General features: G+C 33.4%; 8 protein-coding genes and 1 non-coding gene across 15 annotated transcripts; 4 read left to right on the top strand and 5 right to left on the bottom strand.

The window, feature by feature from the left end:
- The first annotated feature begins 2,066 nt into the window (after positions 1-2,066).
- Positions 2,067-4,740, top strand: LOC123898547 (two-component response regulator-like APRR1). The gene is made up of 3 exons (XM_045949534.1): positions 2,067-2,527; positions 2,865-3,041; positions 4,250-4,740. The coding sequence occupies exons 1-3, from the start codon at positions 2,201-2,203 to the stop codon at positions 4,475-4,477; spliced, it is 732 nt and encodes a 243-aa protein (XP_045805490.1). The 5' UTR covers positions 2,067-2,200; the 3' UTR covers positions 4,478-4,740.
- Positions 4,741-8,966: 4,226 nt separating this feature from the next.
- On the bottom strand, positions 8,967-15,727 carry LOC123899186 (protein GAMETOPHYTE DEFECTIVE 1-like). The gene is made up of 6 exons (XM_045950259.1): positions 15,067-15,727; positions 13,811-13,888; positions 13,650-13,730; positions 11,972-12,126; positions 10,402-11,876; positions 8,967-10,150 (listed from the first exon to the last, which is right to left on the bottom strand). Exons 1-6 carry the CDS (start codon positions 15,493-15,495, stop codon positions 10,029-10,031), a joined length of 2,340 nt encoding a protein of 779 aa, XP_045806215.1. The 5' UTR covers positions 15,496-15,727; the 3' UTR covers positions 8,967-10,028.
- A 2,418-nt stretch (positions 15,728-18,145) lies between these two features.
- On the top strand, positions 18,146-19,583 carry LOC123898876. The gene is made up of 5 exons (XM_045949897.1): positions 18,146-18,470; positions 18,539-18,613; positions 18,715-18,810; positions 18,894-18,950; positions 19,038-19,583. The coding sequence occupies exons 1-5, from the start codon at positions 18,225-18,227 to the stop codon at positions 19,092-19,094; spliced, it is 531 nt and encodes a 176-aa protein (XP_045805853.1). The 5' UTR covers positions 18,146-18,224; the 3' UTR covers positions 19,095-19,583.
- A 1,642-nt stretch (positions 19,584-21,225) lies between these two features.
- On the top strand, positions 21,226-21,989 carry LOC123899035 (histone H4). The gene is made up of 2 exons (XM_045950090.1): positions 21,226-21,304; positions 21,407-21,989. The coding sequence occupies exon 2, from the start codon at positions 21,437-21,439 to the stop codon at positions 21,746-21,748; it is 312 nt and encodes a 103-aa protein (XP_045806046.1). The 5' UTR covers positions 21,226-21,304; positions 21,407-21,436; the 3' UTR covers positions 21,749-21,989.
- Positions 21,990-26,358: 4,369 nt separating this feature from the next.
- Positions 26,359-29,872, bottom strand: LOC123899435 (receptor-like protein kinase HERK 1). Its single transcript, XM_045950556.1, has 2 exons — positions 29,593-29,872; positions 26,359-29,499 (listed from the first exon to the last, which is right to left on the bottom strand). The coding sequence occupies exon 2, from the start codon at positions 29,435-29,437 to the stop codon at positions 26,906-26,908; it is 2,532 nt and encodes an 843-aa protein (XP_045806512.1). The 5' UTR covers positions 29,438-29,499; positions 29,593-29,872; the 3' UTR covers positions 26,359-26,905.
- A 6,036-nt stretch (positions 29,873-35,908) lies between these two features.
- LOC123899436 (probable NOT transcription complex subunit VIP2) lies at positions 35,909-41,853 on the top strand. Of its 6 annotated transcripts, none has more exons than XM_045950561.1 (15): positions 35,909-36,250; positions 36,350-36,420; positions 37,347-37,455; positions 37,534-37,712; positions 37,855-37,903; positions 38,018-38,230; positions 38,554-38,763; positions 38,877-38,972; positions 39,730-39,818; positions 39,933-40,118; positions 40,277-40,702; positions 40,810-40,862; positions 40,953-40,994; positions 41,281-41,425; positions 41,522-41,853. In XM_045950561.1, exons 2-15 carry the CDS (start codon positions 36,403-36,405, stop codon positions 41,579-41,581), a joined length of 1,875 nt encoding a protein of 624 aa, XP_045806517.1. In that variant the 5' UTR covers positions 35,909-36,250; positions 36,350-36,402; the 3' UTR covers positions 41,582-41,853. The 6 variants fall into 6 exon arrangements, with proteins under 6 accessions (XP_045806517.1, XP_045806515.1, XP_045806516.1 ...); XM_045950560.1 differs by having other exon boundaries at positions 35,968-36,250; positions 38,536-38,763; XM_045950559.1 differs by having other exon boundaries at positions 35,933-36,250; positions 37,855-38,230.
- On the bottom strand, positions 37,375-37,455 carry LOC123900217. Its single transcript, XR_006805870.1, has one exon. It is a non-coding gene; the product is annotated as a small nucleolar RNA snoR35 (small nucleolar RNA).
- A 1,000-nt stretch (positions 41,854-42,853) lies between the features above and the next one.
- On the bottom strand, positions 42,854-48,893 carry LOC123899438 (ankyrin repeat-containing protein At5g02620-like). Of its 2 annotated transcripts, XM_045950563.1 has the most exons (4): positions 48,880-48,893; positions 45,630-45,928; positions 44,614-45,023; positions 42,854-43,732 (listed from the first exon to the last, which is right to left on the bottom strand). In XM_045950563.1, exons 1-4 carry the CDS (start codon positions 48,891-48,893, stop codon positions 42,854-42,856), a joined length of 1,602 nt encoding a protein of 533 aa, XP_045806519.1. The 2 variants fall into 2 exon arrangements, with proteins under 2 accessions (XP_045806519.1, XP_045806520.1); XM_045950564.1 differs by lacking the exon at positions 48,880-48,893 and having other exon boundaries at positions 45,630-45,930.
- Positions 48,894-58,575: 9,682 nt separating this feature from the next.
- LOC123897978 (3-ketoacyl-CoA synthase 12-like) lies at positions 58,576-60,694 on the bottom strand. The gene has a single exon (XM_045948817.1). The coding sequence runs from the start codon at positions 60,517-60,519 to the stop codon at positions 59,092-59,094; it is 1,428 nt and encodes a 475-aa protein (XP_045804773.1). The 5' UTR covers positions 60,520-60,694; the 3' UTR covers positions 58,576-59,091.
- Positions 60,695-66,683: the final 5,989 nt, after the last annotated feature.

A 66,683-nucleotide genomic window follows, 5' to 3' on the forward strand; every position in this document is an offset into this window, starting at 1 on the left:
TCCCCACACAAATTTAAAAAAATTTCACTTATTTACATCAAGCCATAAAATTCTTGTCACAAGGCTACTTCACCAAAATTATGACATGGTTGAGAAACTAGGTTTGCTTTATCTCAACTGGTGATGATTAAGAAACCAAATTGTGGAGGGCCTAACTAATTTGCAATTAAAGCTGGTATATATATTAATATTGCCACATTGTATTTGTATATGACTGTCACATGCAAGGTTATAGAAAGTGTAGTAAGTGGTAGGGTAAGATGAAAGTTGGGTACGATTCTACAACTGCATAGGGTAGGGAGGGTAATATATTTGACACCAAAAGGACCACACAAGAAAATGCTACTACTTCAAACTTCTTTCCTCCTTTGACCCATGTTTGAGACATTCAAATTCTCTATATCAGCTGCACAACTCATATAGTAGGTTGTAGAGTCGTTCTTAATTCAAGACAAACTTGTATTTAGATTAAACGACTCAACAACATGATGTAATATGAAACATCTTGGTGAGATATGAAATTTGGATTGATTTTGTGTAGCATAAATTTTCCTCTCAACCGATTTTTTTTTCCTTCAAGATAACCTAGTTGGTAGAAATTCAGCTTAAAGACGAATAAATGGAATGTTCAAGGTTCAAACGTCGTCTTCTACAATTGGACTTTTTTTTTTTGATACAGCAAATATATTATTAAACCTCTAATCCAAGGCATAAGATATACCAAGGGTGGGAACAAATGATACAAAAACGAAAACGAGACCACAAAAAACCAGATCGAAAAAAACACAGCAGGGCAGAAAGCACCGTCGCTGCCTATCGACTCCAAAACCAACCAACAAGCAAAATTAAAATAGCAGCACAGCAAGCCTAACTCCTACAGGCTAGGAGCAACAGAAAAAAGGAAAACATGGGCACCCTCACATGGACTTATTTATTGATTGATTACTATCTAAGACTCATATGAATAACAATTTTCAGTTTTATAGATTAATTTGCGATTTCATTAGTTTCTTTTTTTTTAAAATAATACATTTTTATTTTCAATGTAATAACTACTAAATGAGGCATAAATAGCAAGGCCAACCTAGGCCCCGTTCTTCCAAGCATATAGAGTCAGGCCGCTAATTTATGGATTTAGATCCCTCCAATTTTTCCTCATTTTTTTCTCTCCTTTTTCTAAATTTAAGGATTGATTTTCTCTCCTTTTTATTCTGTGTAATTTACCAACTCTTAGATTAAGAAAAATGAGAGAAAACACGAGGAAAAATTGGAGAGGATCCAAATCCCTAATTTATATGGGCCTCAAAATAATTATTAAAGTATATGGTAGTTATATACTTTTAGCGATCAATGTATCTTAGATAGTCAGTTGATTGTGGTGTTTTTTGTGTAACACGAAAATCATATGGTTATGAATCAAAATGCGGGGTTAAGTCGATGTTTTGTTGAATAATGAATCGAACCGCGAAATTCATACTATTTATTTTGGAGAGAAGCGACATCTTTTAGGGGGGCATTTTTAATAATTAGAGAGGAGCCTCAAAACTGTTTGGGTCAGTCATGCCAAATAGGTCTTGGATATATAGTTGACATTAGTTTTTTAAGGAGAAAAGTTTCACCTTCACTCTAATTTCTCTTCTTCATCATCTTTAAATATTTTAAATAATAAATTTTTGTAAAACTTTTATGAAAATATAAAAAAATACATTGAAAATTAAAATGTTTCACTTTTTAAATAAAATATTTTTTAAAATTAAATATTTAAAAAGTGTCACATAAACACTCATTAGGAAGACCTACTAGTAGTATTTTACTATACCAAAGTCTTTGTTGATTACAGTAGCATTTATTTACTTTTATCCACTGCAGTCTTTTCACTTGTTGAAAACAAAAAGTCAACGGCTTATTTTCTTAAACTTCAACAACCAAATAAATGCTGACGTCATCATCCACATCATTCACAGCTCGAGGCCCATAATGTTTTTTTTTTTTTCCTTTTCGTAACAGTTATATTTTGTTGCCCTTTTAAATACTTTGTATTATGTCTCATAAGACACATAATTCACTCATCATAAATACTAAATGCATTGTGTTACCATATAATATACACACACTTCATTTTCATTCATTCTTCTTCTTCTTCTAGTTGCTAGTAACTAATTAACTTCTTCTTTATATTACTAATCAATCTCATATCACCATGAATGCACACTCAAATTCCAACAATATTATTCCATTCTCAACACCCTTTCTTCTTCCCTCTCAAGACCACTCTGTCCTCGAGTTCGACTCGCTCCACGACACTCTATCTCAACTCAACAACTCGGATTTGAGCAGTGGTTATAGCAGCTATGGTGGATCACCTTCACCAAGTACTCCTATCAGCTTGATGCAGAGGAGTATTAGTAGTCATTCCCTTCACCACAATAATGGGACTCGCCATCATCCCTTTTCTGCTTTTTTTGCTGAATTGCTCGAATCGGACAATACTCCGGTGAGGAAAGTTTGCAGTACCGGCGACCTGCAGGTACTCTATGTTTTAAATTGCAGTCTGTAACCGTAATTGAGGCTGAAATATAACAATTTTATAGGCGACCTGCTTTTTATTGAAGCACGGACACATACAGAAACACTAGACACGACACAGGCACTAACACATCGACATTGATAATAATTTGAGAAAATGACATAACTCAATGTAATCATAAGTGTTGGTGTCATGTACACCGATGCGCGTTCGACACCGGTCACGCCTAATTCAAAGAGTGTTTGTGCTTCATAGATTGCAATGTGTTTTTTTAATTAAGATTAATTAATTATGTAATAATATTTTTGGTTTTAATTGCATGCAATGTTTTGTATAGAGGATTAATGGAATGCAACATAATCATCATCATGTGGATAGTCCACTATCTAGTGAAAGTAGTATGATCATAGAAGGTATGAGCAGAGTTTGTCCATATAGCCCAGAAGAGAAGAAAGCCAGAATTGAAAGATACAAAACAAAGAGAAATCAGAGGAACTTCAACAAGAAAATTAAGGTATACTCTTATATAAACACACACCTTAATTTTGTTATAATTATTTAATTCAAATAGTTTTCTATGGTTTTTTTACTTTTTTCAACTTATTAAGAAGTCTCGCATCGGTTGCAAGATGACTTGAATATGTTTATAAAGTATATGCAATTCTCAACTTACAAGTCGATTTTATAGGATTGAGTTAGGTCTAACTCTCGATTCTAATTCTAAGATGGTATCAGAGTAATATCTCTGATGTCTTTTACCATTTGAAATATATACGGTATACCCCATCAATATATGACAGTAAATTTTCATTTTACAATGGAAAAAATGTGAGCATTTAGAAGAATCTAAAAAGAACAAGAAGTAATGGACAAAACTGTACTAAGAGGAAAATCACTGTGGTGGACCTCTTAATGAAATTTTCTATCATATATAGAGACTTATGCGTGATTGAAAAAACAAACTAGAGACTTGTCACACCGGTTTGATCCAGGTGAAAAAACAAATTCATAGGAAAAATATCTTACCCTTGTTACAGTCTTGAACATGATTGATTCTAGGTGACAGGATGAGATGAAAATATACGTACATTGTCGATGTAAATATTTTTTACAAAGTTAATCAATCATGGTCGTTAGATTTTAAAAAATATTTGATTTAATGATAACTTCTTATAAAGTTACGTATATAATTGATTGTAATTTGTTGACGGTATAAAAATTTTACAATGTTGGTGTATCAAAATTGATAACCTTTATATATAATGACAAAAATTTGTTTCCATGTCTTTTAGTCAGTGTATAGCAGGTTCAGAATTTTGTCTTATTCTCTAAGGTTACTAGAAACTTCATTAGTGTCAAATTGGAATATTATTAACCACACACTCATATACTTAATAATATTCTCCAAATTCAGTGTACAATGTATATTATTGACTGTATCTAGTGGTCCATCATTATACTATATAGGTATGAAAAACTCCATTAAAAAACATTGACCAGTGTTGTCAAATATAAACACTATAGCATATATAGTAGCATTTCAACAAATTGTTATTGTTTTGTTATATGCTATTTAGTACAAATTTCTGTCAAAATTATGGGACTAACATAACATTAACGCTATAGCGTTGTAGCTGTAGCGTAGCAAAATTTGAACAAACTATTATTTTTGCGATCCACGATCGACAATATTTTTATTGACTACTTTTGTTCTATGAATAGTATGTTTGCAGGAAGACATTGGCAGACAGGAGGCCACGAATCAGAGGACGGTTTGCAAGGAATGATGAAATTGATAAGACCGCGAAAGTTGAGTGGAGCCACATTGGTGGTGGAGAGGAAGAGGATCAAGAAGATGAGAATTGGATCAATATCTTTGATTCCATAGTTGCTGCAAATCTTGATCATGATGAGTTTGAAGGCAGTTCCTCCTTTGGTCTATTGTATTAGAATAATTATAAGTTGATTAAGTTTAGCAAGTTTTTTTTGTTTTTACAATTTCAAAGTATTATTGTGGTGCTCTTTTAGTTTAGATCAAATTAAGTATTAATGTAAATATATTTATCTTTATTTGAGTCATGTCCATATATGCATTTTTAGACCTTAATCATGTAAATATATTTATCTTTTTTATAGGATTTAGAATCAATGTATATGTATTATTGAATCAAACTTTGTTAATAAGTCTATATGATGTGTTTATAGTTCCATAATTTTTTTTATGTGAATTTGGGAGAACAATGAAGTGCTCTGAATTTATTTTTTTCGCGATAAATTGCTCCAAATTTGGTTTCAAGTTAAACTAGTAAAGATAAAAGTATAAAACCTTACCACTCTTGAATCTTCACTAGCACATATAATGGGACATGGATTCTCTACAGTTAGTAAGTCGAAATAGTTGGATAAATGTCACGTGTCTTATGTTATAAGCTCGATAAATCAAAGTTTAAAGTTAAAATTTGAGTCGTGATCTTCATCTAATGAATCCAACCTATTACCGTGTATACCATTGCGGTCTAACACAAGTAAATAATGTGTAGCGTGTGTAAGTGATGTAAATTTGAATTACCAAGTTCGATTTCTTCTGATGAAAAACATAGTATTGTGCGTTTGCGTGTTTTCCATGAGATGAGGGAATCTAGTTCAACACATAAAGTAGTTGCCCATAAGACATAGCCCCATACCATATGCACAATGGAATTGAAGAGTGGGTTTGTCAACTTTGACTTGTGTCCAGCATATTGGGATGGTTGAAGTGCAAAGTGCAATTACTAATACTATGAACATAAAACAGTGTAGTATGGTGCTAAACTCTAATGCTCTGAAAAGGACTGGAACGTGAAAGTCCATGACAAGTTGGGAGCATAACACAACATAAGGAATTCTTCTAGAATACTACTCTCACAATTGTTTTGCATTTTCTCTTTGGGAATGACAATTAATTTTGTGTTTAATTTTCATGTATTTTCAGTGTAAAAAAATTACATTGTCTGTACATCATAATTATGTGTTTTTGTCCACAAAAAAAAATATTAATTAGTATGTGCGCAACTTTACAAGTGGTTATGATAAAAGTTAAATATTGTATTTCCAAAGAAATAGTTCTAGTTCAGTTGATAGCTAACAAAAATACAGTAGTAGTATTACCGTAAGAGTTAGAGTTTGAATATCAGATTCTTCATGTCTACACACCCTTTACATTGACGAACAGTAGAGTTCGACCGCGAGATAAATAAAATTTGAACAAGAATATCATCTTGATTATTCTGTAACACTTTTTTTTTTTTAAGATGGTCGGGCAAAATAACCTTAAATTAAACACACACTAAAATTAGTCATATAAAGTGCCTAAATTTAAAAGATTTAACCATGTGCAAAACCATCTCTATTCACGCACTCATCCTTAAGATAGTATAGAAAAAGAGAACATATAGTCTCATTTTCAAAAGGAAGCAACCTCTATTTTATATATATTGCATACTTGTCTAGTTTGCTTTCTTTGAGAATGATTAATTTAAGCTTAAAATGGCTAGTTTACCTCTTACTAATCATTACTCAGGAGATTTGACATGTTAATAAAACAAGTTGTAAGATTGAGTGTCAATAAGATACAAATATATAGTGTTTTTTCAATTCTTATGAGGTTTATTAATTCTTGATCCTCTAATAGCTATAGCTAGCTTCTACCTTCTAAGGTAACAACTCAAGGTGGGGGTGGATGGCCCTATTTACCTTTGTATGCCGGCGGTGTGTTAGCCACTAGGTTAATGGGAAGTTTTTAATATCCAAAATGTAAAGTAAAGTGGAACCAAATTATTGTTAATCTGATTTTTCCTTTCGTGATTATTTTAATTTGATTTTTAGGTGCATGTTGTTATGCTCACTCCAAATGTCTTGGCATGGAAGTTAGTGTATCATAATGTTTATAAACAACTAAAACTCATTCATGAAATCATGTACATATTCACTTTGTGTAAAAAAAATATCATACTATAATTCTTAAATTGTCCATTTGAATTTGAGCTTATGAAAATAGTTTATGCAAATAAATAAATTTTTATATTAATTCATAAATTTTTACTAACAATTTTTTTTATGTTAATGCATCAATTAATAAGACCTAAACGGTATGGATCAAGCCAAGTATTGGAAGATACAAATGTAATGTTGATACTTCTTTTTCTTATCTTCACAATAAGGTAGGGATTGGTATGTACATTCGGGATGACCAAGGACATTTTGTGAAGGCTATAATTGAATGGATAGAGCCTATCCTTCACGTTGAAATTGGAGAAGCCATGAGTTTTTTGAGTGCACTCAAATGGATTGATGAGCAGCAATTTTATGACACAGATGTGGAAATAGAGTGCAAAAGGATAGTGGTTGGTCTTTATAACAAAAGAATTCTCAACTCTGATTTTGGTGCCATATTAAGTGACAGTAGAATTTTGCTATCCACAAATTTTGTGAACTCTAATGTTAAGTTTATTAGAAGACAAACAAATGAAGTTGCTCATAGTCTTATTCGGCTGGCTACATCTTTAGCTAGTTTTCATAATTTTATCGATATCCCAACATGTTTCTATGAATGAAATGAGATAAACTCTTTACGGTAAAAAAAATTTAAAAAAAAAAAAAAAAACTAGCCGCCACTCTCATTCTCTCCTTGAATTATTTTTGTTCATCTATTAGAGAGGGTGATTTATGGTCAATTTTGATCTGAAATCACCCTTCTTGATCTTTTCCCTTTCTTTTTATTCTAATAAGTGGTTTTCATATATTTTTAAGTTTCGTTTGAATTTTTTTCCGTGATTTTTTCGTCCGGTGTTACTTCCATCATAGCGTGGAGTTGTTTGTTTTAATTTCTCGTCTTAGTACGGTGTAGTATGAGGTTTTTTAATTATTGTTGTTAAATTTTTATGCAAATAAATAACTTAGGGCCCATTTGGATTGCTGTGATGTCTCATGTTTAACTGACAATTATGATATTGTTAAGTTAAATATCTTCATTTGGATTCGAACATGAGACATCGCAATTGTGTGCATTCCCAATTAGTTTTTTAGTTTATGTGAAATTGTTGGACGCATAAAACCACACTGTCAAAGCTCATATATGGAAACCCCACCCCCTCTATAAGAAGGAATAAATATTTAGTGCACGATATAGAGATGATGGATGTCATTATAATGAGCTACGAGCTATGAATACAATACCTAAAACTAAAAAGGTTGTAAAAGGCTTTCCTATGATGATGACTCGAGTTGATTAAGTATAAAGATCATGTGGGGGGGTCTCTCCAAACTAAAACTTCTTCAACATCGTTAAACACGAGTCTTGCTTAAGCTGAAGAACAAAAAAGGAACGAAAGGTGTTTATAACAGCACAATGTTTTCTTTCCCAACCCCAGAGTTTCTTTTATATCCTCCTAAAATCTCATTTTGCCCCTCGTATTTTGAAAAAATTTGGCCAACTTATTTCGGTTGCTACAAACCGAAATTTTTAAACATGGAAAAAATATTCGGTTTATATAAACCGAAATAACATAAATGTTAAGAAAAAAAGAAATATTTATGTGAAAATTCGTGTAGAGTTACATGTGGCAAATTTAGCATATTTCTCTGAATATAAGTTATATGCTAATGATTTTTAATCTAGTGTAAAGAAGACAAAATTTACTACAGGGTTTACACTGTGAAATTTCATTAAGTATAGTATGAGAAAATCTACCTACAAATTTGAGAAAATTTTCTGCTCTGTTTCTGTATCAGTACTCATTATTTGGTCAAACTGAACCAATTGGATAGTTAACCCTCAAAACAAAAATTATATTTGTAATCTTGACACCCTAAGTTTTCCAACGAGTGGTCGTTTACTCAAATCGGACATCGTTTAGTATTTCAAATAAATTGTGGAAGTTGAGGGTCTGATACTAAATTTATGCAGGAAATTTGGAAAAAAAATTGGAACACAAAATTTCGGTTTTTATTAACCAAAATTTTTTAGCATGACAAAAAAATTCGGTTCGTACAAACCGAAGTACCCAAGGGCAAAAACAAAAATTCAGGTGTAGAAAAGAAAAGTGGTGGGTTGGGAAAGAAAACATCTAACAGCACATGGCAAGCAATATCAATTTGTTTGTACAATAGGGTTTAGGCCCTAGGCACAACAACCATTAATCGGAAACTTCCTACCTATCTTTTTTTTCTTTTTTCGTCAAATAGATTAGTGATTGAAATTTTACCCTTAATATTGGAGTGTCTGAAGTTTAAACTTTAAATTTTACGTATAAAATATAATGTCTCTACCAACTGAACTAAGGACAATTATACATTTTTTTGCAGACTAGAGTAACCAAAAGTATTATTAAGCACTCATATATCATGAAAAAAATACTCTGCTTTTTATTTTCACCGGTTGTAAATTCAAACGAAGGGATTCACTATGAGCAGAAATTCCACTAATCAGTAAAAGATTAATAGTTCAGTAATATATATTGTTTGTTAATTAATAATTAAGTCATCTTTAACCGAACTAAAATGTATAAAATGTTTGATGTGCAGGAAATTAATCATTTTGCAAGTTTAAAAACGTAGCAACAATTTAACTAGGAGAGTGCCAATTTCTTCTGCAACTAGAGGCAGGCAAATACAGGTTTGGTTCCGGCTTCTGCTGCCCATGTTCCTCCTACTAGGCATCAGATGAATTCCGCCTTCAATACTGTTTTCTTTCGAGAAAAAAGACTAGACTTTAATGGAATTATGCATTCAAGACTCGAGAGTTGTCTTTCATGCACTTGGCGCATTTGCCGCACTTGGCTTCCCCCAATGCCTCCCAGTTTATATAGGAGAGGCCACTGGTTTTATTTTACACTATCCATTGGCTCCAGTCACTTGATTTGGGTATGGTAATTATAGAGATCAATTGTAACTTACAATTTGTAAGGTTATGGGTGATATCATTAAGTATTAACCATCCAAAAACTGATGGTATAGACTACGGTGCAATTGTCGAGGATATCATGATATTTTACCTTGGTATGAGGTATAAAAAGAGACAGGTGAACCAAGTTACCCACCGTTTAGTGACAGCGTCCGAGTTCATGGCCAGCCCCCCCCCCCAGTTTTCCATCGAATTCCACTTTATATGCATCATCGATTATAAATGAAATGTCACAAGTCATCAGTTCCTTAAGAAACAATACTTTTTCAATAAGATACACTTCACATCAGAAAAAATATTATATATAAATAAAATCATTCAACATATATCTAAATATTGATGTAGCAGTTATCCCATTATCCATATTCTGCCTCCACCATCCAAGATAGATAACTATAGTCACAGTGTTTGTGTGTATTTTGCTAATTTTGGACTAAATAAATGAATCTCTATTCATCAAGTTTTCAGGGTTGAAAAAACCCATATAAAAAATCGATAGACGTGACAGAATAAGCTCACGACTATGCAAGTAACAATAATCGTCCGGAAGAAAATAACTACTTACTTTGGATTAGTTCTCCTCTTAACTTTTTTGCCTTTCTTCTTAAAGGGCACCATATTCAACAATCGCTTCAAGGGAGGAAAAAGAAGTGGAGATGTCCTACGCTTCACTCGCAATCGACCTGGATATAATGCAAATGCACACAATTATATTTAAGTCACGAGACTTAAAATGGAAACATGCAAGTAGACGATATGCACTTGTAGGGAAATTGCAAAGTGAAGTGCAATCAACAATACAATAAATGTTATTTACTTGTGATGGAAGGGATTGAAACTATTCTAACTACATGTACTGCTGAGAGGGAAATAGAAAAAATAAACATATAGCTTTCAAAAACAAGATAAAGATATTAATCAATAGATAGCAAACCTGAGACAGACTGAGCAGAGGCAAATTGATCAGAATCAGTACTCACTTCACCAAACTTTTTATCTTCCATAATAACTTCTGGCGATGAATGTATTGCAACTGTGGAATCATCTTCCGTTTTCATTTCATCAAAAGGTGTTTGGTGTGGCATTTCATCTACTTCAACTGCATCAGTTTCCCGTTTGTTAAATGGTCCATCTTCCACTGATGTTTCAGAAGTAGATGTGTTCATATCCATAACTGTATGCTCTGCAATTTTTAAATCTTCCTTTGGCAAATTTTCATGCATAGTTGACAAATGTGCATTTAAAGTTACATCAGTGTTCTTCTCTTTGTGTTTTTCGTGTAATGGAGCTGGAAAACTTATGCCTCTGGATGGTGTAAAAATTTCTACTTTCCCATCAATGTTGTGAGGATCATCTAAAGATTTGAGCAGTTTCTCATTCCCATGTGCTTTTACAGTATCCAATATATTATTACTTGAGTTGCACAAGACTGGATGCGAATCAAGTGTCTTTGCTTCGAATGGGATGCAATCAACATCTGATTCAATAAAATTTTGAAGTCCTAACTCTGTCCCATTTGTCTGAGTGTCAATCTCCACGTTAGAATTGAAAGATTCAATAGTTCCGATATGTATATTTTCCTCAAAAACATTGTCACAGCTCACATTGTGATGTGTTGTGACAGTATCAGATAACCTTTCCTTTTGCTCAGGAGAAAGGTTGAGCTTGTCGGGCTGCTCAGTTGAGTTGTTAGGTACAGGTTTTGACTGATTTACAATTTCAGCAACAGGAAGTAAATTTCCATTATTATAGCTGTCTACTGTGGCTTGAGCAATATCTGATGCTTTACAAAAGGCTGTTAATGGTTTTTCCGTATCATCCATCTGGACATCTGAGTCAATAGAATTTTCTAGTTCCAACTTTGCGTCATTTGTCTCTATCTCATTAGAATGAAAAGCTTCAGTAGTTCCACTGTTTATAACTTTCTCAAAAAAATTGTCACATCTCACAATATGAGGTTTTGTTATACCCTCCAAAGATGACCTTCCATCTTGCTCGGGACAAATATCAGGCCTATTGGGCTGCTCAGTTAAGGTGTTAGGTACAGGTGTTGACTGATTTACATTTTTGGCAACAGACACGAAGTTTACCTTATTAGTGGAGAAGATAGAGAAAGCATCATTTGCAGGTAAGAAATCCTTGAGTTGACAACCTTGAGATGGAAGGCTATCTAGTACTGAATCAAAGTCAATGGCTTTTATAGTCTTTGATGCTTTACAGGAGGTTGGACCAGAATTTTCCATGTCATCCAATAAGATATCACCTTTACCGCTAGAGATAGGGTCCCACTTTAGTAACTCCTGATGCCGGGCTTCCTTGGAATGAGATGCTATATTCAATGATAAAACTTCCACTCTTATTGCCTCTTTGTGAAATTGCTTTCTCCTTAGAGCATTGGATAAAAGAACCCTGCACACCAATCAGAATGATATTCAAGACATGTTAAACACTGGTCCATTTGTGCCTAGAACCAAACACTATAAAGGATTTTAGCAGATTATTACCTACAGTTTTTGGAAATAGCTGCTTTAGCTTCCTCTTTTGAGAGCCCGAATAATAACAGCAAATTTGAAACATCACAAGGCCCTCTAAGTTCATTCACCGAAGGAGCAGCACTTGAAAATACAATGTCTCGTCCCCGAGTCCAGTCGATCAACAGCTAATGTATAATCAGTATGCAAGTTAATAAAATGTCTTAATAAAGTAACTGTAATCACATACAAAGTTGCCAGAGTCATAGATTTTATGAGGGTCTAATGGTAGAAATGAGATCCTGCTCTAAAAGAAAACTGAAATCCAGAAACATAGTAATAGGAACGTAGACAACTAGAAAGGTAAAGTATACAAATTTTTTGTGGTTAAGTCATCTAAATTCATATTTTTCGTATCATGTGAATAAACTGTCTACAGAAACCAGTTGGTTTGTTCCATACCACAAGTAATATCTTTACCCACAACGATCATGCTTCTAATAGCTATAGCCTATAACACAAGCAACAATAGATACTAAATAAACGATGACTCAATAATGTTCATACAGAATATTAATCATATTTTTCAACTATAGATACTAAATTTTTTGTGGTGAAGTTATCTAAATTCATATTTTTCATATCATGTGAATAAACTGTCTACAAAAACCAGTTGGTCCGTTCCATGCCACAAGTAATATCTTTACCCACCACGATCATGCTGCTAATAGCTATAGCCGATAACACAATCAACTATAGATAGTGTTCAAAAAAAACAATCAACTATAGATACTAAATAAACGATGACTCGATAACGTACATACAGAATACTAATCAGCCAATACTAATACTAATATATGCTTGATAGATCCATTCTTATGCTTAAACAAATACTAATCAGCCTATACTAACTTCCTGCTTATAAACACAGAAGGTGCATCCCGCGCACCAATAAATTCAAAACACAACCTTTCTTTGTTGTTAAACACATAGTTGAGGTATCATCACTCAAAAACTTCAATAATCAATCGCACTTCAAGACACATAAGTTCACCTTTTTGCCCTAATAAAAATAACAAGTATCTTAATGAAAACACGTGGTATAAATGTGTACTGGAACTTGACATTTTTATTTCTCCAACTATTCTGTTATGCGAGCTTACTATATGATATACCCTATGTGCCTGTTAATGAAACTTGTCTTATTGGTACAATTAAGGGGTGAGTTGCCAATTGCCATTAAAAAAAGGGTCTTGCTAACGAGTGCCCCCGGGGCACTCTTTAAGCATTCCATTTAAAGAAACTTTTTATTCAAAAAGTTAAACACTACAATTTCCAATGCGTTGACTTTACGCATTCCGATAAATTTTTATAAAAAACTTACTATTTAAGGGCTTAAAGAGTGCCCCGGGGGCACTATTTAGCATTTGCCTTAAAAAAAAAGGGGGTGAGTTTACCATTTAACAAGAGACAACATATGAAACCTCTCATACATATTTTTTTTAATTTAACTAACAGCATACAATTGAGTATGAAAGCAAGTCTGCCAAATTGATACCTCAAAATTTATTAAAATCAAAAATTCATACATAACTTGGGAGTTCCCGACAAAACAGCAAAAAAGAAATAAGATTTGTAAGGTAAACAATCAAGTAATAAAAATTCTGCCATGTAAATTCATTCAATTGTGAACTTAGGAAGCAGCTATCACCTTAGCATTGGAAATTAACTGTCTCCTTAATTGGACATTAGCAATAAGACCAGAGTATGAGACTTCAAAAACAACGCCACGCTGTGTATAAATGAGCCAAATGTTAATATTTAGCTCCTTAAAGAAAGTTTAAAGCCAAAATTGAACTCTCTAGAGCAAACCTGAATAGCCATTTTAACCATAGCCTGCTTCAACCTAAATGGCAACTTAGCTGAAAAATCAATCGAAATTATATCTACCTGCAACAATAATAAGTAATTTTCAAAAGTTCAATGTAAACAAACTCTTGATCATGAGTAAGTATCCAATCTAATGCCTAGTAAACACGAAGAACTAGTTAGGCCATATTTGGATAAATAAGTGTTTATCATATAAGTTCTTATGTATAAGTTATTTCTATAACAAAAGATAAATAAAACAAAGTAAGATTGTTTCCAAATAAGCTTTAAGTTCTTTTCATAAGCTATCCTAGAGAGCTATCCTAGAGAGCTTATGGAAATAAGCTGAAAAACAACTTATGAACATCATAGGCTATCTAAAACCAACTCAAAAGTCAAAAGTACTTATGACTCACAAAACAGTAAATAAGCTTAAACAATTCAATCCAAACAGGTTTTAAGTACCAATATACTTCTTCATAAGCTATCTAAAACCAACTCAAAAGTACTTATGACTCACAAAACAGTAAATAAGCTTAAACAATTCGATCCAAGCAGGTTTTAAGTACCAAAATACTTCTCCAAAATCTAAATGTACTTGAAAATAGTCTTAACAAAGATTAAAATATTGATCAAAGCATCAAATTAGTCCCTAACTAGGACACTCTCAAATAGGTATCTGACTTTATGAATATTTTTAAAAACATCACTGACTCTGTTAAATTTGTCAAGTTGGCCTCTATATTAAACCACTTACTATCAATTAAGTCTTTATATTTTACAACTTACTATCAATTTAGTCCTAAATTTATCCACTTATTCTCAATTTAGTCATTAACATATTCTTTGAACAAGTAAAATTTAATAGAGTAAGGGATTTTTTGAAATATTCATAAAGTCAGGAACCTATTTGAGATTGTCTTATAAAGTCGGAGACTGATTTGGTGATTTACTGATTTTACTCCTAAAATATTCTTCAAATTTGACTAATTTGCCTGAAATTAGAGATTTTTGAAAACTACATTGCATGTTTTTCTCACATAGACTAAAATTCTCAGTGTTTTCAAATAAGCTCTAAGTTGTTTTCATAAGCTATCCTAGAGAGCTTATGGAATTATGGAAATAAGCTTAAAAGTAACTTATGAATAAGAGATTTTGAAAAACTACATTGCATCTTTTTCACTTCACAATACATAGACCAAAATTCTCAATATATTTTCCTGAGGATAATAATGAATAAGAGATAAAATTGAACTAACCGCCATTCTCTCACAAGCAATATCAAACACAGTCTGATTTAAAGGTTTAACAGCTACCAAATCATAAGTCTTCAAAATAGGGTTTCCAGCATTAAGAGCATTAGCCTGCAAATGATTCTCAACACAAACAGTGAGCCGCGTGTACTGACGAAACGGAGTTGATGACGGAACTCCGAGAAGCTCACGGTGGAGTTTCGCCGATGAAGAAAGAAACGGAACGACATTGAGGAGTGATGAGAGTGATAGAGGGGAGATTGAACAACGGTTGTTATCGGACATAATGCCTTTCATCGTGCGGTTGTAAGCGATTCCTGTATAACCTAATTCCATTGCTTTGACGGCTAGTTTAATTCGGTTGTTTTCGATTGTTGATTTTTCGGATTTTGTGGTGGTTTCTGGATAGGGTATGTTGAGGTCGAAGAAACCCATTGTTGCTGGCAATGGGATGAGTTTAACGGCGTGGAAGTATGAATAGAAGTAGCGTTTTTTGAGGACAGTTGATAGCTTAATTGTAATCAGGTTTGTATGAGTTAGTAAAACAGCCGCCCTATGACGGCCGGAAAGGAGCGCCGGCGGCGGGGGCTGCGGTAGATGTTGGCAGGGGTGAAGAAGAAGATGGAGAGACCAACACTGAATGGTTTTCCTTATTTTATTTTGTTCTGTTTTTATTTACTCTCTCCCGACATAAGCAAAAAAAAAAAAAACACTTCAAATTTTGGTCAGCAAAATTTCACTATTTTTACACTAATTAATATTACTATTTTTAATATACCCTTATTTAATTCTATTTTATTTTATGCATTTATTTCAAAATGGGTAACTTTTGTTTTGCATTAAATCAAGAAAATTAACTACACTTAACTAAGGGCCTGTTTGGCCCAGCTTTTTTTTAGAGCTTATGGAAACAACTTATACAATATAAATTAGATTTTATGATATTTTATAAGTTCACACTAGTGAAAATTGTATTTTTATAAGGTATTTTATCATAAACTACCTTTAAAAACTTATAATAATATATAAAAATTACATAAGTTATTTGCATAAACTCTAAAAAAAACTGAGTCAAACGGATCCTAAATTTTTTAAACACTGTGTAAACAGTTTTTTTTTGTTATATTTGTATCCGAAGGGAGTATTTAATTAAAGTCATTAAATTTCAACCATTAAATTCATTCCTGCCACGTGCCTTCAATCTATTAAAAGAAAAGGAAAAAAAAAAAAACTTAAGAAAAGGAGCAAATCCAAAAAAGATGAAGAAGGAATAGTTGTTGTATTTTTTTAGTACTCAAATTGAGTATCTCTTCTTTTTTTACTTTTTACATGTTTTATTTTTTTTAGTTAAATATTAATTTTCACTTTTAATCGTAGCAATTCGGGTTTTAAAGAATTTTAAACGATTTTTTATGTTAATGCTAAAAAAATATTGTCATATTCGATTAAGACAAGTTATATCATTAAATAATAAATCTCATTGTTGATTAATAATATAATTGAATTCTAAGAAATTCATCATGTGTTGATTGATTGACAAGTTGCAAAAAGATAAACATGAAGGAGATAAAAATTTACAAAAAATTGACGTCGTTGGGGAATGAATTGTGGATCCCTGTCAAATACTCCAAATGGAAAATATAGATTACAAATTAATACTAACAACAACCAATTGAAGACATAAGAAATCTAACAAACAAACATTTTTATCTATCAAAACCATTTAAATAGAGTAAAACTTTGGTTTGGATTTAAAAAAGATGGCACATCCCAAATCCTTAAAATCCTAACCTTAACTCTCCAAACCTCCCTTCTAGGTTGTAGTTCGAAAACAAATAAAATGAAGAATCCATTGGTGTAATGGAATGTGCAAAATTCTTAATAACTAAAATACCAATTCAAGGGAGGCAAATGTGTGAATGACAAAATTGAACAAATAATGGGTATACATAGAAGACTTCAAAACTGAATGTTATGGATTAAATAAGCTAAATATGTTGATCTACAATGGAAATTAGGGAAAACAAGGTTAAAAACAACTAAAATTTTACAATTCAACAGCAAAACTATGCAAATTTGTCAATATAAACAACTCAAAATTGTGCTGAATAGTTAATTGTGACAACAATTTCTTAAAAAAGCAAAACAACAAACAGAAAATTTAGTACAACACATATAGAAAAGAGGATCAACATACCACAACACCACCCTTCCAAAACAGCAAAACAACAAATGATTAGAAACAAAATATAGCAATCCTAACCCTAAAACGCCGCAAATCCTTTCCAGACATAACGTCACACAAATGATTGAACGTATCCACCATATTTTTTTAAATAAGGCGAAACAAATTGAAAAATTATTAGGATGAAAGTGAACGTGAATGTGAATGATGAGCAAATAATATACATGTATATATAGCCGATTTAGTTGACTAGAGGTAAGAGGTAAACAAGGCAAACATGAAAAGGACAAGGAAAAATGGTAAATTTTGGCAGTGGAACACTATCTGCAAATGGCGTTGTTATTGTTCTCTGACAAAGTTGGAAGGAAACGAAAGTAAAAGAACGAAGCGTGTAAAAAATGAAATAAAGGACATTAGAAAGTTGACAGCGGTAAACAAAATTACAAAGCTAACACAAGTAAATCGAAAAACAATGAAGAAAAATTAAATAAAAAACCCTATAATTTAAAACCCTTTCAAAACCGCTATCTATGGCGGGCAAAGTGGGATGCTCGCTTGTAAAGATAATACTACAAATAGTGTAGATAAATTAAATGAATATTAAAAAAGGTAAATACTAACGAGTATCCGGACACTCTTTAAGACCTTAAATAATGTTTTTTATATAATTTTTATGGGAATGCGGAAAGTCAACGCATTGAAATTTTTAGTGTTTAATTTTTTGAATAAAAAATTTCTATAAATATAATGTTTAAAGAGGGTTCCAAGACACTCAGGAGCAGACCCATTAAAAAACAGCGCTGCTATATGCAGCGAAGGCTTTCTTCGTGAAATTCCACGATCTGACGTGGAGCCATAAATTCAATATATTAAAAAAATAAAAAAATTCAATGTTGAATTGCAAAGAGTTGATAAAGCTTGTTCTGCCTTTTATGAAGTGGCTTCTAGGGTGATAAATACTGAGCATGATTTTTTAAAAATGATGAATTTCATCAAGGACATAAAAGATGAGTTTACCTCTAAAGAAACATCCTCGAGCATTGCAGAAGATGGTTCAGATCAAAATCAAGTGACTAAAATTCTTGACCCTGTAAAGACTCGATGTAAAGGCCGTCCTCCTTCGAATAGGAAGTCTTCTAAAGCTGATCAAATTGTGAAGAAACTTGCAAAAAAGAGGACAAAAAAAAACAGCCAAAAAAGTGCAAATATTCATGCTCAAAAAGAGGTAATTTTAAGATAAGTGTACTTCTAGAGTTATAATTTTGAATATGTCTAAGTTTCAATATTTTATAGAAGGACATGTGTGCATCTAGAGTACAAGAGAGTGTTCAAGTAATTGATAGAGTTGGCACACAAAAGAGCATTCAAGTAAGTGAAATTCATTTATCTCAGCCTCAATTTTTGTTTTAACAATTGATGAAACATTACATACTAATTGTCTATGTTTGGTACATTTTATATATTTTTAGGGTGAACAAAGTAGTTTTGGGAGGAATGAACAAGGCGGTGTAAATAAATTAGCTCCCTTCAATCCAAACTCAATACTTATAAAGGAAGTAAATCAGGTGCAAGCATAAAATCTAGTGCTCTTTAGATTTCTAGAACATTTATATTGTGGGACCTAACAAGTATGTTTCATGTTATTTAGGTTCCATTTTATTCTCAAGTCATGAATCATGGTGGTTCTTATTTTGAATTGTTGCAGGTACTATATCTTTGTAGCCACATATCTTTTTTTAATTGCCTATTTTGGTATAAAATCATCAATTCTGTCAATGTGTTCTTTTTGTAGGCTCAATACCATGTGAATGATCCGTCATTGTCAAATAATCATACACACATGAAGTGAATGATTGGTCATTTTGAAGAAACTCTGGCATTCAAGAATTGGAACCGTTCAGTTGCGGGTTTAAGCTTGACATGGGGTCTGCAAATTTTTTCTGCATAATTGTAGAACTTCTGGCGTAATCCTAGGTCTGATGCAGCTCTAGTCCAAATCGTGCCTTCTGGCGTGATCAATCTGTTGTTTCTGCTTGTTGTCTGCTGTTTGGCGTCAATTTGGCGTCTCAGTTGGTGTCCTTATGGCTTCATATGCTTTGTTTTAATCCTATCTTAGGCGTGATACTATTTTTCCCCATCCTCACTGTTTTAACATGTTCTGGTGTATCTTTGTATTTTGTTGGCATATCTTATGCCTATTTATTATTATACTGTAATTCTCTTAGCCTTTCATGCAAGAAAAACGGTGGAATTTGCTATGGTGTTATTTGGTTAAGTATGTGAGCTCAAGTGTTGATAATACATACATGAGTTTGGCTTTAGTTATTCATGATGAAATCAGGAAAGAGTTATGCTTCACTTTACAAAGAAAGCTCAAATGCTGATAATACATATACATGAGTTTGGCTTTAGTTCTTAAATTGCTAAGATTATATTGCACTTCATTATATATTCTTCATGACATATCAAAATATGTGTTGGTCATTCCAATAGTACTTAGCTTATGGATAAACAATAACACAATCATATAAGTTAATAAACATATATCTCATAACTCATTAAAACTAGTACTGTATTACTTCCTCCTTCATATTTTGAAACAAAATGGAGTATGAAAAGAGCATCACTGTGATGAGTTTCATACATAATTCATAAACAAGTAGACATTTACATTCACAAAATGATAGTACAAATAATACTATACCCACTAAACCCAAACACCTAAAAATGATAATCTAAGGCCTTAAAAATCACCAAAGACCACCCACCCATAAGAACCAAGCAAAACAGACACTCATGACAGAGGTAGCTATCGAAGCAACCAGAGAAGGGCTTAGCTTGAGCAACAAACACACACATCATCTTCTTGCCACGGCTTTGATCTTTTGATTGACTTATTAGTTTTGAATATCATCATTGTGTTTCCATGTGAATGTATATCAAACTAGGTAGCAAAGTTTGGTATGACCTCTGAACTGAATTAAAGTAGTGAGTTTTTATCTTTTTATCGATGTAAAGGAGTGGTGGAAAAGATAACCCTTCAATGAATTTGTGGGTACCTAATTGGTGTTCACTTCCAGAGGTGAAAATGTAATGAAAGTAGGCTTATCTCCCACTTTGAAGCATTTCATCAAACAACTTATCTGTTAATTGCAAAATTTGAAACCAGTGAACATTCCATTAGCCAATCTAAAATGTATCCATCACAATATTTGTGCTCATGGAAGCCTGCAGATTTATCTGATTGTGTCATCGCTGGTGACAACGGCAACGATGGAAGCGGAAACCATGAATTCATCATCGGTGAAGAAGCAAAGTTGCGGTGCCGACTTATCACGTCAGCAAAACAACCGTAGAATAGACAACGGTGACAACGACAAAGGAACGGCGGCGACAACGAAGATAGAAGAACGGCGACTAATATACCCACACGTCAGAGATGGGAGGAGAAAAAATAAACACAGTGGAGGCAAAGCACAAATGGAATGAAGTTGCAGCAGCGGCAACCATATCTGAGGGAGGTGGTGAAACGGTTGTGGTTTGAATTGAAGGATCGGTTGTTACAGGGAAGGCTGGACAGAGAAACCAAATATTCCAGTAATATCGTGACACGTGGTTCGTGAAAAGTTTCGCTATTTTTTTTCTCGCGAGAAGTAGCATTTTCCATTAAAAAATGCATAAAAAAAACTAAAAAACACATGTTAATTTTTTTTAATTAGCGGCATCTGAAAACAAGAAAAAAAAAGAAATGAAATTTTCGCCGTAGCCGAACCCGCCAACCTCAAAATTCCTTTTCCCCCTTTCAAACATTTCACCCAAAACATCCACGTCATCGATCCACATGAAGTCTCATATCCCATCTAAACCGTCGATAGAAACAAATCCAACGTTCAAAACACCTCCTAACCTCATCACACGGATCAACTCACCCACCCATTGTGCTTTTTCAAAAATAAAGAAAAAACACATTATTACCACCTATAAAACCCATTCACATAACCGTAACACATCACACATTTCTTCATCTCGTAGCTTAATCTCAATCTTCATCTCACAGAGGTAAATCCAAATCAAAATCAATTTCTCAAATCGAATTTCATTTTCAAATTCTAATTTCAATTTTCCTGAATCTGAATCTAACTATTTCTTTCAATTTTGTAGAATTTTTGTTGATTTTTCTCAAGAATCAAGATGTCTGGACGTGGAAAAGGAGGAAAAGGATTGGGAAAGGGAGGAGCAAAACGACACCGTAAAGTGCTTCGTGATAATATTCAAGGAATTACAAAACCTGCAATTAGGCGTTTGGCTCGTAGAGGTGGAGTGAAACGTATAAGCGGTTTAATCTATGAAGAAACTCGTGGTGTTCTTAAAATCTTTTTGGAGAATGTGATTCGTGATGCTGTTACTTACACTGAGCATGCTAGGAGAAAGACTGTTACTGCTATGGATGTTGTTTATGCTTTGAAGAGACAAGGAAGGACTCTTTATGGATTTGGGGGTTAGGGTTAGGGTTTGTGATTCTGTTGTTTTTTGTTGGAATTTGTGGTGTTTGGGTAGGGAAATGGAAAAGTCTTGCTGTCAAGAAAATTTGGCAAGAGTTTTAGTTTGGATTGTAGGTGGTGTTTTTAGGGTAAAGATTTAGGGGGTAATTATTTTATGTGTATTTTGGTGATAGGTAGCTTATGATTTCATGGTGAAACTGTTGTGTAACTAGTTGTTGCAATGAAGATGAATTTCTGTTTCAGATCTGTTTTTCACTCATTTTCAATTTAGTTTTCTTTTGTTAGTTATACCCTCCCTCTTTGGTTCAAATTTACACTTTAATGCATATATTTGAGATTTTATACTGATTTTAAGCATTAAGAGTTAAGTAATTGATGTGTTTATGACATAATATTAGTGAAAAAGAATGGTTAACTGTTCGTGTTATCATTTATAAGCTATATTCATGGCCCCTGTGCAAGGATGACATGCACAAATCGAGAAATGGTCCAAATTTATAAGCTAAATTCATTTCGTTTTCATCACAATTTGGTGCTCATACACCACACCCTATGGAACTTACCCTATTGTTAAAGACATGGCTGACTTGTGTGTTCTCCACTGTTTGGCAAATGTTTTTCTTGCCATCGGGGAAATTTGTCTATCTATGATGAACTACCTTCTCCCACTAACCAATTGATCCTACTGAAGTAGCTGGGGTTACCCAATATTTTGTTGAATTTAGTACTGATAATGCTGGGAAACATTTCCTTAGAACAAAATGTAGCTGATCCCACTTTAGTGGAATAAGATTTTGTTTTTGATGTCGAAATCCTATGTTTGGGTTCTTGTGGATGCAGATGTTTGAGTGATGGTGTTTTTAATTTGGGGATGGTTATCAAAGATCAAGGGGGTGGTTTGGTTCCTTCAGCTCGCGAAACAGAGGAAATTTGTGTTGATGCTACTCTTTCTGAAGAGTTGGCCGCGATGATATGGTGTCTTCAAAATTACTGAGCTTAATATATTGATGATAATTGTGCATGAACCAGAACCTGTGTTTTGTGGTCGGTCATTCACCTGTCCTTATGCACTGCAAAGACATCACGCAATAGCTGAGAGTGATTCATGAGCTGATCAATGAGGCTCGTAGTCCTTAGGAGTAGCTTAGAGTCTATGATCTTGAAAACCTGTGTTTTGCAGTCATTCACCCTGTCCTTAGGAAAGTTTAGAGTCTGGATGAGGAATGCTTTTCTGTTGTCTGCTGCTCAATCACCCTGTACTGTTTCTGGTTTGTTCTCTTCAATGAATGCGATGTTTGAAGCTCCAAAAAAGAGGAAGAGCACCATGAATGTACAAGAGTAATGCTGTCTATTGAAAGCGTCTGCGAGGTGGTGTGGAATTGAACATGGATGAGGATGAAATAGTCAGTGTCATATAAGTTATATTTCTGTTTGGTACAAACTTCAGATACAGATATAACATTTGCTGCCTACGATGTATTTATATGTCGGGGGTATGTGCCATCTAGTAGTTAAAAAGAATGATAAATGTGTGTCAAATAGAAAAACTCATTTGGCTTTCTTCACAATTCAGCGCTCATGTACCACTATCCACGGACCTCATAGTGGTACATGAACACTGATCCTATTGCTAGAGACATGGCTTAGTTGTGTAGATTTCATTGTTTCTCAGATGTGATGGAAATCTAGGAAATTTGGCAATCTTGGATAAGTTTTCCTATATAGTTACTCAAACTGAACAAGAATATTATTTTTTGATACACAAAGGAGTATGTGCCATATAGTACAGAAAAAGAATGAATTCTGCAATATAGGATAAGCTGTCTTCTAGCGTATAGTTCTGGTTCATACATACTAATTAAGTTTTGCGTGAGATAAATTACTTTATTTCCTTAAACTAACATTATCTTTATAATACGTTAGTACATAAGCTGGAAGATAGATAGGACTCTCCTCAATGTCAATAATTCATTTCAAAGGACACCTTAGCATTGAATATCCATAATTAATTTTAAATGTCATTAGATTTATTTAAATAATTGATTATGTCACATCCCCTAATACTTGTTTAATACACACAATTAGACTATATTATTTCTCTCATGACTAAGATTTGAACTATATAAAAGCCTCACATTTTTCTCATATTCTCTGTGCCTCTCTTACACAGTAAAACAGTGCAACCATTTAGTGTATTATGCTCTTCAATGGCTTCTGTTACCATATACAACTGTGCCAATAACAAAAGTATTCCTGTTCGGCCAACCTTCGCGAACCTCTACAAATGGCCAGAATCAGAAGTAGAATTTGTGAAGATTATGAACTCTAACAATTATCGCGACGGAGTTGAAGTTGATCATAGCCTTTCCTGCAGGCAAATATACTTGAGGAGCTACAAATTCTCAAGGAAGAAATTGAGTGGTACTGAGAAGACTATAAAATATTTCAACAGTGTCAAGAAGAGTGTGGTTTGTGCTAGCAATAGATTAAATTATAATATCAAGGAGGGTAATTGTATGCTTCTAGGGAGGGCTAAGTATGTAACTCATGCTGCTGTGTCAATCTTTCATAAGTTGATTTCTCGAACTCATAAGGGATATGTCGCTCGTCATGATTTCTAATGTTGCGTGGTTGTTTGTTTTTGCGGTGGATCAGTGTCCAACACCTCTCAGGGATCAAAGCTGCAATATGTAGCTTCTGTTAAATCACTGTTGAAACATAAGTGCAAGTTATATTTACACTTATAGTATCTTCTTTGTTGTAACCTCTTTTTTTCAAGTCAAATAAATGTATTACTAAAATTTGGGAGCATAAATATATAGAGCTATATTTTGTCACCTGCTATTAGAGAAGCATGTTAATATTAATCTTACAGCTGTTATCTCCTTTATCTTGAATAAAAATTAGCTTAAACACTTTGGTATAAGATGAAGAAAAAAAAAAGTTACGTGGCTTATAATTTTGAGAAGCGACCAAGTATAACGATATGTTTGGATATATGACAAACTTATGATTCTCGCGTTTCAAGACTAACTTCACTGTGGTTCCTAAAAGCTACAAAAGGTAGCTTCCAACAGGACACACGTTTGGAACACTTTCACCACGGAAACAAACAGGCAATAAGAGTGGCAGAGATGATTTTATAACGTTTGTATATATGTGTCATGAAGGATTCTATATACGTGTATTAGTTTGCGTATAATTGGATTCAAACGTAGAATAAGACGTCGAATGCGCTAATAAACATGTCATATATGTGGATATATTATTACATTGACATTAATCTAGTAAAACTATACTAGTAGGCTTTGGAATTGCCGTTGTACAAGCCGGCTGAAAATGGTGTATTTTTATGGATCTTATCTTTTTCCTTAGATTTTTTGGTATTATAGCAACTTAGCATGTACATTCCCTTAGTAGGTGAAAAGGGAACGTAGAAGATAGTGGAAGTGGTGATGGTGTTTTCCATGACCTCAAAAAATTAATAGGCCAGTAGTATTTTCCATGATAGAGATGGGGCACCATATCTAGAGCATTATGCAGCAAAATAGTCCAAAAGACACCATGTCAAAAGTGCAAGGCCAAGGAAGAATCAAAAAGTAAGAAAGGTATTTTTTATTTATTTACAATACCTGCTCGTTCGTTCATAAATCACTCAACGCGACACGAGTCTAGGGTGAAGTTATAGCAGTAAAGTAAAGTCGACTTCACAAGTGACTCAACATACCATATATATAGATGGGTCTCGCAAGTAATCAATAGTTCTATGGTGGAACATTTGTAGAAATAGATAGATCTAGAGAAATTTTTTGTGTTTGCACTTATGAACAGGCTACACCGCCGAGAGCATGAGAGTTTTTACGTCTATTCACGTGAGGTGAGGCCAACCGCAATCACAATCATGGTTTTTGTTTGGCAATTATCGAAGGAGAATATAGTGACCGTAACAGTGAGGTTGCATTTTAAATGGGTAGAAAAAATTGTGGTATATGCGGTATACAATTAAATTTCAAGAAATTTTCTTAATCTAATGATGCTTGAAACCTGCTAGAACTTGCCATTATTCATCATATGTTCAAGTTCCATGGCAAGTTTGACATTGAGCATATCTTCACTACCATAAGGGAAAACAGTTAAAGTAGTTTAATCCTTTTTTTTTTTTGACAGCAAAGTAGTTTAATCTGTTGTTGGTTACAGATTTTGTTACTTTCTGTTACTCTTGCAGCAGCTGATATAGCCAGTAGTTTTTCATATATAAGCATGTTATCGTGTTTGTTTGATTAACTTGAAATATTATTCAAAAACTTTAGCTTGTAACACACACAAACAAGCATGTTATCATGCCTATTTGATTAACATGAAAAAAGTTATTCAGAAACTTACATTCTTTGAAAATTTGAAACAAGTACACAGACCAATTCATAATAGATGAAAATGCTACATGGAAGTGAAATGGATTATTATTAACCCTGTGAATGAGGTTAAGATTATCAATGCTGCATGAGTTGTATGTATCTGTGAAATACAAATTAAAAAATAAGAGAACTTTTTTCAATTCAATAAAATTACATACATAGATAAACCATGCAACTTGTATTAACTGCAAATATATAAAAAATAAATAAACCATGATTCAAATTGTATTAACAGCAATACATATAACAAATTTAAAGTACAACAGGCCTTAATCTTTCATGTGAAAGAAAAGAACAAAAACATGTGACTGAATCCTCTTATAGGCAGTATGAGAACTTTGCCAATTTTTAGATTCAGACATTTCTCTGAACTTGCACTTAGTTTTTAAGATAAACCGGTGCAAACCTCTGATTACCAATTAAGCAAGCATGTTTCAACAACTTCATCTTTCTTTACAACTCTATGAAGTGCATCAATCTTCTATGTTGTGACAGACTATGAAGCACTAACATAGACACAAACACTGACACGTCGACACCGGTAATAGTTTGAAAAAGTGGAAAAATTGATCGTAACCACGTGTCAGTGTTGTGTCAATGTTGGATACCGAGTATTGGACACCAGACACGCCTTCAATGTGAAGTGTCGGTGCTACATAGGTAGCAGATAGCTACTGAATTGAAGACAAACAACAAAAACGATAAAAGAATACTTAAAAATACATGATTTAGAAAAGGAGACCTCATCTACCCTCAGACTTCACCAACTGTGAGAATACCCTACTCATAGAAACACCAGAAAGATCATCGACAGTAGAAGATTCGAACTGTACAGCAGAAGCAGACGAAACATTCGCATCCTGGTTGAAATTGTTGACCTGTGGGGATAGTTCGCCGATCATGTTTGTACTGTTTTCTTCAGGATCGCCTTGAACCACAGCCTCTTGAAGTTGAAGAGCATACTCCAAATTCCACAAGACATCTCCCATTGAAGGCCTGTCAACACCATAGTCAGCCAAACATTTTTCAGCAGTTTCTCCAAACTTCCTAAGAGAATCTGGTTTGACTTTCCCTGCAAGCGTTCTATCGATGATTTGTTCCAACTGTCCTTTTTTCTGAAATTTCATCGCCCATTCTGCCAAGTTTACCATTTCCCTAGGAAGAGATGGATCTATAACAGGCCTTGCACAAAGAACTTCAAACAGAACTACGCCAAAGGAATATACGTCTGACTTTTCCGTCAGTTGTTGCCTCCTGAAATACTCTGGATCGAGGTACCCGAAACTCCCCTTGACAGCAGTGCTCACGTGTGTTTGATCGATCTCAGGACCAGTTTTTGACAATCCAAAATCAGCAACTTTAGCCATTAGGTTCTCATCGAGTAGGATATTTGCAGACTTCACATCACGATGAATAACTGCTTTAGAATAGCCGGTGTGAAGGTAATGAAGTCCTCTAGCAGATCCAATGCATATCTCAAGTCTCTCCTTCCAACTTAAGCTCGGGAATCCTGAACCATATAGATGACTCTTGAGAGTTCCCTGCTCCATGTATTCATATATAAGGATCATTTCATTATTTTCATCACAATAACCAATCAAAGACACCAGATGACGATGACGAAACTGAGATAACATTTCAATTTCAGTTCTAAATTCAGCAATCCCCTGCTGCGACCGTGGATTCCCTCTCTTCACCGCCACTTTTCTGCCATCTCTTAATTCTCCCTTGTAGACTTTCCCGAAACCGCCTACCCCAATAACCCAACTCTCATCAAAATTGTTTGTACCCTCCTGAACTTCAGCAAAAGGGACACGATACTCAAAGTTTGAAGCAGCACTTATTGTAGTGCCATTGGAATACTTGCTTCCCATTGTATGCGATGTTGCATCGTTGACAGATAAAGGAATCCATGTCTTTGACTGCCTTTGTCTTGCCAACCTCTTCTTTTTCCTGCACAGTACACAACAAACTCCAGCCAGGACCAATACACTCACGACCCCAACACTCACACCAGCAATCACGCCAACCTTACTAGAACTCGAACCAGAACTAATACCCCCAGCACCAGACGCCGCATCTGCACTTAGACTGCCTATAGAATTGTTCATTTTCATTATCTCCAGTCCATTCAAAATAGCATTAGGGTTGTCCTTATTCAAAGTGGAAGGGCCAATACTAACACGAAGTTTATTGCTGTCAGCTAAAGGTGTAACCAAATCCTTATAATATGGAACAGCCAAAACATTATTACTTTGAGAACTAAGATCAAGGTCCTTAGCAGCCGCCAACGAGTCAATATAAACATTGAAGTAAAGGTCATTGAGAACTTTACTCACTATATCACAAAAATGAGCTCGCACAAGGTACTGAAATCCAGCCTCCCTATCAAACGTCCATGTCACGTTGAAATTAACATTAGCATCACCACTAGTGTTCATCTCCGCAGCAGTACCATAAACACTAGACGGAGCAGTGTTTTGTGTTGCCCCTCCAGGAACATACTCAACAGCAGGAATATTTGAAACATCATTGGTCAGACTCGATTGTAGAAGAAACTTTTGATCCGAAATCCAAGTTCTATGAAGAGGGTCTTGTCCGGAGTTAACAACCGGACCACCCATGTTAACCCTCCAAACAGTCTCCAAAGCCTGATACCCTAATCCAGAATAAGTCGACGCCGGATTTAAGGAACTAGCATCATCAACAATAAGATCATCCGGCATAGAAACAACTTCAATAGCATTGACAAATGCAACTGAATTATCAAAAGGGTTAAAAGTAATCACAAGGGTATCTGTTGTAATATTGATAGAGTATTCCTTCATAACAGGATTCTTCTGAGCAGTGAAACCACTAAGAAGAACAAAAGTTTGTGTTGCAACAGAGAATTTTGCAGCATTTAAATTGTATCTATCATAAATAAATGGAAAGAAATAAAACCGGATCCAGTGTCTTCCTTTTTGATTAATAGGAAAAGTATACTTTGAAGATCCAGTGAAAATTCTTGCAGTTTGATAAAGAGGTGATTCATCAGCATCAGAAGAAACTGATTTTGAAGAAGTACTAGCAAGAATTTCTTGCTGAGTTGAAAGTAACTTCTTATTAGAATTATCTGATGTGAAATTTCTATTACCAACTGAAGTAGTTGAAGTTGAACCACAATCTATAAGGTAATTATCAGAAGGAACAAAAGTGGCACAAAAGCATAACAAGGGTAACAACATATACAAAACACAGATAAACAAACCATGTTTTCTCAAATCCAACATCATGGGTTTTTTGTTTTGCTTCTAAAAATCTTGTCTTTTTGAAGTAAACTGAATCCTAGGAAGATCTGTGGTACAAACAAAAAAGAAAAAATGAGTCTTTTTTTCTACTTATTAAAGCAAAAAAGCAAATAAAGTCAAAGGAAGAGTGAAAATGGAACCTTTTAAACGGTGTTGTAGCTCCTGAAGAAAAAACCTGAAGGATCTGTGTTTTTTTATTTTGGGAGAGAGTTGATGGAACAGAAATAGTTGCAGGAGAAGAACAAAGACATGTTAAGGAAGAATCTAGCTAAGCATAAGCTGGAATAATGATGTTTTTTGACAACCTAAACTCTTGACATATTCATTGATTTTATATTTATTATTAATTAATTTTTTTTATTTTTTAAAAATGAATGGGAAAGATAAAGAAAGAGTAGAAACGGTGGGATTGGTGGAAGGTGGAAGCAGAGTCAAATCTCAGAAAGGTTGGTGCAGGAATTTTGTTTTTGGTAAAACTTGAAAACGTGTGCGGTGTAAATAGAGATTATAAAATTTGATATAGGTATTTAATTTATACATTGTTTTAGAATGAATACATTTTTATTTTTTGACATAATTTTTTTCAATTGTGTCATCTAATTATTACTATTATATAAGCCGTTCATGAGAAAATAAAACAATAGTAGGTATTTAATTTAGTAAATGTATAAATTTTTGACAATATTATTGCATTTTTTGATAAGTATGCAAAAATCTTAAACACACTCATTTTGAAGAGTAATTGAGAACAATAAAAAATGGATAATTTTTTCACAAAATAAATTAGACTGTGAGTTTTTAGGTACTTTAAAATTTGGTTAGCTAGTGAGTATCTAAGTTATATTGCGAAGTATCAGTACCCTTTTATTATGGCGAGAGGTTTATTTCGTATCAAGAATGTGTTGTGGAGGCGGGAAAGACGGATTGGATCGAGAGACAATGTCTACTCTACTCGTTACCACTAAACGACGAAGCCAAAAGCGGAAGGAGGGACTTGAACCCTCAACCTCAGCCTTGGCAAGGCTATGCTCTGCCATTAAGCTATTTTCGCCATCTACGATAGTGGCAAGACACTACTAAGCAAATTAACTTTTCACTTGATACAGACGACTTTTTTTTTTCTGCCGGACCACGCTCTTAACCTTCGATCGAGATACGAGCACGAGTAAGTGGGCGGCTAGGGGAACGGGCGGCTGCCGTTTCAAAATTTAATATCATGTCAAAATTCAATATCATGATAAATTATAGTTTGCGCAAATAAATGTGATTTTATGTTAATTTATAAGTTTTTACTAACGAAAATTGTATCAACATAATATTTTTTTTCATAAACTACATTTACAATCTTATAATAATATATAAAAACTTACTTATTTACGTAAACAGTTTCGTATAAGCTTAAAAACGAACTAATTGAAACTTCCTTTAAATTGAGTCTTATAAATTTTATGATAGATTAAAGCTCTAAAAAGTTACATTTGAACATGGTTGTTTGATTTGGTAGGCTCATATATTCCTGTCCAAATCATAAGAATGAGCCAAAATATATGGTCGAGGCCTTAAATTGTTCCAGGTGGTGTGAAAGTATAAATAGTCAGCTGTCTTATATACCCTACCAAATTGCATGAAATTGACTTGCATAATCAAACACCGTATCAACTGCTGTCTTCTAATCACGTTAAAATGAAGTTTCTCAAACTTTACCTAAAGTACACCACAATTTTATTTTATTTTTTTATTTTAATTTAATTAACAATAATTCCTTAAAGAGATATGTTCTTTTTGCACAAAATTTGACATGACATGGCACTATTTTCCCAATTTTAATTTAATATCTTTTTCTTAATCTGTGTTTGGGCACCAATTAGCATGACTTTTTTTATATTACTTTTTCTTTCAAGTGAGATTTATGAATGAAGACCAGATTTTATTTCTAAATTAAAAAAAGTTAATTGTTGTTTATATAAGAAACTCAAATAATTATTTTATTGTGTAAGAATAAGTATGAATTTTCTCGTTTTATAATACAAACTGTTACAAAAAAAAAAAAAAAATACAAGCAAACTCTAGTTGTGGGAGATGGATGGTGAATAACGCGTAGGATGATGTTCTATGTTTCTTTGGCTGCCAATTGGCAAAGCGTACACTAGCCAACAACTATCAAGTCCCATTTCATTTTTTAAAAATATGGAAACATGTATAACAATTCAAATTTTAAAATATTAATCTAAAATTATTTAAGACAATTTTGACTACTTTAAATTTTTAATTGCTCGATAAATAAGCATAAAATGATTTTACTTTTTTTCATTTCTTTTTGTAACAAATGGTTTTTAGATTTTATAGATGATAAACTTTTTACCATCTAATAGACCGTAGTATGTTAGATGAAGAGAGGTGATTTAAATTGTTTATCGGTGTGTTTGGTAACACAAATAAGTTAACTTATAACTTATTATATGAGTTTATAAGCTTGTTTCAAAAGATTAGAGATGTTTGGTAACAAACTTTTTTTTACTAGCTTATAGTTTTTTTTCAGATGCTATTTCAAGTAATGTTTGAACTTATAGCTTATAGCTTTTTACACTCTATTCCATTTTTACCCTTTAATTTAATAACTACCCACTCTAAAAAAGAAATTACCCACTATCAATTATGTCATTTTATATTTATTAACCACTTTAAAAGCTAATTTTACCAAACATTTTAATTTCAATTAGCTAATTTTTCAGCTATCAACTATAAGTTAGCTTTTCAGTTATAAGCTAACTTATCAGCTATCATGTAGCTTATAACTTATTTTTACCAAGTATTGTTTGATTGATGCTATATTGGACAAAATTGAACATCGCAAATATACAATACTAGTTATTTTGATTTCCTCCCACTAGTTTTATACAATAACTTTTGGGTGAAAGAGGAAGTGTTCACTTTTAATAGATTATTTAGATTAATAATAATAAACTTCATATAAAGGACAGTGTATTTAAAGATGTAACATTGAATTTTAATTCGTTGGTGTGACTTGGAGGTTAGTCTTCTCAACGTTTTTTTATTGCTTAATTTTTGAAAGTGCATTTTTAGCCATGATCGAGCGTTTTGTGGTACTAGTCCCACACCCGTGCGATGCACAGGTGTTATGTGATATTTTATATTATAATTTTGAAAAATTATTCGTATAAATTGTAACAATATATAAGTATACCTATATATATATATACCTATATGTATAGAGAATGAGTACGGACCATCAAAACTGAATGAAATATGATAATGGTTATATATTTCAATCCCATGACCTAACTTTTTGCATAACCTTCACTCTTCTCTACAATTATAATGTAATTAAGTCAATAATGTTTACACTATTCGTAATTTTTTGTGTGACTAAATTATAAACTCTTTGTTGTTTCTATCAAAACGGTTGACATTTAAATGGGATAAATGTTGAAAGAGAATCCAACTATGCTCATCTTCATTGACACTAAGAAATGTTATAATAATGTAGAAAAGTGTAACGACATTTAAATGGGATAAATGTTGAAAGAGAATCCAACTATGCTCATCTTCATTGACACTAAGAAATGTTATAATAATGTAGAAAAGTGTAACATCTTGTGACATCAATTTTTGGATAATTGGAGAGACATAATTCTTTATTATGAGATTGATATAATATAAAAACAAAAAAAATAGAGATGAGAATGATATAATATAAGGAAGTGATGTGGAAACAAAAAAAAATTGAGATGAAAATGATATAATATAAGAAAGTGATGTGGCATTATTGTGTGATTTAATTGGATGTAAATGAGTGATGTGGATTAGGGTTAAGATAGATAGTAGGAGAACTATCTAGGAATTATATATATAGATTTGCTTGAGTAATATATTTTCAATCAAAAGGAAAACAATTTTAGTTATATTACAAATAATGTAAAAATTCAATTTTTGGTGTTATTTTAGAGTGAAGATTATAATCTTTGATTTTGAATTGAATCAATGGTGGATAAGTTCTATAAGCTGCTTTGGTTTTATTGATTGTTTTGTTTCTTGGAGGAGGCTGCGTGACTTTGATTATGGTGGTTTTGGTTTTTATTATTAGTTTTTTTAGATGGTTTTGGCTTGTACTTGTGTTGATTTTTTTGAATACTTTGATTTCTTATTTTTTTTTGCTTGTAGTTGCATAAAAATATATTTGTTTACTTGCGTTGATTTCTTATTTTTTTTATTCTCGGCATCAGGGACGGATTTGGGCAATCCCCTCCCTCCCTCTTGTTCATTGTCTTACAATACTAATAATATATGTGTACTCATATTGAATAAAAGAATTATACTCCCTCATTTCTTAGTCATATTTAAGGTTATGCTAAATAGTATTTTTTAGGGCAATGATTAAGGAAATAAAAATATAATGTACTACTTTTAAAATTATACTATCAATTTTTTGAAGGAAATTTTTTTTGTCGAACTTTTTTTTTAATCAAACAAACTTAATGCATTTCATTAACTAGTAAATGTTCAATACATAAGGGAATAATCTCAAATCTACAGAAATTAGTTGTCGGACTTTACTTAATCATCTTGCTACTGAATTCAAACTTTACTTATTTAACATTTAATATTACATTTTCCGCCCCCCGTCTCATTAATTTCTGGATCAGTCCCTGCTCGGCACATCTTTTGTTTTGAGGTAGGGGTGGATAAAAACCCACAAATCGACATAAAATAGACAATCCGAATTGAAAAAAAAAGTCAAGCGAGCGGATTACTATGGATCGTCGGGTAATCGGTCAAACATTTTAAGCTTTAGACGGGTTGAAATGGGCTGGTTTAATTTTTTAAAATCAAAGTTTGTTTGGTTCAAAACTGAATTAACTGATTCATCAAACAGTCAATCCAAACAAACCGAATCTGTAAAAATGGAACCTTAAAAAAGGGTGGAATTGGACCTCATTATTACGACTGCGGTTGGATTGGATGATATTTTTCAGACCTGAACCTGCCCCACCCGCCGTTGTTGCATAAAAATATATACGGTTGTTTGTTGAGCTTATTCAAAACACACAAAATCTAAAATTAAGAATATCATTTGTGTAAACAACACAACTTTTGAAATGATTATATGATACGACTTAACGTTTAAATAAAAAGAAGTATAAAAGTTATCTGTTGTAAAAAATATTCTCCCATCCTTTTAAATTGTAGATCCACTCTCTCCCAATATTATTAATAATCATATAGAAAAAGATGCAAATATCTCTTTAGTCTTCATATATGAAGATTCAAGACCAAAATAGAGTATATTATCATTTAAAAACAAAAAATTAAATGCTGGATTAAATTAAATGAATGGAAAAAAAAAGAACAAGATATTAACCAATAAAATAACACAAGAAGATGTTGAAACTCTCTCAATTCAAACCCTAACTTGTATCAATTTTTTTTCCCAACAATTACATGAGATGAGATAGATAATACCACACTAATGTGTGCCATAACATGTGTAAATAGCGAGACACTTTACCTAAACTCAATTAATTTTTAAAACCAACATACGGACAATTGAAAAGTAAAATACTACTATTTTAAGATATATTGATGTAATTTTCGTAAAAAAAAAAAATATGGATGTAACTGAAAATTAAATTGATAAATGTGTTTGGACAAAATTAATTAAGATTTATACACATAATAGGCCAGGGCGGCCTACATGGCCTTAAGGCCTAGTCTACATAGACTCAGGCCAGACCAGCCTATTTCTTTAAATAAAGCAGACTAATTTTTTTTTACAAGCCTATTTAGTTAAATAGGTCAGACTGTAGGCCATTAAAAAAAGCCGTTTAGCCTATTAGACCGGCCTATTTAAATTAATATGAATAATGTTTTTATTACTGTTATTATTTATATATTAAAATTTATATTTTGATTAAATTATAAATTTATTAACTTTTTCGGTAGTTTAAGTTTATTAATCTATATTAATTTTTCACATATATAAATGTATTATCATAAACTAGAATTGAAATATGATGACATCTATCGTCAAAGTCTTTAAAATATCATGTTAAATATCAAAAGGAAATTGGTTTATTAGTTTAAAAATAAATATAATTATTTATTTAAATATGTTTACGTGAAATATGTTTTTAAACAGGCTAACATGCACATTAGGCTTTGAAAAGGCCAGACTCAAGCTTAGAAGATAAGCCTATGATAGATCACAAACCAGACCTAAACTTTTAATTTTTTGACGGGCCATACTCAGACTTGGTAAAATCTAACTCGACCTAATCTATTCCCACCTTTACGCATCAACCACATCAAATGATGTCTTCATATATCATCGGTGAGTACTATCATCATTCATTAATGTGTTAGATAAGAGTACTAAATAATTTTATGTACCAAAAAAAAAATAGTACAAAATAATTTTTATTATAAAAAAAAGTACTAATTATTTTATGCATTTGAATTATTGAAGAAATAGGCCCAAAACAAAACAATAGCCCAATTTTAAATCATTTTGCCCTAATTTCCCCATCTTGTCTGTTTTTTGTCCACGGCAGCTCAATTCTTCCATCTCCGATCTGATCATCACTCTACGGACCGTGTTTTCCGGCAACAACTCACCGGAGACTCTAATTTTCAAAAACCACCGAAAATTCGTCGGAGGCTAGGGTTTCGTGATTCTCCGTCGTGGATTAAGGGAATCGAGTTACGCAAACCGGTGCAAAATTCAGTTTCTTAATCATCGTTTCAAATCGATCGATCTCAATTTTTTCGCGATCTTCGCAAGTGTGAACTTTGATGCTTATTTTGTTACTGAATTAGTAGTTTTACAACTTAGTTATATTAAATCTGATGCTATTTCTTCAACATTTTTATCGTTCTCAGGTTTTTGATTGGCGTAGGGATGATTTTTTGCTTGATCTGTTGAAATTCCTGCAATGTCCGGCTTACTTAATGTATTCTCCTTATGCCCTGTTGAACAAGCAAGAAACTATTTTCAAGAGTGTATCTTATAATTTGAATTTTGGTTCATTTTCATTGAATACTTTGTTTAATAATGCTACATTTAAGTATATGGCTTTTACTAGGATTTATATGATTTTATCCTTGATATTCATGATTATATATTTTCTTAACATTCTAATCATTTATATTCAAATGCATTGCATGATGACATTCTTTGGTATTGACTTCTAATTAGAATGTTTTGGCAACATTTTGATTTTGATATAGCAGAAACCAATTCATTTTTTTTTGAAAACTCGGTATTCGGCCCAAGGACCGACTAATCCGAGGGGACCCATCCCACCGCCCACATGTGGGGCCCATTTAAAGCCAGATTTTTTTTGTTGCTCCGTATGGACTAGCCCACCGAAATTGACACCAGGGGAATCAAACCTGAGACCTTGAGAGGAGCACACTCCAAGGTCTCAAGCCAACACCACTAAGCCAACCCAAATATTAGCTTATGCAGTTAGAGAAGAACATGAAAGAAATATTGGTATATTATAATTATTGCAAATAGTTTTAATAATAGTCATCTGTAAAGTACTTTTTACCCAAAGTTAATAAAAATCTTAGGCAAGTCCTAATAAGTATAAAATACTAGTCAAATACTCTCATTTCCTAAATTTAAATTCTACAAGAGTCTTTGATTGCTAACCATTTTTAGGATTGTACCGAAAATGACCTATTTTCAAGTAAAATTCAATTCCATGTTCTGTATATCATGCCTTAGGCATATTGGATTTATCACTTAGAAGGAGTGCAACTTTTTTATTTAGCTTTTCATCATTATATTACTATTTTTGTCAGATATTGATTTGTTTTTTAGGCCTTTCATTCACCGTTGATGTAAATTATAACAGAGTTCTGTTTGCAGTCTTCTCTGAACGGATCTACTTCAAATCTTCCAGACGGTGCTGGGCGGTCTTTTACTACATCATTTTCTAGTCAGTCTGGTGCAGCCTCCCCAATTTATCAGCACACTGGTGGGAATATTTTGATGGAGTTAATCCTTTTTATCCTCTCATTTATTTAGTTTTGTAATCGCTGCCATTTTGCTGCAGGTGGTATTCAAGGATTGCACAACATGCACGGGAGCTTTAACATTCCCAACATGCCCAGTACTCTTACATCAAGAAACTCAACAATAAATAGCATGCCAACTGGAGCGGTTCAACAACCTGCGTCAAGCCTTTCTAGTGGAAGATTTACATCAAATAATCTACCTGGTGCTCTGTCACAGGTACGTGTGAATCCCCGTGTTTGAACATCTCTGAGAGTAATGGTTGAGCTATTTTTGCATACTGAACTGTTCTGTCTTTCATTATCTTTCTACTGGTGCACAGTTTAAAGTATTTCCATATGTTTATATATCATATTTGCAGCTATCTCATGGAAGCTCTCACGGACAATCTGGAGTCAACAGTAGAGGAGGTATAAGTGTTGTAGGAAATCCTGGTTTTAGCAGTAGCTCAAATGGAGTTGCTGGTTCTATTCCTGGGATTCTTCCAACTTCTGCTGCAATTGGTAACCGTAATGCTGTTCCAGGATTGGGAGTATCCCCAATTTTGGGAAATGCAGGTCCTCGGATAACAAGTTCGATGGGAAACATGGTTGCTGGAGGTAACATTGGGAGGATAAGCTCTGGAGGATTGTCCATTCCGGGTCTTGCTTCACGTCTCAATTTAAATGGAAACAGCGGATCTGTTGGTTTAGGCATGCAAGGACAAAATCGATTGATGAGCGGTGTGCTTCCACAAGGTATATATTTTGGTAGTAACAAGTGCATTAAAGTGACATGGAAGTAATATTTCTCCTAAGACATATCCAATTATATTGAGGCGAACTTTATATATTATTTTACATATAAAATTATATTTATCCAGGGAAACATAGTACTATACTGCACTCTTTTACCAGATATCAATTTGATTATTTCTTAGTATGTACTTTGTTGCATTAGATAACATGTTTGAGTGCCTAGACATCCACCTATATATATTAAATTCGAGTTTTCATTTTTGAATCTCATGAAGCTGTGTTGAACTTTTTTCTCACAAAACCAGACCTCATTTTTGATTCAGGATCTCCCCAGGTAATTTCAATGCTAGGAAATTCTTATCCCAGTGCTGGAGGTCCACTTTCACAAAGTCATATGCAAGCAGTACATCACTTGAACTCTATGGGGATGTTGAATGATTTAAATTCCAGTGACAGTTCACCCTTCGACCCTAATGACTTCCCTTCACTATCAAGTCGTCCTAGTTCTGCTGGGGGCCCTCAAGGACAGTTGGGTGTGTGATGGAAAATATTGTTTAGCTTAATATATTGTTCACCATCTACAAAGCTTAATATATTGTTCACCATCCACAATAAAGAATAATGTAATCTATAAATTGCATTGCAGGCTCTTTACGAAAACAGGGTCTTAGTCCTATTGTACAACAAAACCAAGAGTTTAGCATTCAAAATGAAGACTTCCCAGCTTTACCAGGATTCAAAGGTACTTTTCATAAATATAATATCTTTGTGAGCTAATTGGTTACGAATTTCTTGTTAGGAAATTTTGCACCTTAGTTGTGTTATTTTCTTGTTTTGGGGGTTATAGATTTTAGCACGAAATTTATACTCTCTTCCTGGGGTTATATATGCTTTTTAGCTTCATCAGTTTTTTCTTGTGTTGTCTCCATTTTTTTTTTGTATTTTTGACAGGAATTATTATAGCCGTGTTTGGTACTCCCTCCATTTCAAAATGAGTGTCACTTCAACAAAAAAAATTGTTTCAAAATGAATGTCATTTTCACTTTTCAATGTAAAATATTCCAATTGTGCCCTGTAATTATATTACTATAGATAGACACTATTCCCAAAGCATTACACTTTGCATTTATGGTGATGGGAAACACCGATAATTAATAGGTTTAGTTTAGTAAAAGTGTCATGTCTTTTGACAACATAATTACATTTCTTAATGTGTGCAAAAACCTTAAACACACTATTTTGAAACGGAGGTAGTATATATCTGTGTGACCTGTCATACATTTAGCAAGGATGCTTTAATGGTTCCTATTGTTGTAGAAGAGTGAAAGCTTTATGACTTTTGCACTGTTGAATATTTGATGGCTACATCTCACTAGTTTGTATCTGATGACATTTTAATTATTTTTGTTCAACTTCGTTCGCAGAACTGAAGAATCTAATTTACAAAGGTTAGTCAATTGGCTTTGACATTTGTTTTTTATGACAATATTTGTATACAGGTGGTAATGGAGATTTTACTATGGATATGCACCAGAAAGAACAACTTCATGACAATGCTATGTCAATGATGCAATCACAGCATTTCTCAGTGAGTTTCATACAGTAAAATATTAACATATATTTTCTGTGTTCTTATCCTTGTTTATGATATTATTGGATCAATCAAAATCTGTTCTCTAACTTATATGTATGCTTTCTGCAGATGGGGAGGTCAGCCGGTTTCAATTTGGGAGGATCTTATTCATCACACCGAGCTCAGCAACAACAGCAGCAGCATGCTCCATCTGTCAGTAACAGTGGTGTCTCTTTTTCATCTGTGAACAATCAAGATCTTCATCTGCATGGGTCAGATATTTTTCCGTCTTCAAACTCTACGTATCATTCACAGGTACATGACTTTCCTAATGTAAATGAAACAAGGCACTTGCTTTTGTGTGAGAATACATCTCTATTTTTTAAACTGTGATACGAGATTTCGATTGAACTGTAATTCCATATTCCAATCAAAGTTTCTGACGTTCTTATTACTTCTGGTTTTTGGTTTAGACCAGCGGACCTCCTGGGATTGGATTAAGGCCTCTAAATTCTCCAAATACTGTTTCTGGTACGGGTTCATATGACCAGCTCATCCAGCAGTATCAACAACACCAGAACCAGTCCCAATTTCGCCTTCAGCAAATGTCAGCTGTAAATCAGTCCTTTAGGGATCATGGCATGAAGTCTATGCAAACTGCACAATCTGCTCCTGATCCATTTGGTTTGCTTGGCTTGTTAAGTGTAATCAGGATGAGTGATCCTGATCTGACATCTCTTGCTCTTGGAATCGATCTTACAACACTTGGGTTGAATTTGAATTCTTCAGAAAATCTTCACAAGACTTTTGGGTCTCCTTGGTCTGAGGAACCAGCTAAAGGTGATCCAGAGTTTAGTGTGCTTCAATGTTATTATGCTAAACCACCTCCTGCCTTACATGTGAGACGTTCTTTCTTTGGCTTTATATAATAATATATTTTCATCGTCCTTACATTGTTCTCATTTTTATTTTTTTTTATTTCGGCTAATTCTTTTATGTGATGCAGAAAGGATATTTTTCGAAGTTTAATTTGGAAACGTTGTTTTACATATTTTACAGGTGCCTTTTGAAATCAATCCTATTCAATTTCACTATGCTTCCATGTTGTTATAATAACAGTAGTAATTAAAATTTGATCTTTTATTGCAGCATGCCCAAAGATGAAGCACAGCTATATGCCGCAGATGAACTGTATGCATTCTATCACATACACCCTTTTGTTGTGTTATTTTTGTGTGTTTTGGCCTTGTTTCCAAGTTTTTCCTGGATAACTATGTTCATGGATTCTTGGCGAGAGTTTTTAATTTAAAATAAGTAGCTGTGAGTGGTTTTTTGAGTTGCTATGTGGTTATAGCACATTAACCACACTGAAAATTCTTATCCATTCATCCACATGGTTATTCTTTAATTTAAAATATTGTCAGTTATTTTTTTTATCAATAAAAAATTACCAACAAGCTACTGTTGTTGCTCTCAGGTACGAACAAAAGTGGTTTTATCACAAAGAGCATCGCATGTGGTACATAAGAGTTCCCAACGTGGAGCCGCTTGTCAAAACACCCACATACGAGAGAGGATCTTATCATTGTTTTGATCCAAACACTTTTGAAACAGTCCGGAGGGTGAGTTTCTGTAAACATACTGCTCTCACTGCTCTGTATCTTTTTGTGTGCAGTGTAATTGTCCTATTTAGCTTCTAATGGATATGCTTCTTTCAGGATAATTTTGTTCTTCATTATGAACATGTGGAAAAGAGACCATCTTTGCCACAACATTGATGAGTGGACAAAAAACCTTCACTGTAAAGCTTTTTATGTATGAATATAATTTGTTATTATGGAAGCCATTTTATTTAAGTATTAGTGTAACTTCAATATGTTGTTTCTTTTAGATTTTATTAAATCTCGATTCACCGAGAGCTGTTATCTCATGGCCCAAATATGAATTGTAGTTATTAGAGTAGACGCCAGGTTAACCTAACCTAGCTGTTCCTGTTTGTCAAATGCACCATATATATCTGAATACATAAATAAAGTTATGTTAGTATGCAGTGTCTGGTAGTTGCCCTTTACTACATAAATAAAGTTATGTTAGTATGTTTTGGAGAGGAATATGGTCCTCAAATAGGGAAATAAAATGGAGTAGCTTGATTGTCTCTTCGATAATCAGTATACAGAGACAGTGAAAATGAAATGATTACACTGGTGCTACCTTTAATTAGAAGCTGCATATTACCACAAGACTATAGAACATCCGATTTACCTATTCTTGCAGGACATGATTTCGGATGTAGTCACTCAATATTCATATTAGCATGTCTCTGAAATCAGTTTTGCGGAACATAAGCTTGAACGGTTACTTTCAGCAAACAACTGAATCTTTTGTTTTAAAATCTCGGGGGAATAGTAGCTGTCAAAATGAACTCTAGTTAATGTCTCTAAATTATCGGATGTCTCTCTATGAACTCTAGTTAATGTCTCTAAAATGAACACTGGATCATGAATGTGGTCTATAAATTTAAGATAACTGGTAGCTCGGTTGTAATTTTCCCTGAACATAATCTGCTTTCATTGGCCACAAGGAAGATAAAGTGCATAAACATGCCAATAGACAATGTTGTAGTATATGAATTTACCAGATGGCTGAATACAATCTTAAGCACCAAGGATTTACAACTGATTTTTTGTACATTTTATCCACAAGAGAGCTCTCTGAAATAAACCACAAAGTCGCGACTAATATGAGTAGAAAACCATTGATATGCCAACTCCAGATGTCAAGAAAGAGATTCGGGTTAGGCGGAAATGGCATATCCGGGGCACGGCACAGAGATTAATTGGGACTTTACTTTTTTTTGGGGGGTACAAAAATGGGACTATTTACTATTATGATTTGGTTAGTACATCGTTTACATTTAGTCCTTTCTTGAGAGATATACATTTGAAATTCCACATTAGTTGAATATAGTTCCATCGAGCAAGGTGCTTTAAATTGGAGAAGCAAAAAAAAAAAAAAAAGTAAATTGAAACAAAAAAGTTAGTAAATAACTCCTAAATAGCATACATTTTCTTAAAATCATTGTTCATCAGCTCAGAATCTGAATAAGCAGTCACTGAAAAAGATTTTGACTTGCTTTCCATTGAAGATTTCCTTATATTCCTCAAATTTTTTGCCTCAATTCGATGCTTAATAACCCAATACAACATAGTTCCCAAAGTTGTAGCCATTATAGTTGTCCCTATAATGGTAACAAAAATTGCCAACCACTTTTCTTCCTTTCCAACCACAACAAATGACAATGCCAAAAATGCCACAGAAACAAGTACACAAGCTATCCACATTAGCTTATTAATAATAGCTGCCATTTGTTTCTTTGCTTTGCTTTCTATAACGACGACCGAAGTTTGAACAACCACAACAGCCAGAGAAATAAAGAGTGCAATAGAATCAAACACAAAGAAAATTACAAATGGTGCTTGTGGAGCTATATTTGCTTCACCAAGTGTCATCCCTTCTGGAATATTGTTTGGATCATCAACAAATTGACCAGGGACAGTGAAAATCGCGGCAAATGCAACTGTTGCTATTAGTACTGCTACAACGGTTGTTGAGTTTATTGCATTGTTTAATCCTTCTGTATTCATCTTGTTGATACGTTTCGCGATTCCTTGAACACGTTTCCGCGTTTGGCGCGTGTGTTCTAATTGGTAATGTACCTCGTGCTTTATGTCGCTTACGGTTTGTTTTAACTCGCGAGCTGTTGTTGCTGCTTGTGGTTTTATGGATTTGGCACTTTGAACACCATGTTCTAATAGAATGGCTTTGATATCTTGGTTCCCTATTTTCTCAGCAGTGTCTACTGCTGTTTCGCCTGATCTGTTAACAGCACTTAGATTTGTTTCTTGCCGTCCTAGAAGCATTTTTACAATCTGCACAATCAAATTAAGATATTTTAGCCTCTCCCCTTAGTCTTTAGGAAACAAAGAGTTGCCAATAATTTTCCCTATCCGTTGTCAATGACAGATTTCAAAATTTGAAGTTGTGGAGGCAATACTTAGTTATATCGTTTTAACATATACTACTCACCTCGTGACAAAATATAAGCAAAAATTTACGATTTATTGCATAATTAATGTATATGGTTTATGTTTTTGCTTATATTTTATCACGAAGTGAGTATATGAGAGGGCATCAAATATATGATATTATGCATATAATATTTGATGCTCTTCAAATATCAGTTGGGCAATGCCCCCAATATACAGGCCTCGTTTGGATAAACAACTTAATTAAACGTTTATCATATAAGACTTTGTATATTAACTATTAATATAACAAAAGATAAAGTGAAGTTAAACTGCTTTCATACATGTAAGTTGTTTTCATAAGCTATGCTGAAGAGCATATGCAAAAATAACTCGAAAACAACATATAGACATATCATAATTTTTTTCTCTCACAAGTGCTTATACCAGTAGATAAGGTCTTGTTTGGATAAACAACTTAGTTAAACACTTATAGCATAAGTGTTTGTCATATAAGTGCTTATGTATATAAGCTATTTCTACAATAAAAGATAAAATCAAGTCGAACTGTTTCTATATAAGTGATAAGCTTATTTCATAAGCTATTCTGGAAAGCTTACGAAAATAAGCTGAAAATGCTTATAGACATGCCAAAGCTGTTTTCATAAGCTCTCTCAAAAAGTTTCACAAGTGCTTATGCTAGTAGGTAATTTCAAATAAGTCAATCCAAACACGTTCGTAGTAACTAGTATCTATGGAATTTTTGCAAGCATTATATAATTTACCTGTGCCCTGGCTTTTCTGGTTGCTATATGCAATGGAGTGTTTCCCTTATTATCAATCATGTTTATTGTTGAAGGATCTGCTTTTATCAATGCCTCCACTACCTCAAGATTTTGTCCTTTCACTGCCATGTGAAGTGCTGTTTGGCCCTTCTTATCAGTCCTTATTGCAACACCAGGCTCTTTCTCAACAAGTGCTTTCACAACTTCCAAATGTCCATTTCTTGCAGCAGAATGAAGTGCTGTTTTCCCATTACTTTTAGCAATGGTTGCTAAACTACTTCCAGCTTCCAGTAGGAATTTTACTATTTCAATATGTCCTTGGGTTGCAGCTGTGTGTAATGCTGTTGTGTTTGATGGATCCACTGTCATTGACAAATCAGGATGAACCTCCATAAGGATCTTCAATATATCTGCAACAAGGTAAATACAAATAATGAGTTTCCCTTTTTTTGGTTACAAAAATTTAGGGTGAGGGGATGGTGCCTCAGTCCAATGCAGGGAAGACACTAGCAAGGCTCGAATCATGGACCTCTCGGATTCAAGACCTGTCTTTTTACCACTAGACTAATAAGCCTTTGGAGTTCATGAAATTATAATTCAGCTCTTTAAACTAAAGAACATCAATCAATCTAGTCTCTTTATCAAACAAAACCACCGAAATACCTAAATATTGACTTGAGTAGTCTCGGGCGGTATGAAGACCAATGTTGTCAAATAGCGGCTATCACAATACTATAGAGCTATAGCGTAGTGATATTTGAACAAATTATATTACTGTTCCGTGATATGCCATGTACTAAAATTGCTGTCATATAGCGGCTAGCATAACATAATTTGAACAAACTACTATTTTCCGTGATATGCGGCTGACAACACTGATCAAGACAAACACAGACCTTTAAAATTAAGGGACTAAATTGATCAACCCTTACAATTTCAAGTACTACAATGCCTATTTACTCATTTAAAAATCAAATGAAACTATCAAATAAACAACAAAGATGATTAAAATATACCTATATCCCCTTGTTTGGCAGCAATGTGAAATGCATCAAAACCATTTCTTGCTTTAATTCCAGCATCCGCAAGATCATAATATTGAATCATTTCTCTAACAACATCAATATAACCATACTCAGCAGCAACATAAAGAGCCGTTTCTCCATCTTGATTCTGCCTAGCCAATAATTCAAGCAATTCATCCTCCTCGGCAGAATTAAGGGTATCCCTTACAACATCTAAATTCCCTGCTCTTGCTGCAGAATGCAAACGTGTATCATCCCTTTTTCCTGTCAATTGTTTTGTCATCTTTTTTCTTGGGGTGCTCACATTCATAGCTTGTTGCTGCACCATTGATGTTGCATTATTGGATTCACCCATCTTCAAATTTCCTATCTTGTGATGCTAATACTTTATCAAAATCATTGTGGAATCTAATCACAACACAAAAACATAAAAAAGGGTTTAAAACATTGCACCTAGGTATTTTTTTTAATTGCATTATGAAACACATACACTTATCAGATTAGGCGTGTCTCGATGTTGGACACGCGTCGGTGTCAAACACTGACACGACACTTATGATTACAATGAATTGTATTATTTTCTCAAATTATTATCGGTGTCGACGTGTGTATCGTTTCTGATGTCCATGCTTCATATATTATTATATTCTAAAGAATCAAAACAACCCAAGAAACAGAAATTGGAAAAAGACTAGAAAAAAAGGATTCATTGTATTGGTCGAATGATCATTATGGAAGAGAAAAACCAAATGGGTAAAGAATGGAAAAAGAAAAGAAACGAACTTGAAAATAAATTAAACCTTGGGTTGAAGAAAGAGCCTCCTCAACCCTTTTGTGCAAGCTTCTTTCTACCACCGTGAAAGCTATAAAGAACAAAGATTCGATTTTGAAAGAAACAACATTTGTAAAGGTGGTGGTGAATCTGGTGACGGTGTCGGAAATAATTCGGAAAAAAATATGTTTGAGAGAGAGAGAAGAAAGAGACAAAACCCGCAGGTTGTTGTGTGTGGCCAATGAAATGTCAAGAAACTGAAATAACAGAATCACGCACGCAGTGCACATTTGGATTTTCTTTTTCTCTTTCTATTGGCGCGAGTTGGTGGTGACTTGCATTTAGCCAATTGCATCTACACCGTTTGATTTTGATCATAGGGTCCAAATGAACAAGCTTGGTTTAATACTCCATCTATCTTAAAATGAGCGCCGTTTAAAGTTTTTGCATACACATTGAAAAAATTAATAAAATTGTTAGAAGGTGCGACATTTTTATTAGATGGTGGTCCTTATTCAAGAAAAAAGAAGAAGAAACTAAGATACAAGCATAGAGATGTTGCATTGCATTATATTAAAAGTGTAACTTATGATTGAGAAAGGGGAAGAGAATCCACGATAGTTCAAAAGGAGTTGGGATCCTTTCCATTACTATAGTTTTGAATAGTCTTTAAATATATATTAAATAGTTGTATCTACCAAATATTATATTATTGCATTTATATTTTCAAAACATTAGTAATGGTAAAAATTGAGAGGAAGAAAAATGGAGAGGATCTTGACTCAAATCAAAAGAATTATGATAAGTTTACAAGAAGATCAACACAACTATTGATTTCTTTTATAGGACAAATGCTAAGAAATATTTTCTTGAAAGTTTGTAACTAACACCTTAAAAGCTTGAGGGTGTGTTTGGAATCAGAGTGGATTATCATTAGAAGCGATTTTAGTTGGAGCTATGTGAGGTAGCATTTGAGAGTTGCCGTCACTTTTCACCATGGAAACACGAGTTTCCAAACATACACTAAATTTTGTTTCTTTCAATGCACAATTTTTTATTTTATTTCTCTTTTTAGTTTCTTAACAAGTGTCCAGGCGGCATTGTTAGCAAGACTCTCTTTATAATTATGAGATACTTGCACAATTCAATCTTAGAGGCCGAGAGAATAATGGATATCATCCAAGATAGGTTGGAGATCAACGGTTGATGGGGTACCCTTTTTAACCAAGCTAACAGTAACTGAAGAGTCTACTTCAATGAGAAGATAATGAATAACTAAACTTCTATCAAGCAATGTTGTTGTTCAACTACTACAAAACATATGCTTCTCTTGGTAAAAATGATTTACGCTAGTTTTACATAAAAATTCATTTAGGTCGGTGGTGAATGATTAGAACCTTGTAATGTGTTCCTTTCACTATCTCTGTAAGAATTCTATCCCGTTGCCGTTAGAACTTTAATGATGAACTCACATATACCAAGTATTTCACATTAAATCTCTATATGGGGTTGGAAATTTAATGCATATTTTGTGTGCACATGTTAACCTAGGTGGTGGTGGGGTTCATCACATGGTTTTTTTTAAGCAAACGAATGTTATATAACATGAAAGGCACTTTATTTATCAACCATATATATCATATTGCTATTATCACTTTTCATCTCTAATTCTCAACTCATTTTACGCTTTTTAATTCATTATTACATTACTTGTGATCATACTAATCACATTTTTAGAAAAATATAAGTATGTAATTAATGTTGGCGCAGCAGAAGCAAGAGTTTGCTTGGTTCAGAGGATGCACGGTTCAGAGGTTGTGTTGCCTCTGACTCTGATGCGCTTCAGAGGATGAATTGCAGGCAAGCTCAGCAGGCACGCAGGCTTGACCTTGGGCAAACTAGCAGTTTTGCAGAAACTGCTATATACAAGATGAACAAGTTTCTTGATGAATTGATTAACAACTGAATATGAAAGAATAAGCAAAAGGAAAAGTTTTATTCATCCACAATAGGGGCCAAAAAGTTGAATTACAATTGATACACTAAGGTGTATTTATGCTTGTTACTTAAGCTACAAGTAACTACCTTTTGCCTAACTAATTCCTAACAACTTTTGGTAGTTAGACTAACCAACTAACTACCTAGGATCAAACAAAACAAACTTCAAGATGAATTAACCACTTTCTTAACACTCCTCCTTAATTCATGCTTGAATTGCAAACAACCAGTCCTAAGCTCCTCCTCAAAAACTCAAACCTGTCAAGCTTCACAGCCTTTGTAAAACCATCTGCAAGCTGTACTTCAGTTGGACAATACTGCACTTCAATCATTCCATTTGTCACTTGTTCCCTAATGAAATGAAATCTGGTAGCAATGTGCTTGCTCCTGCCATGTGAAATTGGATTTTTAGCAAGACTTATAGCAGACTTGTTATCAATCCTTAGGATTAGAGGCTTCACTGGTTCACACTTGATTTCTATCATCACTGAATTCAACCAAATTGCTTGACATGCTGCAAAGGTGCCTGCTATGTACTCAGCTTCACAAGATGAGAGAGCAGTCACAGCTTGTTTCTTTGTACACCAAGAGATTGCAACATTATTGAACTTGAAAACATACCCTGATGTGCTCCTCCTATCAGTTATGTCTCCACACCAATCACTATCAGAATACACTATCAAAGTACTCCCTGCACTGTTTGTACCAATAGGGAATAGCAAGCCAATTTCCAAAGTACCTTTGAGATATCTGAGGATTCTCTTAGCAGCTATCATGTGTGACTTCCTTGGATCATGCATAAATCTGCTGATAACACTCACAGCATAGCATATATCAGGCCTACTGTTGCACACATACCTCAATGAGCCAACTATTTGTCTGAACACAGTTGGATCAACATTCTCTTCATCTGAGCACTCATCAATTTTTGTATTTGTTTCTGATGGATTTGATAATGGATTGCAGCTTTCCATTTCAAATTTTTCAAGCAATTCACCAATATACTTCTGCTGGTGCATTACTATACCATCTCCTCTTCTCATAAATTCCATTCCTAGAAAGAATGAAAGTTCACCAAGATCAGACATTTCAAATTCACTTTTGAGCTTATCTTTCACTTTTGCAATTTCTGCAATTCTACTTCCAGTTATGAGCAAGTCATCAACATACAAGCAGATTATGACAATATCTTCATCTTTAGGGCAATGTACATATACACCAAACTCAGCAGCACACTTTTTAAACCCTATCTGAATCAGAAAGTCATCAATCCTTTTGTTCCATGCTCTAGGAGCCTGTTTCAAGCCATATAGTGCCTTATACAGCTTATACACCATTGGTTCTTTTCCTTTTATTTCAAAACCTGGAGGCTGTGACACATATACCTCCTCATCAAGAGGACCATTCAAAAATGCTGATTTCACATCCAGATGGTATAGGCTCCATTTGTTCTTACAGGCCAATGCTACAACCAACCTCACAGTCTCTATTCTAGTAACTGGTGCAAACACTTCATTGTAGTCAATTCCATGTTTCTGTAAGAATCCTCTAGCAACTAACCTTGCTTTATGCTTTGAAATTGTGCCATCAGGGTTCAATTTCACTTTGAACACCCATTTCACATTAATTTTCTTTTTCTTGTCTGGCAAGTCAACTAGCTTCCAAGTCTGATTTTTCTCAATTGACTTCAGCTCTTCTTCCATTGCCCTCTTCCACACATTACTTTTCAAAGCATCTCTGTAGTTCAATGGTTCAGAATCAACTAGTAATGCAAAGTGAATGAGATCACCCTCATTATTCACTGCATTGTCTTGAGTAACTTCACAATCATTCAATCTAGCTGGTACATGTTTGGTTCTTTGAGTCCTTGCAATCATATGAATTCTATCATCATCATCACTTGATAAATTCATATTACCATCACTATCAGTACCTTGATTCTGAATAGCTTCAGCAGCAGGTTCACCTTCATCACCTCCATCAGATTCATCACTTGAACTTGGATAGATGAAAGTTGACTGCAATTCACTATTGTACACTGGTTCCTTCTCCCATTTCCATTTCTCTTCTTCATTCACAATTACATCTCTGCTAATGTGAACCTTCTGAGTAACTGGATTGTATAGCTTGTAGGCACCAGTTGGATGATATCCTATGAGTATCATTATTTCACTTTTATCCTCAAGTTTGGTTCTTCTAGCATCTGGTACATGTTTATAGCATAATGAGCCAAAAACCTTGAGGTGTTTCACACTTGGCTTCCTCCCACACCAAGCTTCCTCTGGCACAACTTTCAGTTTCTTAGTTGGACATTTGTTCAGAATGTAGGCTGCAGTAAGTACTGCTTCACCCCAGAACATGTGTGGCAAATTCTTCTGCTTAATCATGCTTCTTGCCATATCTAACAATGTTCTGTTTCTTCTTTCAGCTAGTCCATTGTGCTGTGGTGTGTATGGAGCAGTAACTTCATGTGTAATGCCTTGATTAGTACAGAAGTTCTCAAACTCTCTTGAGGTGTACTCTCCACCACCATCTGTTCTCAGAATCTTAATTGCTTTCTCACTTTCTTTTTCAATTAAGACTTTAAACTTATTGAATACTTCTAAAGCTTCACTCTTTAGCTTCAAAGTGTATAACCAGATCATTCTGCTGTATTCATCAACAAATGTGATGAAATACTTGCTTCCCCCTAATGATGCAGCTTCAAATGGACCACAGATGTCACTATGAATAACTTGCAATACACCACTAGCTCTCTTAGGCATTTCAGCTACAAAAGGTTTTCTACTGTGTTTACTCTTCACACATATCTCACATATGGACTTCTTAGTCTTAAACTTAGGCAGGCCATACACCAATTCCTTAGAATTTAAATCACTGAGGCTTCTATAGTTCAAGTGTCCATACCTTTTGTGCCAAAGTGCTTCAACCTCATCAATCACTGTGGTAGACATGCACATCATATCTACACTTGAGATTCTACACTTGTAGGTTCTGTTGTTTGACAAGCTGCACATCAAGATCAAGTTCTTCATTTTGTCAAACAGCTTCAGTGCATTATCCTCCATACTTACAGGGAACCCTCTTTGCACCAATTGACCTAAACTGAGCAAATTGTAATTCATACCAGGGACAAATAACACTTCAGAGATGATCACTTTACCTCCCTTCTTACTTTTGATCACTATGTTACCAATACCTTCAGCAGCAAGTTTTCTCCCATCTGCTAGTTTTATACTAGACCTTTTGCTTGCATCAAAATTGGTTAACCACTCTCTATGTGGTGTCATATGATTTAAACACCCTGAATCAAGAAACCATTCTTCATTCTTCTCATACTCATCCCCTATAGTAGCCATCATCAAGACTGACTTTACATCACTTTCTTCTGCAACATTAGCCTCTTGTTGATCTTTCTTGTACCAACACTCATCTGCAAAATGGCCAAGCTTCTCACAATTGTAGCATTTCACCTTGCTTTTATCAAAGTTCTTCTTTTTGTTTTTACCTTTGGCAAAACCTCCTCCTTTAGAGGATTCAGCTTTGTCATCAGTTTTTGAACTCTGATCTTTAAGCCACTTTGGTTTATCTTTGCCTTTCTTTTTGTAGTTCTTGCCATTATCTTCTTTCTTGTTGGTTTGAGCTTGCAAGGCTTGTTGTTCTTTCTTTTCTGAACCTCTACTGAGAAATTTAATCTCATGTGCTTCCAAAACACTTTGTAATTCTTCAATTTTCATAGTAGCTGTATCTTTCACATACTCTATAGCTATTACCACATTATCAAAGTTTGGAGTTAAGGATCTAAGCACTTTCTCTACTACCATTTCATCAGTGACAGTCTCCCCACAATTTTGCATTTGATGAACAAGTGCAAGAAGTTTTGAGAAGAAATCACTTACTTTTTGATCCTCTTCCATCACCATAGACTCATATTGCCTCCTAAAGGCCTGCAATTTCACCTTCTTGACCTTGGTTCCACCATCATGGTAACCCTCGAGTATATCCCAAGCTTCTTTGGACTTAGTTGATTTTGAAATCTTTTCAAAATGCTGTGCATCACAATTCTGCTGGATATAGAATAAAGCCTTGCAGTCTTTTTTCTTGTTTTCTTTGTATGTGTTTCTCTGATCATTGGTTGGGTTTGCTCCCAACTCATCGTATCCATTCACCACTACCTCAAGACACTCTTGTGCTCCAAATAAGGACTTCATCACTGCACTCCATCTATCCCAATTCTTTCCATCAAGAATCAGAATGTTTGTACCAAAGCCTTGGGTGTTCATCTTGAATTTTCAAGAAATCAATCTACACAGCTCACTTTGTGTTTCTCCACTTGATTCCTTCACAATTCACTCTTGTTACCTGTGATTGAACCAGGCTCTTGATGCCAATTGTTGGCGCAGCAGAAGCAAGAGTTTGCTTGGTTCAGAGGATGCACGGTTCAGAGGTTGTGTTGCCTCTGACTCTGATGCGCTTCAGAGGATGAATTGCAGGCAAGCTCAGCAGGCACGCAGGCTTGACCTTGGGCAAACTAGCAGTTTTGCAGAAACTGCTATATACAAGATGAACAAGTTTCTTGATGAATTGATTAACAACTGAATATGAAAGAATAAGCAAAAGGAAAAGTTTTATTCATCCACAATAGGGGCCAAAAAGTTGAATTACAATTGATACACTAAGGTGTATTTATGCTTGTTACTTAAGCTACAAGTAACTACCTTTTGCCTAACTAATTCCTAACAACTTTTGGTAGTTAGACTAACCAACTAACTACCTAGGATCAAACAAAACAAACTTCAAGATGAATTAACCACTTTCTTAACAATTAATAAGTTTGTCAAATGTCTTTTATATACCTAAAGTTAAAGTAATTAAGCTAGCTGTACACAATTTTTTTTTATTTTTTAAATAGGCAAAGGTGCCATATTAGATAAAAATAAAGATAAAAGGAGGAAAATTAAAAACATGGGAACTAGACCAAAACCCACGATAAACAGACAAGGGCTTAAACAACATATGTCTTATTAAAAACCTTACCAGGAAAATTCAATGGAAAAAAACCTAAGCTAGCTGTCCACAAATTTTAGCTTAACTGACAGAAATATCAAAATTGTTAGGTCGGGCGCCATGACCGGGGTTCGAACCCGTCACTCCATTTTATATGTGCGAGTTTTCAATGACTTTGCTATTTCAACTATGTAGCAAAAAAAATAATTAAGCTAACTATTTCTTTTGAGAAATAAATATAGTTACATAGACATAGTGTCAAAAAATGTTTGCAGATCCTCTAAATATCATGAATATATATTTTATATTCTAAACTAATATCTAGTCAATATACTTAAAAATAAGTTAATATACTTTTTTTTTTTTTGAACAAGCTAAAATGAGATATATATATTAATAAACAGTCTTCCCAGCACAAGACTTATTTTATGCAATAAGTTAATATACTTAAATATCTCAAAAAAATACTTAAAATGACCAAACTACACACAAGACTAAGTCAAGCCTCCACCAAATTAAACCTTAAATTTAACTAATTGAAATAAATAAACCGGGCATTTTTGTTAAATAAAAAGTTTGTAAAAGTTGGTATTTTTATTAAGACAAACTTGAACTTTAAATATTAAATGCAACAATATACACCGACGGGTATCCCCACCATGATGGAGAGAAGTTCTCATTGGGACCACCGTGGGGAGAGGCTCAATAGGAATCCACACAAGAAGAAGCTACGTCCAGGAGTTTATTAAATTAAAATTTATTTATTTATTTATTTATTTATTTGTTTTTTCAGTCAAAAATTTATTTATTTGTCTCATTTATGTTTAACAGTCTTGGTATTATTTTTTAAACCTGCAATCCTAATCTCTTAAATTTATGATATTCTTAAATTTTAGTTCATCGATCAATCTATTGACATCAACATTTAACGAAATCAATGATGTATCAGTTATAAATAACAATGTGACACAAAATATGTAGATGTTACATGCTACAAAGTGCTTACGTGGACAAAATACATGGAGCTTATGTGGCAACACAAATGATAACTAAATAGAAAATTTTAAAATTAGTAAAAATATAAAATTTAAAAAATTATCACTATAAGTTTACTTGTTTTATATTTTGACACTTTCAATCTCTACAACTAAATAGAAAATTTGTGCGCAACAAAAATTGTAAAAACAAGATTCAAAAACAAAATGAATGATGATTTTAATTTCTTGCAAATAATTTAATTATTTACGGTGAAAATGACATCGCTAATCTAATTAGTACAACATTATGAATTTGAGTTATTGAAGCGCCGCTGAATTTAACTTTCAAAGTAAGGAGGGTTTGGCGAGTAACCGCATGTATGGGGGATATAAAATCTGATCCAATAAATCTACACAAATGTGTAAGTCAATCCGAGCCAGGGTAGAAGTAAATTTAAATCATCACCGGTAGATTCAACCTCTAGTTCGTCCTAACAAATATTGAACAACGATCATGAGCACAACCGTGTATGAGCACAAAACCAGGATGCAAAAAAATATGATGCCATAACATTTGAAACACTAAGGGTATGTTTGATTCAATCGAAGCAAGGGGAGGGAAGGGATTTTAATGAATGGGAGGGGAGAGAAGGGGAGGGGAGGGAAGATCTTTTAATATTTTATATGTTTGGTTCAAACTAGGGGAGGGGAGGGGAGGGGAAGCAATGGATTTTAAATACAAATATGTTTGGTTCATGAGGGAAGGGGAGAGATGATAAAACTAAATTGCTCTTTTATCCTTATTATCTTAACGAGAGTCTTATTTCCTGTAGTTAATAACTTTTTAATTTTGATGATCGATCTAATCTAATAAATAATTTATAAAATTAAACTCTACACAAAATTAAAAATAATTTTTTAATATAACAAAACAAAATTAAAAAAAAAGTACTGTTAAATAAAATGAACATGTAAAAAAAGTACTGTTAATGTTAAAAAAAATGAACAGGTAAGAGCAAGAAACAAAAATAAAAATTATATGAAAAAATTGTTTAATCAACGTAACAATTGTATAGAGATCTTTATAAATAAAATTTGTATGGAAATGCAGTATATACTATAGATATGGGCATGGCAATGAAGCAGTTCAACGTAACAAAAAATCCTGTCGAAAAAAAAACGTATCAAAAACTTTGAAAAAAAAAATAGCAAGTCAGCAACATAAAAAAATGCCGATAAGGATTATTTTGGTATTTTAAAATAAATATGAGGATAATTGTGTCAATATACTTAAAATTGTAATAATAACTTGCCTTCCCTCCCCTCCCCTCCAAATCCCTCCAATTTGGGGAAGCAAAAATTGAGGTTTGGAGGGATTTTGCTCCCCTCCTGTCCCCTCCCATTCTAAAAATTCAACCAAACACATTTGGTTAATAATATTCCCTCACCTCTCATCCCCTCCCCTCCATTTACTCCGAACCAAACAGACCCTAACAAAAGGTCTAAAAGACTGGGATATGGACTAATCTTCGACACAGAACGAGTCCAAAAACCATCAACACCCCGTAACATATGTCAACAAGCAAACCAACTTTTTCAAGTCAAATAGTCCAACATCAAACGAAGATTTACTTAAGGATTTGCTTGCAAAGTAAATTAAGTCTCACTTTTCCATGGACCACAATCTTCTATTCACACATTTCAAGTATTTACATATGGATCTCGCTAACATGTGTACTAGAAACTTAAAAATAGAAATTTTACATTAAAAAAATACAAAAATTTAATTTTAAAACGTTAAATGTATGATTTTATTAGAGACAAATAATTTTACATTTAATTGTTTAACATTAACGTGTGTCATAAAGGCACACATGACGCATGTTAATATTTTTCTTTACATATTTAGCAAGTCAAAAGAAACTTGGCCTCCTTCTTCGTAGGGGCAGAATAGCTTCAATCGTCACCCTCCCAGTTGATGCAGTGCCGAGATGTGGGGATAAAGTACTACACTACTTCCGCCAGACCACACTCTTAACCGCCAATCGAGATACAAGCACGAGTAGGTAGGCGGTTAGGGGGTTATCTATTATGTCTAAATGTTAATGTTTTTTTAAAGTAAAACAAACGTCTAACATTCAAGGTACATGATAGGGGGACCTTAACTTCTCTAGACTAAGTCTAAGGAGCATGGTAGACATTGCTCCTTGTTTTCCTGATTCTAGTTTTACCATGGCATGGGAATGGGACCATGGAGAGTTTACTCACGCACTAAGAATGATCAAAAGAAATTTAGGTCGTGGATGGCAATGCTCAAATTGTAACGTGCAATTAAACTATTCTCACTCCTAATTTTGCTCATGAAAAATATTGCAAGATGTCAAAATAAAAAAGTCATGTATAAATATAGTCCCAATGGAGGAGATATAAAAGGCTTGGAATAGTATGATGACGAATGAGCAATATAACAAAATTTATATATAGTTAGTAAAAAGTTTTTGTTTTCCTTTCTTCTTTCAAATATCATTGGAGAGGAACTCGTCACACAAAAAGTGGGGAGATATTATTGTTGATTTGATCGAAATAGCAACCCAATAGGGCACGTTTGAATTAGTTTATTTTTTAGCGTATGTAAACATCTTATTCAATATAAATTAAGTTTTATACTATTTTATAAGTTCATACTAGTTAAAATCATATTTTTATAAGCTATTTTATCATAAACTACTTTGACAAACTTATAATAATACATAAAAATTGCATAAGTTGTTTGCATAAGCTCAAAAAAGTCAAAAATAAGCTAATCCAAACGGGGCTTAAATAGTTTTCCTCGTTTATTTTTTCTTTTCATTTCTTCTTACGAGGGCTATCATGTTATGAGACAATTTTCACTGCCGTTTAACGGTGGGAATTCTTTGAAGCAGGACAAGAGTTAGGGACCGTTTAATAGTGGATACACAATTTTTACTGTCGAAAAATGTGTGGAAGGACAATTTTCACAATTTTTACTACCGTTTAATGGTGGATTCTTCTTTTTCAACTTAATTTTCGTCATACGCAAGAGTCAGTGACCTAAATCCCGCAAGAAGTGACCCAAAAATTTTGAATAGTGCATAACTTAGTCAAATTATCTCAATGTATAATTTTTTTTTTTGGATTATATGATATTAATTTTTTTTCTCCCCAAATCATAGTGGGGCCTAGCCCACACAAACTTTAACATAGATCCGTGATTAACTATTATAAACTCGTAACCACTTAAAATTCTTCTTTTCTTTCTATTCTTTCTTAAGGCTTCGTTTGGTACAACAGAAAGAAAGTGGAAGAAAAGAAAATTACGCAAATCAATGAATAAATTTAGTCTAAAGTTAGTCCAAGTTCATGCATTGATTTGCGTAATTTTTTCTCCTCTCACTTTCTTTCAGTTGTACCAAACGGACCATAAAAGATTACCATTTAAAGATGATCTCGTTCATCTTATTTCTAAGTGATAAAGATTAAAACTTACAATTATAAAATAATTAATAATAAAAGTTAAAAAAAAAAACTATGGGCCTGTTTGAGCTAACTTAATTTTGAGTTTATGCAATTTTTATATATTATTAAAAGTTTGTCAAGGTAGTTTATGATAAAATAACTTATAAAAATAAAACTTTTACTAGTATAAACTTATAAAATATCATAAAATCTAATTTATATTACATAAATTGTTTGCATAAACTAAAAAATAAGTTAATCCAAACGGGCCCTACCAAAAAATTTATAAAAGAAACCGTTAAGGATCATAATTAGTTGAACAATGCAAAAAAAATCATGATTATTAATTGTTGTCTGCTATTTCAACCTCTTTTATTGCTCAGAAACAAAAAAACAAACTGAATGTAATCAAATTAGACGAAATTGACATGCACCAGCCATGATAGATGATATAAGTGTAAGTTGCATAATTAGTAGTAAGATATGATGTAACCTTCAAGTTGAAAATTACATACACTTTAATTATATTTTTTTGGAATAATATTATTATTATTTTCTGACAATATTTGGAAGAATAATAATGTTGAAAATGAAAGAAAGAGTACTTCACTGTTCACACAACCCCACCAAAACTCAACATCTTTCCTATATTACATTAAATGTACTATTGAATAAAACAAGTACAACATTTCATGTTACAACTATTTTTTGCCAAAAACAGGAGAATATATATTAACCCAAACCTATATTTTAGTTTAATAAAATAAAAGCTAGGAAAATGAAACATAAAGTAATACACGTTTATTATTATTTAACATTAAACAACAAAGTACTGTGGTAGGTTTCAGTAATCAATATGATTTAGAGTTTAGAAACAAAACACCTTATTGGCTAAGGAACCCTTGAGGGAACATAAAAATTGAAGTGAAATCCAAAAACACAATAAGCATGATTTGATCATACTTATTGTATTAAAGAAAAGACCTGAATTATAAAAACTTTTTTTTCTTCTTCCTTTCTATGAAAATATACTTAAGATACAATAATAATACAAAACATGTAAACCTTGTATTATACTCCCTCTGATCCTTAATATAAGATACAAACTACTTTTTAGGTTCATTGAAATATCTGGTTTTCAATGAAGAATAAAAAGTAGTTTGTTTCTTATATTAAGAACCCGAGGGAGTAAGTAATATGAATATAATAATAATAATAATAATCAGTTTTGAAGAAACTGAGCAAGCTTGTGTTTGAAAGTGCTTGCATCTTCAAGATTGTTAATCCAACCGTACTTCTCCATGAATGGGTTGGCTAAGGAGTGTGGTGGATAGTAATCAATGCAATCGTCCCACACATTTCTATCATCAGCATCTCTCATTACTTCCCACAAACAACTGTTGCATTTAAAGCCAGCACCTAAACTTATCATCAATACTCTCTCACCTTTCTTCAACCTCTTCTTAGCTTCCATATATCCTAACACATACCATAAACTACTTGCTGATGTGTTACCAAATCTATGCAAGGACATTCTTGCTGGCTCAAGATCATACTCATTCAGATCTAAACTCATACCTATTCCATCGATCACAGCTTTTCCTCCAGTGTGAAGGCAAAAATGATCAACGCCGGTTTTGAAATTCAATGGTGATTTGTTACTTGTACCACCAACACCACCTGCAGCTGACTTAGGGACATGAAATTTTGACACTTTTTTTATGACTGACATGAATAGAAACCTAAATAATTCCCTTGCTGGTAAAATTTTAGGCGATAACACTCTTAAATTATCGACGAAAGCTCTTGTAGCGGCTTTTGGAAGATCTTTAGCTAGGAAAAAACCGAGCTTACCTTGTTCGTCTTCTTTTTGACTACAACAGTTATGTGCGTCATCTCTGGCACCGTGATGAGTCCTAACTAAATGCTTCAATTTTAGTATAGCTTTATGCTTTAAGGATCTTTTATTTGTGAGAAGAATTGCACATCCGCCAATGCGGAAAAGACAATTTGCAAGGATCATTGACCTGTTGTTGCCTGAATACCAATTTGGACTCAAAGATTCTGATGTCAACAAAAGAGCATACTTGTTCTTTTGTGACTTGAAAATGTTTTGAATAATGTCTAATGAAATAAGACTAGCACTACAACCCATACCAGCTAGGTTATAAGCTTTTATGTCCTCTCTCATTTTGTAATGGTTAATGATTCTAGAAGTTAAAGAAGGGACAGCAGAAAACAAAGATACATTTACCACAAGAACATCGATCTCCGATGGTGAAATGCCTGATTTGTTTAGAAGTTTCGCAATGCTTTCATGACAAAACTCTTCCATCTCTTCGATTCCGTCTTGCAATGTTGGGTTTGTGGCTCGGCCTTCGACGAAGTTTCTTGGAGCATAAGTTTCCTCACCAATGCCTGAGTTGACAATGGCTTTAAGGAAGAACTTGCACTCATTCAGACCAATATCATCATTATTTCCTATGATCTTTCCACAACGTTCGCTTCCAAGCTTTCTTTCATCACCTGGTTTGTAACATTGGTAGTTTAATATGTAACACTGTTGGTCCCTTCTCTGATCATAAACTTTCCAGATCAGGTAGCACAAGTGCATTATTGTAAAAGCACAAAGTAAAGTGAGAAACTCCATTAGAAAGAAGAGAGAGAAAGTTTGTGTGTATTTGAGGTACAATGAATTAATTTTGATGAGTGTGAAATTCAAATTAACAAGGTACTTTATATAAGCAGAGAGTGAGTAGAGCACTTTGTGGGGGAAGGACTAAGATGCAAATGTCAACAATATTACACAGCCTCAACCCCCAACAAACTTATCTCTTTTTTGAAGGTTCCGTGTCAACTTTTATTGCAATAACAAAGCAAAATATTAGTCACACCTTGGGCATGTGTAAGGAAAGAGTTCCCTGGTCTACCAGTCTCTATTTACCATAATTGGATCCCATAGGAATCAGGATATATTCTAAATTACAGGATATGTTTGAGTAATTCAATTGTATGTTTAACATTTGTTTAATGGATTTCAAAACATGTATCTGAGCAATTTACATTTGAATTAAAAAGTGGTCCTTACCGGACCTACAATCTGCGGACTGAGAGTTGGTTGAGGAAATTGATCTTGATCAGCAGCTCCATAGAGAGGCTGGTGTACCTGCAGACACTTTGACGATCAAGTAATTAAACGATGTAGGGGTGATGTTTTTAGCGTTATGAATAGTGTACCTGAGCCATGAGTTAGTTTATAAAGGGTAGGGACAGGGTTTCAGAACCCCAAAAGGCTAATTGTTCTTCATCACAGGGTCCTAATTTAATCACCGGTACTGCTTGGATGCGCCTCTAGGTCGTGTCCATGCTATGGTCCGCTCTAAACTTAGTGGCTTGTGGTGACCTGGTCCATTTAATGGATAAGGCTTGACCTAGTCTGAAACAGTAACTAATCCAAGCTACGAACGAGAAAATTAATTCAATACCAATTATACGTTATGACATAAGTGATTAATATTTGAGACCGGTGTGCAAGGAAAAACGCCGTTTGAAAGAGGTTAACCTTCGTAAAGAAATCTCAATAGGATTAGTCTTTGCAGTTTACTTGCGATAATACATACTATTATTATTTACCCAAAAAGAAATCAATTATTAGGCATGTAGGTGGATAATAAATACCTATAAAATAACGTTGGATAATGAATTATAAATGTGTGAAATTATTAATAGTTGAACTTCTTGTAAAAGTTGCACTAAATGAGCCAGACATTGCTTTCCAGGCCAGCTAGTTTAAGCTGTAATAGTAGTAGAAGTTGGAATAGAAATTTAAAACAAAAGGTAAAGACACAATGCTCAATAAATAGTTAGTAGCTTACTCTGTATGGTTATTACATTTAAGATAGAAATTGTACTACAGACAGGGGAACAGAAGAAAACACGGTAATCTTAAAACCATTACACAGATCTATTTTATTTATGATTGTGATCAAATTTTATAAGTATATTATAGCAGAAGCAATTAATCCATATTTACTGATGTTATGTATGAACAACTAATACTAAAATTTGGTTAGGTAACAAATTCAATATTTAAAGAAACCATGTTATCATAATTAGGATTCTGCTATAGTTAGTTGTCTCATACATTTCAGGTTTGATATGTTCTGTTTTGCTCTAAGAAAATTTAGATGGCTTTAATATGGCTCACTAGGATCAGTGTCAAGGTTTAGAGAGAGCATTTATAGAGATAGTTACATATTACTCACTAATGAGTTTCTAACACAAATATTAAGAGTTAAATTCACACTTGCAAGGATAATCAACTCCTTACCAACTAGACTAACCATAGTTGCCGCAGTATCTATTTTCTATGAAATACTTACACTTGTAATGATAGATTTAAAGTTTGAAAAATCATATATAAACATGGATAAAAGATTAAAAAAAACAAAAATGACATGAGAAAAAAATAAAGGACTAAATTGTTATCTGAAATTATGTTAAGAGACTGAGAGCAATTATTTTTGTTTGCGTGGTATCCTATACGCGCAATTGCAGAGACTAATCTCTCGAATCTTGTGGGACCCAAATGAACGGCAAATTCTCTCTAAGAGTTTTAAAGATGTTGCATGTCCAATTCAGAGATCGAACCAACTATGAGAGAAATTTTGCCTAAAGATAACCCACTAGTAGTATTAGCTAACGTTATATCTAATATCTCCCCGCAAACCGGAAGATGTTTTTTATTGGTCAAGTAGCCTAATGACTAGAAATTCATCTCTTAAAGTGAATGAGTGAGAGTATTAGGGTTCGAACTCCGGTCCCTATACATTTCTTGTAATGTCGCTGCCAACTGAGTTAAGTTCACGGGAACTTTTTATTAATTAAACTTCTAATTTAGAAAATTTCATAAAGAAATAAATAATATGAAGAAAGCTTAACCACAATACAAACTAGAAACTAAAATAAAAAATATATAAAAATACTTAACCAAAATACACCAATGAGGCTAGAAACAACGAAATTTCTTAACAATCTATTGACTTGGAAAAAAAAAATTAAAATCAATGAGATTAATAAAACCAAACAGTTGGTGTGCAAAAAAAGATAAAAATGAAACCTTGCAAGTTCCACGATCCATAGCAACAAATTGGTATTCACTACTAATCATCGATTCTCCGAGTTTTCATTGTTTTGATGGAATCTTAATCAAGAAACCAGAATTGTGAGATTGATGAATGACTAATGAGGTGAAACAGCGTGGAAGAAGGTTTCTGAGAAAAACTCAGACATTGTTTTTTGGTATTGTTCAATCTTTGGGTGAGATTTCAGAAGTAAATATTCTTGTCAGTAATGGACGATGCTGTATCCAATTCCATGTCAACGAATCACTGCTTCCATGCCCATGTCCATGCAATACGGGGAGTTCTGATGCCCCATTCCTCAGTTCCAGCGTTCGAGATATGGGTGTGTCTCGATCAATATTAGACGGCTCAGAGTTAAATTCGGTTTTTTGAATAATAAAAACAAAAATTTTAAATATGTATTTTTTTTAAACTGATCAATAAGCGATTTTCAGGTATATTTTGTTTTTCGATTTCGTGTTTGTTGGCCGTCTTGTTGCGGCGTTATTTTGTTGTTCAGTCTTGGAAAGGTGTTTGTTCGGTTCAGATTGACAGATTAAATTCGACTCAGTTCATACTCAATCAATGACTGGCGTCGTCAACGTTGCAGACTCGGAGACATGGTATTCTGAGCACTTCAATTTCGTTTTATTTGTAGGCTTTGTCGCACTTGTAGGCATTTTGTCTTCGTATGCTATTAACATGGGTGTTGTTGAGTTTGTTCAAAAATTTATCCTTGTCAGTTTTTAGCAATTTTGAATTGTATTATTCGATATATATTTTATCAATTTGAATGAAGGTGGTTATTTGTAAAAAAATCACATTAAGAGGTCCAAATTTCAATATGAGCATGTCTTGCCATGAATTTCAATTGATCCAATTGAACTAAAAAGCCAAGCAAAATTGGTAACAATAATGTTTTGGAAACAGTTGTGAATTCGATTAACATCACATCAATAAAATACTTAATGTGTAGAGTAAAAGATCGACAACCAATATCAAAATAAATAGTAATAATAATCATAAACAATAAAAGCGATAATGGAGAAAAGCAAGAACACTTGCACTTCAAAAAATATCTTTATGGCTCATACGTCTTGCCAACCAAGAAAAGAAAAAAAATATTGTATTAATTCTTTATTAAGAAACAAAGTAGGCTTAATTAGTTAATTGGTCCCTTAAAGACATTTTAGGTTTCACATTGGTCCCTTAAAGAAAAAAAAGTTCGTTTTGGTCCCTTAACTATATGACCGTTAGTCATAATAGTCCTTCCCGTTAAGTTATTTTAATCTGAACCGTTTGATCTTTTTGTTAAAAAAGTAACAATAGGATTTGCATGTCTACTGAATATAATGGTGAACCATCATTAGATGAATATTTCTCTTGTTCTTCATCTTCTTCTCTCTCTTGTTCTTCATCTTCATCAAACTTCAACCCAAAAAAAAAAAACCAATAAACCAAACCGGATCCAATAAACCCCAATAAGATCCCCTTTAACTCGTTCATCTCTAGCGACTCAATTCCTTAAACTCAGAAAACTCAATTCCTTAAACTCGAAAACTCTTCTTTTCATCGTAGCATTCTCCGACAACTTCCATGAGTGTTGTTGTCTCTGAGTTTGAACAGTATAAACACCAAGTGAAATCAAATAGTTTTTGTTTATGAAAAATGAGTTCTTTTTATTTCTATCATGCTTCCTTAATCATTAATCTAGCGCAAAAAAGCCTTCATCTTCTTCACTGTTACAACAATTTGACTGCTGTAATGAGCAATTAAAAGTTGAAATTGGGTTTATATAATTTCTTTGCAAAAAAAAGAAGAAGTTGAAATTGGGTGTTATTTTTTTTGGATCTGAGAAATCAACTTGTTGAAGTTAAAACAAAGTAAGTGTAAAATGACATCTATGATGATGATGATGTTTTTTTTTTTGGACGCATGATGATGATGATGATGTTAGGGAAGAAGATGAAGAAATAGAGAAGAAAATTAAGTGGATAATGGTGCACTGATAGATATAGTGGACATTCATAATTTAATGGCTATTTTTTTTCAATAAGATCAAACAGCTTAAATTAAAAGAATTATTGAGATCCATGGTGGACCACATGCAATGGTGGTCCACCTAATACATTTGGTGTTAAAAACTAACGGAAAGGACCATTTTGTCTAACGGTCATATAGTTAAGGGACCAATCCGGACCTTTTTTTCTTTAAGGGACCATTATGAAACCTAAAATGTCTTTAAGGGACCAATTAACTAATTATGCCAACAAAGTACTAGTACTTTAATAAGTTTGAGTCATACATACACAACAGGAAGACATTTTTATGACAAAAGTACAATATCATATCATGTACTTTTACATATGCGGGAGAGTTTTAAAATAGATATATAAAGGAATAGTGGTATATAAGAAAATGTGTTCAAATAACATAGTTAAATTGGTAAACTTTAAAGAATCCGAAATAGAAAAGCTTAGATTTAAATTTAGAATTTTATGGTTGTGCATATAATTTTCAATTTTCATGTTGTGTTTGTCACTTTCTCTACAAACTTGATAACTAATTAAAGATCGAACATTTAATTAAATGTTTTGTTTGAGGAGTCCAAAGCTTCCATCTTACTTAGATTTAAATTTAGAATTTTATGGTTGTGCATATAATTTTCATGTTGTGTTTGTGACTTTATCTACAAATTTGATAACTACTTAAAGATCGAATATTTGATTTTTTGTTTAAGGAGTCCAAGCTCTTACTACTTGCTTATATTTTTTTTTATAGTTAAACTTGGAGCTGGAGATTTGTTAAGAGTCTCATGAGATAAAATCTTATCATTATAATCACCACGGTTTTGTAAGGATGAGTAAGTTAAAATCCAAGATGGTATTATAGTTTACAGTTTAATTATTGTGCACTGTCAGTGTGAATTTTTTTTACATATACATCTAATGATGCGTTGTCACATCATTTAATGAATGTGACATATCATATGTTTTTAAATATCATACATGATGTGTCGGTATATTATTGGACACACATGTAAAATAACTTTACACCGATGATGCATATAAATTATATTCTTATAGTCTATACCAATTTTTTTTTTATTTTTAAAATAGCTTATAAAAATACAATTTTTTTTTTGGTTTACAATGAGCTGGGGATCGAACCGAGAACCTATAGCGTGCTACCCAAACCCCTCACCACTAGACCAAACCTAGTGGCCGTCTATACCAAAATTGTTGTATCATTGCTATCAAGACATTTTTCGTGTCACACTCCAAAAGTTCAATCCTTGACATGAGGGAGATGTTAAGACTTAAGAGTCCTACATTAAACGGGATATTATAAACATGAATTTCTAAATGAATGCAATTTTTATCTTACATGTCGATTTTGTAAAATTGAGTTAAATACAATCTAAAATCAAAATGATATCATTAAGGGTCTTTTTATTATATATTTAAAAAATAGTGATTTTGATATTCAATAATTTCAGGCCGTTTGTTACAGCTTTTTTATAGAATTTTTTTTAATAAAAATAACCACTTTTAAAAATAGTGCATCCGTTTATTACAGATTTTTAACAAATTCATAATATAAAAATAAGGATAAAAGGTGCTTTAGTACCTGTAAAATTGGCGAATTTGAGTTTTATTCTCTGTAAAAAAATTCCTCCCGTTTCGACTAT

This window comes from Trifolium pratense, linkage group LG7 (genome assembly GCF_020283565.1).
Source record: "Trifolium pratense cultivar HEN17-A07 linkage group LG7, ARS_RC_1.1, whole genome shotgun sequence".
NCBI classification, from domain to species: domain Eukaryota; kingdom Viridiplantae; phylum Streptophyta; class Magnoliopsida; order Fabales; family Fabaceae; genus Trifolium; species Trifolium pratense.

Bases quoted from the DNA above. Each gene is read 5' to 3' on its own strand.
- LOC123898547 (XM_045949534.1), top strand. From the start codon at position 2,201: ATGAATGCACACTCAAATTCCAACAATATTATTCCATTCTCAACACCC. The intron at 2,528-2,864 runs GTACTCTATGTT...TGTTTTGTATAG, and splicing joins GCAGTACCGGCGACCTGCAG to AGGATTAATGGAATGCAACA. The intron at 3,042-4,249 runs GTATACTCTTAT...TTCTATGAATAG, and splicing joins ACTTCAACAAGAAAATTAAG to TATGTTTGCAGGAAGACATT.
- LOC123899186 (XM_045950259.1), bottom strand. From the start codon at position 15,495: ATGGGTTTCTTCGACCTCAACATACCCTATCCAGAAACCACCACAAAA. The intron at 13,889-15,066 runs GTTAGTTCAATT...TTATTGTTGCAG, and splicing joins TTGCTTGTGAGAGAATGGCG to GTAGATATAATTTCGATTGA. The intron at 13,731-13,810 runs GTTTGCTCTAGA...ATTTATACACAG, and splicing joins TGGTTAAAATGGCTATTCAG to CGTGGCGTTGTTTTTGAAGT.
- LOC123898876 (XM_045949897.1), top strand. From the start codon at position 18,225: ATGATGAATTTCATCAAGGACATAAAAGATGAGTTTACCTCTAAAGAA. The intron at 18,811-18,893 runs GTGCAAGCATAA...CATGTTATTTAG, and splicing joins TTATAAAGGAAGTAAATCAG to GTTCCATTTTATTCTCAAGT. The intron at 18,951-19,037 runs GTACTATATCTT...TTCTTTTTGTAG, and splicing joins CTTATTTTGAATTGTTGCAG to GCTCAATACCATGTGAATGA.
- LOC123899035 (XM_045950090.1), top strand. From the start codon at position 21,437: ATGTCTGGACGTGGAAAAGGAGGAAAAGGATTGGGAAAGGGAGGAGCA.
- LOC123899435 (XM_045950556.1), bottom strand. From the start codon at position 29,437: ATGATGTTGGATTTGAGAAAACATGGTTTGTTTATCTGTGTTTTGTAT.
- LOC123899436 (XM_045950558.1), top strand. The intron at 38,231-38,535 runs GTATATATTTTG...TCACAAAACCAG, and splicing joins GAGCGGTGTGCTTCCACAAG to ACCTCATTTTTGATTCAGGA. The intron at 41,426-41,521 runs GTGAGTTTCTGT...TGCTTCTTTCAG, and splicing joins CTTTTGAAACAGTCCGGAGG to GATAATTTTGTTCTTCATTA.
- LOC123899438 (XM_045950563.1), bottom strand. The intron at 45,024-45,629 runs GTATATTTTAAT...ACCTTGTTGCAG, and splicing joins TGCCAAACAAGGGGATATAG to ATATATTGAAGATCCTTATG. The intron at 43,733-44,613 runs GTAAATTATATA...TTGATTGTGCAG, and splicing joins CCAGAAAAGCCAGGGCACAG to ATTGTAAAAATGCTTCTAGG.
- LOC123897978 (XM_045948817.1), bottom strand. From the start codon at position 60,519: ATGGAGTTTCTCACTTTACTTTGTGCTTTTACAATAATGCACTTGTGC.